Raw genomic sequence first — 71915 nt, 5'->3', positions numbered from 1 at the left:
GTCCCAGCTCACCACACAGAGCACCATTCCCCTCCCCTCCTCTGCCACCCCCAACTGCCAGTTCTCCCTTTTCAATCCGTCCCTACCCTGCATCTTCGGAAAAAGCAAAGTCCATCCTTAAAACCTGCAAAGCTCTGGGCCACATTTTAGCCCATTGCCCAGCCATCCCACTGCAGGCTTTAAGGTGCAGCAAAACCGAAGTCCTCACTTCCCTGCCTTGTCACAGCTGGGCGTTCTACCCGGGGTGCCCCCTGTCCACACCTGCCTCCCCAGGCCGGGCCACATGGCCCAGGTGCTGCCAGATCAGTCACCTATTTGCTCTCTTGGTTCCTCTGCAAGGGCTGTGAGCTCCTTGAGGACATGTCTCATTACACATGGGCTCCCTAGTGTCCAGCACAGCATATGTTGAGTCGAATGAATGAAAGAATAGAAGAATGAAGGGGCTCCAGTGAGTGTCCAAGATATGCCTTCAGCGAATACTCACCATGTAGTTGCGCGCCCGCCGAGCATCAGTGGGGAAGACCAACGGCAGGTGTGGGGGGAAGCTGGGCCGGCAGCATGCCGGTCCAGGAAGCTCTTGGCCTTGCCACAGGGAGCTGCTAAAGCCACACAGGCAGGCCCACCTTCCCCCCTTCCTCATCTCAGGCCTGCTCTTTTGACTGTCCTAGAAGACCATCCTGCACCTCACTGTGGCTTTGCTGTGTAAAGATGCCTGGGGGTTCCTGTCAAACTTCTGCAGAGCACTTGGGGTGGGGGTGGGGGGCGCTGAGGGATTTCATATTAGCTAAGCATTACCACATACCAGGTTTGTGCTAAAGGCTTTTCATGTAGAATCTCATTTAACCCTCACACTCCCATTTTACTCTTTTTTTTTTTTTTTTAAGATTTTATTTATTCATTTGAGAGAGAATGAGATAGAGAGAGAGCATGAGAGGGGGGAGGGTCAGAGGGAGAAGCAGACTCCCCGCCGAGCAGGGAGCCCGATGCGGGACTCGATCCTGGGACTCCAGGATCATGACCTGAGCCGAAGGCAGTCGCTTAACCAACTGAGCCACCCAGGCGCCCCCATTTTACTCTTGAGGGAAACGCAGCACAGAGAAGTTCGGTAACTTAAGGACAGAAAGTGTCAGAGCCAGGATTTGAACACAGGTCATCTTCCTCCACTAGGACTCGAAGTGAGGATGAACACGTGGGCCTTTCCTTCACTCAATGGCTTGCAGGGGCCAGGGGCCACCTGGTGGCAAACTGGCCTTCCTTCCCTCCTAGTGTGGTTCAGAAGCCAAGTCTGAGGGAACCTGCCTAAGCGACCCTGTTACCATGGCAACAGCCAGGTCGCTGCAACTGCGATTTTGCAGGCAGAGCATCAGTCATACGTGCACACGCATGAGCCTGAGAGATTCGGGCACCTCCAAAGTGGCCGCACCTGTTGGGATTCTGGGGCAGGTGTGTGGGACCAGCCAAGGTGGGCTGAGGGGTGAGCCCACCAGTCTTCCCTCCAGACCAGGTTCAAGCCTCTATTACCTTCAGACTGAAGCAACTTCCAAAATGCAAAACGTGCAGAACAATGTGCATCACGGAGCAACTGCTCTTCTACTCAGAAACCTTCAGTGGCTCTAAATAATCTGCCCCACTGATGAGTTACTCCTCTGGGACAAATAGAGTGTGGATTGGCCATTGTGTATTTTTTCCTCATTAAAAACAACCCTCAAAAAACCCCCAAAAAACAACAAAAAAAAAACCCTCAATTCTATCTTTTCAAATCCTCTCTCCCATCTGGGTTCATCTCTCTTCCCCACCCACGCCCACCTCCACTGCCCACCGCTGACCCAGCACAGACCTACCTTAATTTTCACCTTGACCACTGTAATAACTCTCCACTATTTTCTCACTACAAGCATCCATTTGCTCAGCAAGTATTTCTTCAATCTCATGCTCTTAGCTGGAGGCTGTGCTAGGAGCTGGGGACTCTAGGAGCAAAGGGGAACCTGCCCCTGCCTCCTGGAGCTGGTGGTCCAGCAGGAAATGCAGAGGAACCGAGCCATTGTCAATCCAGTACTGCTGAGTGTAAAGATGCGGGAGCTCCAGGGCCCAGAAGGAGGAAGGTGAGCTGTGGGAGCAATCAGGTGGGGGAGGGAGAGAAGAGGCTTGAGGGCTGGGCAGGGCTGGAGCCTGGAGGGCACCTTATACCTGAGCCTGTTGGCATGAATGCAGGGCCCACTGAGGGCAGCAGAGAAAGGCAAAAAAGTCCCCTAAGTTCTAACCTGGCCGCCACAGCACTCCAGGCTGACGGGGAGATCCCTGTGACCGGATCGCACACTCCATCCCTAGTCTTCTGTGGGAAAAGGAGGACTGGGTGAAGTAGTCTTTAAGCCTTTGAACAATTTTAAACCTTAGAGAAAGGCCAGATTTGCAACACAGAAAGTTTTCTCAGGCTGGAGAAAGGCCACCCCAGGCTTCCCTCCCTTGCTGCTTCTCCCTAATCCATCCTAGAGTAACTGGGGTTACTGTAAATGTTCCCCAGCTCCTCCCCATTAACTTAGAAAGTTGGACTTTATATTTTTTTCAATGTCAATTGGAAGATTAATATACAGCGGAATAGAGCTTTACAATGGAAAGTCACTAAAAACACGGGATAATATAATAGGAGGTAAAGAGAAAAATAAAAATCTGGTCCTTCAGAGGAAGAGTACATCCAAGGGAAAATGGGCAAACTCTCTATATATACCAACCAGAAGCGACCTCTAAAACATAATTAAATAAGAGAAGTTTTGGGAATAGCCTGTGGAGTATGATCCCACATATTAAGGGTCTCATGTTTTTTTCATCTGTAAAATGAAGATTAAAAACTAGTGCAACCTCACAAGGTAGCCATAAGCTTTACATGAGTTTACGCTCCTTAAAGTTTTCAGAATCAGGCCCCTCACATAGTAACAGCTCAGTAACTATTAGGCATTATTACTGTTCTCATGTAAAATTATTTTGGAAACAAATGGAAGTATATACTCCACAATTTTAACAGTGGTCGGTGGCCCAGACATTATAAACAAGTAAACACTCACACAAATGTATAAGTATAAATTATGATAAATGCAAAGAAGAAAAACGGACCCGAAGGACAAACGTGGGAGTCAGCAAGTAAAGGGGAGGCTGCAAACTTGGGGGCCTCCTACCCATGCCATGGTTATTCAGTCCTTAGGATTTAGGGGAAACAGTTATTAAGAAAAAGTTGAAAGGTACCTGGGTGGCTCAGTTGGTTATGTGACTGACTTCAGCTCAGGTCATGATCTCAGGGTCCTGGGATCCACCCTGCATTGAACCCCAGGAGGCAGGGAGTCTGCTGGTCCTTCTTCCTCTGCCCCTCCCCCTACTCGTTTTCTCTCTCTCAAATAAATAAAAAAAATATTAAAAAAGAAAAGAAAAGGGTGCCTGGGTGGCTCAGTCCTTAAACGTCTGCCTTCGGCTCAGGTCATGGTCCCGGGTCCTGGGATCGAGCCTCGTATCGGGCGGGAAGCCTGCTTCTCCCTCTCCCACTCCCCCTGCTTGTGTTCCCGCTCTCGCTGTCTTTCTCTCTGTCAAATAAATAAATACAATTTAAAAAGAAAAGAAAAGAAAAGGGGCGCCTGAGTGGCTCAGTCAGTTAAGCGTCTGCCTTCAGCTCAGGTCATGATTTCAGGGTCCTGGGATGGAGCCCCACATCCAGCTCTCCGCTTAGCAGGGAGCCTGCTTCTCCCTCTCCCTCTGCCTGCCACTCCCCCTGCTTGTGCTCTCTCTCTGTCAAATAAATAAACAAAAACCTTAAAAAACAAAAAGAAAAGAATTAAAATTAAAAAAGAAGAGATAAAAGAAGCTGAAAAACGAGGCATTGTTGAGTGGAGTCCCTGCTTCTTCAGAAAAGAGCAGATGGACTCTCCCCTAGAATGCAAGTCACGTGTGGTGTCATTTCTAGGTTTCAAACCCCTCAGTGGCTCTCTGTCCTGGGGATAGAGACCAAATTCCATGCCCTCCAGCAAAAACTGGCTCCACATCCCTCCTCCATGTCTCTGAAGTCTTGTTTTTGATGCCTAGCTTTTCCCACCAAGGGCTGGCACAGGAGTATTCTTCCGCCCGAGAGCTAGTCCTTGGGCCACGCCCCCCTCTTGCTCCGCCCCCCTTAGAGGTGACCTTTCTGGTACCATTCTCTGTTCCTGCCCAGCACTTACTCTCAGTGGAATTAAATATTCACTCACTTACCCTGTTCACTATCTCCCTGGTGACTCCAGGGGCTGTGTGGTTTGGTTTGCCACTCTCCCATTCCCTCTGAGTGTCTCTTGGCTGAGTGGCCGGGCACACACGAGTCCCTGGACGGACCCTGGCTGGAGTGCTGAGGTGACTCCATGTCCCGGCCATTCACAATCCCCCTTGAGTGACCTGCTCTGGCTCCCCTGCTTCCTAAAAGACGTTCTCTCTCCCTGACATGCCTCCATTCATCCACTAACACCTAAATGACCTTTAGCTCTGGATCTAGAGGCTACCTGTTCTGGGGAGCACCCCCCGCCCCCGGCCACCCGTTTGGGTCTTCACATTGGGCCATCATTGTCCCCCTCCCACTGTCACACTCTAGTACCTCTGCATTTCCCAGAGTGTAGATTCCAGTGGAAAGAGACAGAAGATGAAAAAAGAAATAGGAAAAAAATGTATAGTGGTATGAGGGGAAGGAAGGAGCAGTGTGAGGAGACACAGCAGTTTGGGGTAGGGTGGTCATGGATGTTCTTCTGCGAAGGGTGACCTTCAAGACCTGAAGGAGAAGGACTGGGGAGCACTGGCCATCCTAGGGGGGGAGAAGTCCAGGCCAGTGCAAAGACCCTGCCCCAACTGAATGTAGCCGATGTGATTGGAGTCAAGTGACCAAGGGCAGAGAGAAGAAGGCAGGGAGGGTGGAGGGCTGGCTCAGAGTACGGAGACCCTGAAACCACTGCAAGGCCTTCGCCTTTTACTGAATGAGATGGGGAAACTTCGCAGGGCTGTAGGCTTAAGAGGGGCGGGATCTGACTTAAAGAAACCAGCATTCAGTGTGCCTGTCCTGGCCAGGCTGAGTCCTCAGGACAGAGAGATGCCAATCAGACACTGAACCAGCCCCCCAAAGCCTCAGGCAGTGGGGTGTTCCCAGACAGAATCAGGTTTCCATTGTAGAAAAGTCACTGCCACCAGCTCATGGATGGCCTGGAACACTTTGCCTGATCTGTATAGTGTGTTCTGATCAAGATTTGTTAAATGAAACAAGGTCTACTTCCAATTTCTTCTCCTCTTTCCCCTGCTTGCTTTCCTTTCACCCTGAAACATTTATTCAAAGGCTATTATCTTAACAGCAGTACTGGCTTACAACCCACAGAGTAAAATATCCTCAAATGCATACTGCTATAAAGGAATAATTGAATAAATAAATAAATGGGGGAGAGGGGAGAGGAAGGGACAGCTCTTCCTTGCAGTAGGAGTCCAGTTAATAAATGCAGAAAGGAAAAAGGGAAACAGAAACTCACCATTGGAACACCACAATAATAATCTTTGCAGGCAAGATCCACTGATGGATATGAAAATTAGTGGGCAAATTTTGAGGAAAAACAGAATATTCGCATGGTCTGAAATATTTTCCCCAAGATATATTATTTTTATTTTTATTTATTTATTTTAAAAAGATTTTATTTATTTGAGAGAGAGGGAATACACAAGAAGGGCGAGGAGCAGAGGGAGAAGCAGACTCCATGCTCAGCAGGGATCCTGATGTGGGGCTCGATCCCAGCACCCCGAGATCAGGACCCGAGCTGAAGGCAGACACTTAACCGACTGAGCCACCTAGGCGCCCTGAGATTTTTTTTTTTTTAAGATGTATTGATTTATTTCAGAGAGAGAGTGTGCGAGTGGGGAGGGGCAGAGGTAGAAGGAGAGAGAAGCAGACTCCCTGCTGAGTGTGGAGCCCTTGATCCCACAACCCTGAGATCATGACCTGAGCTGAAATCAAGAGTCGGACCCTCAACCAACTGAGTTACCCAGGCACCCCTGCCCCAAGATATTTGTTAACTACAAAGGGAAAATACTAACTGGACAATGGAGAGAGCTGGTGGACTCCATCTTAACCAAGTGATTAACTTAACATCCCAGGAATAAGACGTATCAACACCATATATCCCCTGGAGCCCTGAAAAGAGGGTCGCGCCTGTGTTATTCTTCCCTACAAGGTATAACCTCCATCTAGTCATGAGAAAACACAAGACAAACCCAAAGTGCAGGACATTCTACAAAACACCTGACCAGTACTCTTCAAGCGTCAAGGTCATGAAAGGTGAGGGAAGATGGAGGAACTGTCACAGATTAGAGGAGAGTAAGGAGACATGACAGGTTTGATGTGGACTGGGTTTTAGAACAGAAAAAAAAAAAGGCATTAATGGAAAAATGGACATTAATGAAATCTGAATAAAGTCTGTAGTTTAGTTAGTAGTATAGTGCCAATGTTATTTTTGGGGGTTTGATAATTTTACTATGGTTACGTAAGAAGTTAACCTGAGAGGAAGCTGGGTAAGAGGATATACGGAAACTCTGTGCTATTTTTGCAACTTTTCTGTAAGCTTAAAATTATTTCAAAATAAAAAGTAAAAAAAGAAAAAAATTTTAGAAGAAGGCAGGGAGGGTGGAGGGCTAGGACACCCCTAGAACCCAGCTTGTGATCTCTAAATACCATTTCCCTCAAAAGGAACCAGGGCTCCGTAGAGAATGGCTGATTCCTGGTCAGAAGGCAAGGAGCAGAACACAAGAGGAGTTTGGAACATCTTGAAACATCATCTGGCAAAGAAGCTGTCGAGACTCACCGGATGTCCAAAGGACCCCAGAGCCAAGTTGAAGAGATTTCCACAGACCAAAGATGGGATGATTTGAACATCAATAAGAATAATAACTGTGGGGCGCCTGAGTGGCTCAGTCATTGAGCATCTGCCTTCGGCTCAGGTTGTGATCCCAGGGTCCTGGGATCAAGCCCCCCATCGGGCTCCCTGCTCAGCGGGGAGCCTGCTTCTCCCTCTCCCACTCCCCCTGCTTGTGTTCCCTCTCTTGCTATGTATCTCTCTGTCAAATAAATAAATAAATAAATAAATAAATAAATAAAAATCTAAAAAAAAAAATAATAATAACTGTAACAGACTAAAACACATCAAATATTTAAATCCATGAGTTCATAGTGATACTAAAAATAATAATTAAAAAAAATTAAGTTGTCATCCTTTGTGGGTGCTGAAGATCCAACTCATTATTCTGAAGACCAGTAAATAAAGGGCAAGAATGAAGCATTTATCCTGCCCTTCCTTTATGATTTGTACCTCAGAGGAACCAAATAGGGATGAGCAGAAGTTTCTCTTCATGGAAGTATTCCAGCTAATAGTAGAAGAGAAAATGCCCAAATTGGATGACTTCATCTTGCCACTCCTCATGAATTAAGGGATGTAAGCATTGAACAGCAATGGCCACTTACGTCACACAACGAGAGACAGCCAGACATGATTTACCTCCTAATGAAATCACACAACACCTCCTATGAATTAGTCTTGCCAGAAAACGCTAATCTGAATTTCATCAAGCTCTAGCTTAGACCATCAATTTATCAGAAATACAAAGGACAGAGAAGTTTGTTGGATTATACCACAGGGAGGCAATCGGCAAAATCCAAAGTGTGGGATGGGGTAGGACAAGTGAGGTGTTTGCAAAGCAAATAAAAAGGCATGGAGGGGAAACCATGTATAAAAGAGACCTAAGTGACATCTCAACTAATTGCACAGTGCAGTTTTAATTTTTATCCCAATTAAAAAAAAACCACTGTAATATGGAAACATCTCTGCCATTTATGAGACTACTGGAAACTTGAACACTGCCTGGCCATTTGATAATAGTAAGGAATAATTGTGTATCTTTTTAGTTGCAATGGTATTGTGGTTTTGTATATATATCTATATATATAGTATATATATATATAGTAATACAGTAAAAGGTCTTATTTTGAGAGATACGCATTGAAATGTTTGGAGAAGGAATGGTATGATGTGTGGATTTACTTCCATGGAATATGTCATAGACCTATGGATGGGTGTGGTCAGGGATGATTTGATGGTTATTGGGCTGAAAAAGTTTCATTATCTTATTCTCTTTTTTAGTGTATGTCCAATATCCTACATAATAAAGTCTTTTACAAACATCTGCAATCTACAACTTAGAGATAATAACTATTAATATTTTGTAGTCTACCAGTGTCAGTCTTTTTTTTTTTTTTAAAGATTTTATTTATTTATTCATAAGAGACAGAGACAGAGAGAGAGGCAGAGGGAGAAGCAGGCTTCCTGCTGAGCAGGGAGCCCGATGCGGGACTCGATCCCAGGACCCTGGGATCATGACCTGAGCCAAAGGCAGACGCTGAACCATCTGAGCCACCCAGGCGCCCGTACCAGTGTCAGTCTTAAAAAATCGATGTATATGTGCCTATGTATTTTATAAAATTGGGTCATACAACACATACCTTTTTAGCAACCTGTTTCTGTATTACCATACCGATAAATATCCTACTACCAGATAATTTTAAAAAGTCTTTCATGCCTCAGTGCTGCAGATGCAGTGTTAAGCTCAATATCCTATCTCCAAGGCACCTGTGATCTAGGGGAGTGAGCGCCCACCTCTGTGACTCAGTTGGCTCCTCTCGATAATGGGAGTACTCTTTCTAATTTGCAGTGGTACAATTTCAAGGACAGGATATTCACTTTGCTGCCCATGCCTCCTTTCCAAGGGAGGCCTGGATTTGATTCTAGACAGTACCCTCCACACCTCTGAATGATAGTGTCCCGCACACAGTAGGCACTTAATAATTACAGCAGTGAGCTCCACTTCCGAGCCTGGAGCTTCATTTGATTATCATAACATTACTGTCATTCACATCTTCCTCTGGGCAGAGTCCCTGCCTTCCAGGCTGCATAGGGAATTCTCTGGAGTCCCAGAGCCCCCAGCTTTTCCCGTGGCTACACTGTGGTTTATGGTTGCCTTTTTAGCTTCTCCAGCAGACCCTGGGCTCCTCGGGCCCCCAGCGCCTGGCCGAGGGTCTGGCACAGAGGAAGCTCTCCTAAATGTGTTTCATTTCAGTAAATGAAACATGAGAAAGCTACCCAGAGTGCATGACCAAGAGTGTGTGTGTTTACTCAAACCCCAAGCCAAATTCAAACTCCTTAGTGACGTTTTATAAAATGAAGCGCCAAGGCAGTTGACAATTAGTTGGCCAAATGGTCTCCCCCTTTCCTTTGGCGGTGGTGGAGGAAGGCTAAAGGGAGTGAGACAGTGGGGCAGCCAGTGGGGGGTGGGCACCGAGTGTGGAGTTATGGGCACGAGAGGAAAGGGAGCAGGAAGATGGGCCCCTTGGCCCCCACCGCTCAGCTGTGTTAGGTGAGTCCCGGGGCTTGAGAAAAGGGAGAGGAAGCTCCAGGAAGGCATCTGGGGCTGGTGTCTTTCCCATTTGGCAATCGTGATTGCTCCAGACGGAGCCCTCCCCCTGCCCACTTCCTCTTAAGATTCCCGCCTCGAAGCCTGTGCTCTGGTCTGGTTGGCCCTGGGCCTGTTCCCACACCCACGGCCTCCCTCCTTTGGGCTTGTTTACCTGGTGAGGTGCAGGATGCTTGGGGTGTGCACTTTTGGCCTCACTCGGGCTGGGGGGGGTCAGGGGATATAGCATGGGAAGTGGTTTTGTTACTGCTCTAAATGAGGGACATCAGTTCAAATGGACTCCTGGGGGTGCCTGGGTGGCATCTGCCTTCGGCTCAGGTCATGGTCCCAGGGTCCTGGGATCGAGCCCCGCATCGGGCTCCCTGCTCGGCGGGAAGCCTGCTTCTCCCTCTCCCTCTACCTGCTACTCTGCTTGCTTGTGCACTCTATGTCAAATAAATAAATCAATCTTAACAAAAAAAAAAAAAAGAAGAAGAAGGTGGCGTTTGAGCCTTTGCTGGAGGGGAGGGAGACAGACGTGCCAGCATCTCAAGCCAGAGTCGCCCAGGCCTGTGGAGAGCCAGGGTGGAGGGCTGGGGCCTGCAGAGGCTGTAGAGGAGTGAGCAGGGAAATGAAATCAGGGGTAGGGTGGCCAGACGGCACGGGGCATTGCCGGCCCCGGTGAATTTAGAGTTTACTCGGAGTAAGAGGAGCTCTTGAGTCTTTAGCAGAAGAATGACCGGATCCGACTTGCACAGGAGAAGGATAATGCGCTGCCGGGTTGAGCCTAGACCGAAGGGGCAGGGGAAGGGTGAGAAGAGCAGACAGAAGCCCGGTGCTGGCGTCAGTGGTGAGGGGGAGTCAGATTCTGGGTGTATTTGAAGAGCCAGTTTGGTTTCTCGAGGGGTGGATGTGGAGTGTGAGAGGGAGAGAGGAAGGAGTCCAGGATGCCTGTGGGGTTAGACTCAACAGGCGGGAGGAATCAGTTGTCACCTGATGGTGAAGGCTGCAGGCGAGGCAGGTTTGGGGAGGAGACCAAGGGGTTGGTTTGGGATGTTTTAAGATGTAGAGGTCAGTTAGCTACACAAAGATATTTAATGGGCTGCTGACGTAAATTTGGGAGTTGTTAGTATGACTACAACTATTTTTCCTCTATTCTCACCCTTGATCCTCGCACCAGCCAGTGAAGAAGGCAGAGATTATTCTCCAGCATGACAGAATGGCAATCCTACCAAGAGCATATACACTTTCAAATAACTGAAAACAGGTATTCAAACAAATACTTATCCATGAATGTTCATAGCAGCCCTAGTCACCATAGTCAAAGGTGGAAACAACTCAGACGCCCGCCAACAGATGAGTGGATGTATAAAACGTGGGATGCCCGTACACTGGAATGTTGTTCAGCCATAAAAAGGAAACCTCCAAAACATATTAAGTGAAAGAAGCCAGTCGCAAAAAGGCCACCTAGTGTATGATTCCCTTCATACAAAATATCCAGAATAGGTAAATTTAAATCAATAGAGACAGAAAGCAGATTAGTGGTTGCCAAGGGTTGCGGGGAGAGGGAAGCAGGGAGTGATGAGTTAATGGGCACGGGATCTCCTGGGACAGTGATGAAAGTGTTTTGGAGCGAGATGTTTCAATGCACAACACTGAAAATGCACAAAACGCCACCGAATGACACACTTTATTTATTTATTTACTTACTTATTTACTTATTTATTTAAAGGAGGCTCTGTGCCCGATGCAGGGCTTGAACTCATAACCCTGAGATTGAGAGTAGCATGCTCTAAGGACTGAGCCAGCCAGGCGCCCCCAAAGGATACGCTTTAAAATGGTTAACTGTATGTTATGTGAATCTTACCTCAATAAAACCAACCAACAAACGAAACCCATGAAGCAGCTAATGCCGGGCTCTGTAGCTCCCTGCCCGGTGTGCTGACTCCCACTTCTGTTCTCCACTCGACCCAGCAGTCTCAGTTCCCCCTGGGAGCAGAGGAGCCAAGAGAAGCAAAGGGATGTGTCCCCTGCAAGATCAGTTTAGAGCAACTGGATTGCCCAAAGCCCAAACCAGGAAATCTGGTCTGACAAGCATGGGATTCACATCTGAAATCAGCCCTGCCCTGGAAAACCTGCGGCCGGGGTGGGGGGTGGGGGTGGGCGTGGGGGGGGGGGGGGGGGGGGGGGCGGGGGGGGGGGGGGGGTAGGGGGGTTTGCTGGCGTCAGAGGGAACCTGCACTTCCGGGTAGGTCGGGTTAGTTCTGCTCGGGAAGGAAGGAGCAGGGAGCAGCCCAACTTCCATATTTAACCCTTCAGGATCCAAGGCTCCCAGAGCCAGAAGGGACTTTAGAAATCATCTAAGCCGGAAGGGACTAAGAAATCATCTGAGAGGAAATGGAATCTCCAAGCAGATAAATACCTTCTCCCAAGTCACAGAGCCTATAAATGGCCGGGCTGGGACAGGGAGGAAGGGAACCAACATTTATACAGCGCAGACGCCAGGTCCAGCAGCCTCCCAGGACTTAGCCACCTGCCAAGCAGATGTTAATAGCTCCATTTTGCAGAGGAAGTTCAGAGAGGCTCCGTGACCAGGCAGACAGAGGACAGACAGACGTCACACTATTAAGAGGCAGGGCTGGCAGTTGAATATAGGTCTACCTGACTCTTACAACCTGTTGGTCTTGCTAGGCTTTTGTCTGTCTTGTTCACATGGGTATCCCCAATGCCAGGAGAATGAATGAATGGGTCACGCCAACCTCTTTCCATTCTTCCCTACCTCCTTCCAGACTTACCCTGTTCAAAGTTAACAGCTCTCTCTGGGCCTCGCTCACACCGTTGCCATGGTAACTGAACTCTCAGAACTTAGAAACAACAGCTCCGGGCAATCCAGGACAAAAGCAGTGAACCCTTCTCTTGCTAAACTAGTTAAGGCTTTTCTGTCCAAGGTGACAAGGATTAACACAAACGAGCAAAGAGGGAGAAGAAGGTATTTCCTAACACACCTTTATTGTTACTGACCATGGTCATTGACCAAGGACCCTTTGTGACCCACCACTGTCACTTTCACAGCAGATCCCTGGTTTAAAAAGTAGTATATACTGAGGACATCTGCCTTTAAGTGGTAACTAAATTATAACCCTGATCGGGCACCTGGGTGGCTCAGTTGGTTAAGCGACTGCCTTCGGCTCAGGTCATGATCCTGGAGTCCCTGGATCGAGTCCCTGGATCAAGTCCCGCATTGGGCTCCCTGCTCGGCAGGGAGCCTGCTTCTCCCTCTGACCCTCCCCCCTCTCATGTGCTCTCTCTCATTCTCTCTCTCTCAAATAAATAAATAAAATCTTAAAAAAAAAATTATAACCCTGATCTACCACTGGTGCTCAGGATTATCGGGAGATAACCACCATTACCTCAACGGGTTGATAGCATTTTAGCCCAAAGCAGGAGACTTGCTAGTTTTGCTAAGTAGTACAACCTATAGCATTTGGACTTTTTGAAATATTGAAGATAGTTTCTTGGGGCACCTGGATGGCTCAGTCAGTTAAGCATCCAACTCTTGATCTCAGCAGCTCAGGTCTTAAGCTCAGTTCAAGTCCCGCACTGGGCTCCACGCTGGGTGCGGAGCCTACTTAAAAAAAGAGAGAAAGACAGAAAGGAAGAAAGGAATAAAGGAAAGAAGGAAGGGAGAAAGGAAGGAAGGAAAGAAGGAAGGAAGGAACATCTTAAGACAATTCCAAACAAAATAAGAAATGAAAATGAGGAAATAGTTATAGCCCCCCCCAAAAAAACCAACCAAACAAAAAAACCTTCAAAGAATTGGTTATTATGCAAATAAATGAGAAAGCCTGAATTAAATGGATGGTTTGCTAGGAAACCATAAATTACCAAAATCGATCCTAGAAGACAATTAACATTTGAAACAGACCAAATATCACATACAAAAAATGAAAATGTTATCAGGGAGTGGTTTTCCCACCCACAAAGGAAAAAAGAAAAGCACCAGGATCAAACAAATCCTTGGGTGAATTCAACCAACACTTTTAGGAGCGATGACTAAAAATGCCATTCAAATGCTTCAAGTTCCTAGAAGAAAAAAAAATCCCTACTTTTATTGAGTCCCTAGTGGCAGGGGCAGTTCTATTGTATTCATTCAATTCTCAAGATAATCCTGTGAAGAAGATAAATTATTGTCCCCATTTTAGAGATGAAAAAGCTCAGGCAAAAGGAGTTAAATTGGGGCGCCTGGATGGCTCAGTTGGTTAAGCGTCTGCCTTTGGCTCAGGTCATGATCTCAGGGTCCTGGGATCAAGCCCCACATAGGGCCCCTGCTCAGCAGGGGAACCTGCTTCTCCCTCTCCCTCTCCCTCTGCCTGCCACTCCCCCTGCTTGTGCGTGGGCGAGCTCTCTCTCTCTCTCTGTCAAATAGGTAAATAAAATCCTAAAAAAAAAAGAGTGAAATCACTTGTCCAGACTACATAATTGTAAGTGGCAGATCCAAATTTGAACCTGGTTCCAGAATTTACTCTCTTAACCACTATGTCAGGTCAACTCTTCCAAATGCCTTTTATGAATATTACATATCAATACCCCAATCTGTCAAAGATAGTACAAGGGAGGAACACTATAGACTAGTCTCATTTATGAATATAACAGCAAAAATTGTAAGCCAAATTTTAGCAAATAAAATCTAGCAACACATAAAACATATATATACCACAACTGAGTTTGGGCATACCAAGAATATAGGATGGTTCAAGAATAGGAATATTGTTTTTTGTTTTTGTTTAAGATTTTATTTATTTATTTGACAGAGATAGACACAGCGAGAGAGGGAACACAAGCAGGGGGCGTGGGAGAGAGAGAAGCAGGCTTCCTGCCGAGCAGGGAGCCCGATGCAGGGCTCGATCCCAGGACCCTGGGATCATGACCTGAGCCGGAGGCAGACGCTTAACGACTGAGCCACCCAGGCGCCCCAAGAATATTGTTGATACTATTCACCATATTGATAAATCATTTGAGAAAAATTGCATGATTATTACATAATGTTGCAAAGGTATTTGGTAAAAGTCAAAATCCATGCCTAATTTAAAATGAAAAAAAATTTTTTAAAGCTTTTATTTTATTTATTTGTCAGAGAGGGAGAGAGAGAGAGCGACAATTAGGGGTAGCATTATGCTGAGGGAGAACAGGCTCCCTGCCGAGCAGGGAACCCTAAAATGAAAATTTCTAAACAATGGGAAGGGAAGGATATGTTCTTAAAATACAATTACACACACCCACCCACACACCCTTAAAGCCAAAAAGCCAATTTGTAAGGATAAAATACTAGAATACTAAAAGCATTTTCATTAAAGTCAGGACAAAACAAAGATACTCACTATATCACTTTTATTTAAAATCGTTCCAGAGGCACTTACCAATATAAATAAACAAACGGACAAACAAAACAGAGATATAGTGATTAAAAAAGAGGAGATATTATTTACAGACATTTGATACAATTATATCTTAGAAAATGTAAGAAATTCAACTAAAAATCTGTAGCACAGAAAGAATTCAGTAGGTGTCTAAGTACAAATTTAGTAAGCAAAAATCAATAGGCTTGGGGTGCCTGGCTAGTTGGTGGAGCATACAATTCTTGATCTTGGAGTTCAAGCCCCACACTGGGTATAGAGATTACTTAAAAATTAAAAAAAAAAAAATCAATAGCTTTAGGGAAGCCTGGGTGTCCCAGTCAGTTAAGCATCCAACTCTTGATTTTGGCTCAGGTCATGATCTCATGGTGTGAGATCAAGCCCTGTGTTGGGCTTCTCGCTGGGCATGGAGCCTGCTTAAGATTCTCTCTCCCCCTTTCTCTCTGCTTCTCCTCCCCACTTCTCTCCCTCTCTAAAAACAAACAAACAAACAAATAAATAATAAATAATCAGTAGCCTTATTATATATAAAAAGATTAGTTTGAAAATATAATGGAAGATTTACATTTTGACCCAGAAATTCCAGTTCTGGGAATTTATCTTATCAATATGTTTGTATGTTCATTCATTCCTTTAGCAATTATTACTGAGTGCTTATTCATTCTGCATCAGATACTCTTTTGTATGCCAAGAATACAAAATGAGAAAACAAATTGGACAAAATGAAACCAAAACCAAAACCCTTCCAATCTGGTGGTAGGAAGCAGATAGTAAATGTAATTGTGAAACTAAATGATATAACACGTTAGAAGGTGATGATTGCTAACAGAAAAAAAGTCGAGCAGAATAGGGAGCTTGGGAGTGCCAGGTGGCCGAGCTGAGCTTCCTGGAGAAGAAAGGAGGTGAGGAGGTGAGCCATGTGAATATGGGGTGGGGGGAAAGGAGCACAAAGTCTCTGGGGTGGAGTGGTGTATGTGCGCACAAAATGAATTGTGTCTGTAATAGCAAAAGATGCAAAGGGTAAGTATTCATCTATAGAGGACCAGTCAACACACTAAGGTACATCTACCAGTGGAATGCCATGCAGCTGTACAAAAGAATAAGGAAACTCTATGAAGTGAGATGGAAAGATCTCCAGGATATATTGTTGAGTGAAAAAAAGGAAGGAGCAGAATAGATTATATGGCATGGTAGCTTTGTGTCAGAAAAGGAGGGAAATCAATATTAGAAAGATATCAATTCTCGGGGCGCCTGGGTGGCTCAGTTGTTAAGTCTGCCTTCGGCTCAGGTCATGATCCCGGGGTCCTGGGATGGAGCCCCGCGTCGGGCTCCCTGCTCCGCGGGAAGCCTGCTTCTCCCTCTCCCACTCCCCCTGCTTGTGTTCCCTCTCTTGCTGTCTCTCTCAGTCAAATAAATAAATACAATCTTTAAAAAAAAAAAAAAAGAAAGATACCAATTCTCTCTCAATTAATTTATAAATTTAATGTGGGCTCCCCAAAAGAAACAGAAAAGCTGGTTTTTAAGAGTTAAGAAAATTCTTTTTTTTTTTTTTTTTTAAGTAATCTCTATACCTAATGTTGGGCTTGAACCCACAACCCAGAGGCCAAGAGCCTCACGCTCCACCGACTGAGCCAGCCAGGTGCCCCTAAGAAAATTCTTAAGAAGAGTAAGACAGGGGTAGGGGGCAGCCCAACCAGATGTTACCTGGGTGTCTCAGTTGGTGGAGCGTCCAACTCTTGATTTCTGCTCAGGTCATGATCTAAGGGTCGTGGGATGGAGCCCCTCACTGGACTCCGTGCTCAGTGAGGAGTCTTCCTGAGAGTCTCTCCCTCTGCCCCAACCCCTGATCTCTTTCTCTCAAATAAATAAATAAATCTTAAAAGAAACTACTGTAAAACTACTCTAATTAAAAATCCTTTTTTGGGGGAACATGAATAGACAGGTCAATAGAATAGGATAGAAAGTCCAGAAACAGACCCCAATACAGGAAATAGTAGAGTATAAATAGTTCTGGGAATATTGAGTAGTCATCTGGAAACAAATGCATTTGTATCCTTCCTGCATTACTTACATTAAAATAAACTTCAAACAGTTCAAAGATATAAATCTAAAATATGAAATCATAAAAGTATCAGATTAAAAAAAATTTATAATCCTGCAGTGGGGTGGGTTTACTTAAGCATGACTCAAAACTCAGAAGTCATCAACTTTGACCACAGTAAAAATTTTTAAATTTTCCATGGAGAAAATAACAAAATCAAAAGACAATAAGCAGAACAAGACTATAGGCAGCACATATGCGGACAAATTTCCGCAGCATAAAAAGAAAGCATAAAAGAAAGCCTATAAAAGTGCAAGACCAAAATCCTCTAGAAAAGCAGTCATGGGATGTGAACAAAGAGTTCACAGGAAAGGAAATTAACGTGGCTCTTAAATATATTAAAAGATGTTTAACCTCACTTAAATTGAAACCACAGCAAGATACCATTTAGACTCAATGTTTGGCAAAGATAAAAATAGTTTGATAACATATGTGGCTCATGGGGCGCCTGGGTGGCTCAGTCGTTAAGCGTCTGCCTTCGGCTCAGGTCATGATCCCAGGATCCTGGGATCGAGCCCCGCATTGGGCTCCCTGCTCGGCGGGAAGGCTGCTTCTCCCTCTCCCACTCCCCCTGCTTGGGTTCCCTCTCTCGCTGTGTCTCTCTCTGTCAAATAAATAAATAAAATCTTAAAAAAAAACAAAAAACCATATGTGGCTCATAACTCTCTTTAGTGGACAGTACTGGTCGAGATTGAGACAAATTCTCCCTTGAGTTGCTAAGTCACTGGGCTGCAGGGCCTGGAGGCCTGGTTCTTCCCTATCTGCCAGGACCACCGCAGCAGGGGCCCGGCCTCAGCCCTTACTGCGAGGATGCTCAGCCCGCCATACCTCTTATTCTCCGTCACTGCCCAAAAGATCGGCAACTCTGGTCATCTCTTTTCTCCACACTGCTCTGTCATTCCTACCTTGGTTTACCAAACCCCTGTTCTCCACCCTCCCAAACCTTCTCATTTGGTCCTTTTGAAAGCTGGTTCTTGGTCAACAGAATCCCCCACACTCTTGCTGCTCTTCTAGGGTTTAACTCTGGGGTCTGGCAGGTAAGGAAAATGCATGAAGTGTGAAGGACTCATGGCGGGGTGTAAATGCCCATGTGCCCACTGTGTGTGGTGACAAGAGTGACAAGCTGGAGAGCCCAAGTGTCCTGATCCAGCTTCACGTGCAGAATGTGGACTCGGTCCTGTCAGGTCTTCGGTTGTTTCTCAAGAGAGGCAAGAACCCCTCCCACCCTGCTGGTGGGAATGTGAAATGGTGCAGTGCTGTTGAAACCATTGACCGTTCCTCAGAAGGTTAAACCTAGAGTCACCACGTGACCCAGCAATCCACTCCTAGGTATATAAGGGAGAGAATTGCAGACAGTTGACACAACAACTTGTACGTGAATGTTCACAGCAGCAATGTTCATCATGTCCAACAGTGGACACAACCTGAAAGTCCATCAAGGAATGACTATACGGACACCGTGCGGTATGTCCATCCAATGGAATATGATGCAGCCATAGACCGGAATGAAGTACTGAAACATGCCACAACATGGATGAGCCTTGGGAACATTTTGTTCAGTGAAAGAAGCCAGACACAAAAGGCCATTTATTGTATTCCGTTCATATGAAACATTCAGAACAGGTAAATCCATACAGAGAGATGATTGATTGGTTGCTGGGGCTCAGGCTGGAGCGGGGAATGATTGCTAATGGGAACCAGCGTTCTTTGGGGGATGATAGAAGTGTTCTAGAATTAGGTAACGATGACAGTTGTACAACCTTGCAAATGTACTAGAAGCCAGTGAGTTGTACACATTAAAATGGAGAATTTTATGGTATGGGAATTCTACCTCAGAAAAAAAAAAACAAACAGAAAGACACCCGCCATCTGAAGAAACTTCATGAGAAACCTCCTGATAGTTTTCATATTGACTTCATTTTCTGAGCAAGCAAAGCATGGGGGTGGGGGTTTGGCCTGTAGGCCAGCAGTTTGGAGCCTCTGTCTGAACAGAAGTCAGGCTGTTCTGTGAGGTCACCGCCTCCCCCCCCCCCCCCCCCCCCCCAGTGTTCCTTTGCCCTCGTTCCTTGCCCCTGGTGCACCTGCCTGAGGCTCCCTCCAGGCCATTATCCTTTAGTGTCTGGTCAAAACCCTGCCTCCTCTGAAGTTCTTGCCTCACCCCTTCACGGCAGGTTTGGGCCCAGACTTGCTTTCTCTTTCCTCTCTTCCCCAGGCCCTCCTTTGTTCTGCTGTCTGGGTGCCCACGTGTGGGACCATATAACACAGGGCCTGTGTGCTCAGCTCCCGGCCTTCCCTCTCACCTCATCATTCCACCTCCCTCCTTCCACTGCGCCAAACTGTGGACCTCGTGACCTCACCCCGTGTTGTGACAGCCCAGGAGCCCTTTCTCTCACTGTGGTCCCTCCCCTCCAGCTGTTGGTTCATTGCTGAGCTCACACTTCCTGTTCTTTACCTTAAGATGGTCTTTGGCTCCACTCCTCCTGTCTTCACTTCCTTCCCGCTCCTGCGGGGGTGCCACAATTCCCCACCCTGACCACCCTCTCGACAACCCCCTGACTTCTCTTGAGCTATCTCTCTGTTGCACCTGCTTGGGAGCCCCAACTCGGGGCAGTCTGATCGTTCTTCCTCTCCCTGGGAACACCGGGGCCCTCAGCTCTGCTGGAGAAAACCACGTCACCGCAGAGTCTGGTGCCTGTTAATTCGTGGATGTCAACTGTAACAAGGCTTCCGAGACTACACACCGGTCGGCTCACCCTGCCCGCTCCAGTCTCCCCAAACCTCCGACCTCCCCTTCTATTACACACAGAAGCTGGAAGCCTTCGGACAGGGACTCTCCCATCGTCCTGCCATCCGGGTCCCCCCCGCTGACTGCACCCATTTATTGCCTCCAAGGGGAAGACATGTCCTTTTTCCATCTGCTATGGGCTGAATGTTTGTATCCCACAAATGTCATAATGTTAAACCCTCATGCCCAGTGTGATGGTATTAGGAGGTGAAGTCTTCGGGAGGTGATTAGGTCATGGGGCCAAGCCCTCATGAATGGGATTAGTGTCCTTATATAAGAGGCCCCAGAGGGATCTCTCGTCCTTCCACCGTGCGAGGCAGTGTGCAACCTGGACTCCCAGCCTCCAGGACCGTGAGAAATACGTGTTTGTTGGTTGCCAATCACCCAGTCTCTGGTATGCTGTCATAGCAGCCTGAGCTGCCTAAGGCACCGCCTAAGGCCATCCTCCCCACTGTGCGCGGATCCCAAACCAGATTCCACCTTCGGCTCCTTGATGTTCTCTCCGGCTTCTCTGATGTCTCCCTACTGATTCCTTGCCAAGAACAAACAAGAGTCCTCACGTGTCTACCTCCCTCCCTGCCTCCACCTTGGGTCCTTTTCCAGCAACTAGCCTCTTCCCCTCCTAAGCCAAAGTAGATAACTTGTTGGAAGAGTTATCTACACCGGCTACCTCAGTTTCCTGATACCCCACTTCCTCCCCAAAGCAACCTGGCTTCTGCTCCCAGTTCTACTGAAATTTTTCTTGCAGGTCATCACCAATCTCCTAGCTGCCCAATCTAACTGACCCTTCTAAGTCATGAGCTTATTTGGCTTCTCTGCAGCCGCTAACCTCCCGTAGACCTGCCCTGTGGCAGGTAGTGTGATAGAGGGGTTTTCGGGAACTCACCGGAGAGACATTTAATCAGCCCTGGGGAGAGTCAGAGTGGGCTCCCTGGGGGAGGTGACACCAGGGCAGAGCCTGAAAGTACACATATAAGTTGGCCGAGCAGAGAAGGGGAGCAAGGGCATTTTAAAAAGTGGGAAGAATCCCAGAATCTAGAATCCGCTAGAAGTTTTAACATTCCTGAAGTTGAACTGCGAGACGGGTTATGAAGGACTCTGAAGGTCATGTTAAAGAGTTTGCGGTTTGGGTTTTAATCTGGAGGCAATGGGAATAAGTATGTGACCTAAGGGAGAGGTTGGCAAGCTTTTTATGTAATGGGCAACATAGTAGATGTTTTAGACTGTTGCAGCTTTTCACCTCTGCTGGTGTAGCCGGACAGAAGCCATAGATCATACGGAAAAAAATGAGTGTAACTGTGTTCCAATAAAGTTTTATTTATACACACTGACATTCAAATTTCATATAATTTTTAAAGCAATATATTTTTATTTTATTTAACTAATTTTTTTTTTTTTAGAGAGAGAACACGTGTGCACATGCGTGAGCAGGGGTGGGAGAAGCGGAGGGAAGGGGCAGAGGGAGAGGGAGAGAGAGAATCTTTTTTTTTTTTAAGATTTTATTTATTTATTTGACAGAGATAGACACAGCGAGAGAGGGAACAGAAGCAGGGGGAGTGGGAGAGGGAGAAGCAGGCTTCCCGCCGAGCAGGGAGCCCGATGCGGGGCTCGATCCCAGAACCCTGGGATCACGACCTGAGCCGAAGGCAGACGCTTAACGACTGAGCCGCCCAGCCGCCCCGAGAGAGAGAATCTTAAGCAGGCTCCACACCCAGTGCAGAGCCTGACCTGGGGCTCAATCTCAGGACCCTGAGATCATGACCTGAGCTGAAATCAAGAGTCAGACACTTAACCGACTGAGCCACCCAGGCCCCCCCTGAATTTCGTATAACTTTTATATGTCATGGAATACCATTCTGCTTTGGAATTTTCCCCAACCACTTAAAAATGTAAAAACCAGTCTTAGCTCAGGGGTTATGGAAAAACAGGCAGGCTGGCTTCAGCCCACAGGCTGAAGTTTGCCAACCCTGATGGGAAACCAGGAAGTGATGTAATCAGAACTGGGCTTCAGATGATGGATCGGGTGAGGGTGATTCCGCCAGCCAGAGGGACTGGTGAGCAAGCCAGGGCAGCAATCTGGGAGAGAGGACACACACTAGGGAAGTGGCGGTGAGGATGGAGCTAAATGGGTGGATTCGGGAAACCCTGTGCACAGAGAGGGCTTAGAAGCCTCTCCTACTACACCCCACTTGGGGAAAGAATTAAATAGCATTGGTGTCTTTCCCAAAAAGAGCAAGGCCCTGAAATGCTAGGATATTGGAAGTAGGTATCACCACTGTCTCCACAAAAGGGAATCATCCCAGGCTAGTTCTGGATAGGTGCCCCCCAGAACAAGTGGTAGGGGCTTTCCAATACCATGAGCCCCACCCCCTCTCCAGATGTCCAGAGACCCTCCCTGTCCGGGGAGTGCTTACATATGTCATGGGCTATTGACAAGGTCATTGTTCACATGGAATACACTCGATGCCCTGAGTGAGGCCTCCAGACAGAAAAACATCGTTAGCTGGGCAGCCAGTGGGTAATGTGCAGGCAGCTGGTCTTGAGAGACCCTCCTCTGAGGGCGAGATGGTACACAGTATTTCCTTGATGCAGGTGAAAAGTGGTGGTGTCTCATGGTCCCAGGAGTTGCTTTAGCTCTCTTGCGGAGGCCAGGCACCCAGGGAGGATTCCAACTCCTTTGGACCACCAAACTCATCCCAACTCTCTTTTTCCATCTGTACTCCCAGATATAATCTCCTCTTCCCAACTCAGGTGAAGCCTAACACTTTGTCTCTTCTCTTTCCAAGCTACTGTTGATGAATAGATACCATGTCCTTCCCCCTTCAGGGGCCCCTCTAGTGTCATCATCGCCCAGCTTGTGCAAATCAAAAGCTCTAGCTCTCTGCCTCAGCACTTCCCACCGCAGGTTGGGTAGACAGCCCTCAGATCTCTTTGCCCCCTGACAACCTTCATCCAGACAAAATGTCTATGTAACCAGTGTCAAGAAGGAGCCGGTGTTTATGACTGATTACTTCTCTATCTCTGAGAGAGGTGGGAGAAAAAAACATGGATCAGCATTTTGGGTGGGTGTTGGATTTCTGAGCAGCACTGTTCTCATTTTGACTTCATCACACATAGGACCTACTTGAGATTCGTGTGATGAAGTCAAAATGAGAACATTCAGCATTGGTTGAGCCACATTCAGCTGCTCAGCAAGGAATGGATTAAAATGATGGACCACAAATCTAATCTAGGAAAGAGATGATGACCAGTTAAAAGATGGAGGTCCAGTGGCTCAGGGATCCCAAACGTGAGGAAGAATTGTCATATCAGGAGACTAAAAGGAAGGAGCTAGAAATACAGGTGGAGGTGGAGGTCCAAGACTGGGATGTTAGACATGGAAGTTCTGTAAGATGTGCTATACTTCCTAATGACAGGGTCCAGTGTATGACAAGGATAATAGACGTGAGACTGGGGCAAATTAGGGGATGTTCAGAACCAGATGGAGTTGGGGTTCTTGATGATGAGAGGTGACCTGGGAGATGTGGGTTTTGGGCAGCATGGAGCATGATGGGCTCCCGTCCTTTACGTGTTCTTTGGATTCCTTCTCTTCTCTATTGAAACTCATCCCATAGATGATCTAACCCAATCCCACACCTTAGAATACTCTCTGCCAGTGAGTCCCCATTCACTCAAGTCTGTCCCCAGCTTGCACCTTTGCCTGCAGTGCTCATTCTTCACTATCCTCAGGGCTCTGCTCCAATGCCACTTTATTAGAGAGGCCCTCCCTGACCCTCCTGCCAAAATAGCTCCTCCCTCCTCTCTGTCCCTTATTCTGCTTTGTGTTTCTTAATACACATCAATATACTTCATATAAATCAGTAGTATACTTACTTGTTTATTCATTTTTTATTTTTTGAGAGAGAGAGAGAGCATGCGAGGTCGGGGAGGGGGGGCAGAAGGAGAGGGAGAGAGAATCCCAAGCAGACTCCATGCCCAGCACAGAGCCTGACGTGGGGCTCGATCTCACAACCCTGAGGTCAAGTGTCAGACGCTCAACTGACTGAGCCACTAGGCGGCTGAATTGGTGGAGCTTGGTGATAAGTCAGATATAGAGGATGAGGGAGAAGGAAGATCAAAGAAGGTGCCATGCTTCTGGCTGGAGCAGAAATGGACATGGTGCCATTTATGAGGTGGGGAAAGTGTCAAGGGAAGGGAGGGAGGAGGAAGGACAGATGCAGAGCCAGGGAAGCAGGAGGGGAGGAGGGAAACGTGGGGAGTTTTGTGTCACAGACGTCAAGGCAGACACCAAAACCAAAGTGGAAGCACATGTGACGAGCTGAGAGCAAACCTTTGCCACACATATAACAGGTTCATCGTGAAAAAGATCAATGATACTGAAAGAAATAGGGAAATGACACACAGCCCAATAGAAGACTGGGCGGCCAATATGGAAAGGATCCAAATTTCTAGTAAACGTAGGGAGAGAAGTTCAATGTCCCTAGGAATTAGAGGAAGGTAAATGTCATGGGCTGAATTGTGTCCCCCTTCCCCAAAATATCTGGAAATCCTAACCCCCTGTACCTCAGAATGTGACTTATCTGGAAACAGCGTTGTCACAGAGATGATGAGTTAAGATGAGGTCATACTGGAGTAGGGTGGGCCCATAATCCCATATGACTATCGTCCTCCTTAGAGGAAGAGGGCCATGTAGCACCAGAGACACAGGGAGAACGCCATGTGAGGACAAACAATCAGTGATACACCAAAGGTGGACAACCACCACCAGAAGCTAGGAAGAAGCAAGGAAGGATGGTCCCCTACAGGTTTCAGAGGGAAATGGCCCTGTTGGCATCTCCATTTCAGACTTCTAGTCTCCAGAACTGTGAGACAGTAAGTTTCTGGGCTTTTTATTTTTGTTTTGAGAGACAGAGAGAGAGCACACATGTGCAAGTGGGGGGGGGGGAGGGCAGAAGGAGAGGGAGAATCTTCAGCAGGCTCTATGCTCAGTGTGGACCCCGACCCTGAGACCACGACCTGAGCTGAAATCAAGAGTTGGATGCTTAACCAACTGAGTTATCCGTTTCTGGGTTTTGTAAAGCCAGCCAGTATGTGGTATTTGGTTACAACGGCCTTAGAAATTAATACAGTAAATTAAAATAACATTGAAATGCCTTTTTATTTTTCCCATTAGCTTGGCCAAAAAACCCCAAAAAGATGATAATACCCAGTGCTGGCAAGGATGTATGAGAATTCCCACCACAATGGCTGGTTGGAGTGGGATTTGGTGACACCTATTTGGAGGGCAATGTAGCCCTCCTTGAAATAAAACCTGAAAATAAAAATGAAACGGTCCGTGACCCAGCAGTTGGCAATTCCTATCATGGAGAAATGCACGTGTTCACAAAAGAGTTGCATGTACGAATGTTCTTTGTAGTGTTTTGGTAATGGCAAAAAAACTGACAAATGCATCATGTCCCTTGATAGAGAATGGTTCCATAAACTAGCTTGTCTCTTCTCGGGGATGATTCATGGAGTTAATGAAGCTTAAGCTTCACGGCCCCTCACTTGCATCAGCTCCTTTGAACGCCCAGAAGGGTTTCTAGCAATTGCTCTATGTAACTCTGTCTTATTTTTCTTAAAGACGTTCCCTCCAAATGCATCAGCTTCAGGCCCCATCAAACTCGAATCTGCCCCTGTCATAATATATAACATTCGGCCTCAGTTAAAAGAGAAACGAAGCAGGTAACTAGAGAGTGGAGGGTTTCACCAAGTGCAGAGAAGGACTGAAAGCGACAAGTGGGGTTGTCACCTGAAAGTTCCTGGTAACCTCGGTGGGCAGTTCCAGTGGAGTGGTGGGAAGAAATGGCAGGCTGCTGGGAGGGTCGGTGACAAAGTGGGGACCATGAGTATGGACAGTCATTTTAAGACACCTGGCTACAGAGGGAGATGAGTTGCAGGAGGAAGTCTCAGGAGAGAGAAAGTTTTAAGAAGGAAGAGGCTTGAGCCACGGTGTCAAGGAAGAAGAACCAGGTAGTGTCCAGCTTTGAGGTAGAATAACAATAGTTCTGAGAATACTCATCCCTTTGGCTGCCCAGCTTCCAAACACTTCTGATTTGGGGCATTATCTCAAGCCCCCAACTCCCATCCCAGAAGCAGAAATGGATCAGACATCACCACCCCCTTCCACCCTCCTGGGCGGCCAGCATGGCCATGTGACCCAGGCTCCGGAGCCGCAGGGGGAGCGGGGGGCCAGCAGTGGGCGGGAGGCACCCCAGAGCTGCTAGGCCAGTAAGGTGTCCAGGGCCATTCCTGTGGTTTGCTCCTGGCTGACAAAGGTCCCTCTTGGTTCCAGCTTAAGCTGCTTCCCTAGCCTTCCCACCATTTTGTGCGCCATCCCACGTTCTCCCCATAAACCCTTTCTGGCATGAGCTAGCCAGCTGGCTTCTGCTGTTTGCCACCAGGACCATGACTGCTTAAGCAGCTTTCCCCGGTTCTCAGGGATATTGAAGGGAACGAACAGAATCCTTCTCAATCCCATGCTTTTCTCCCACAATTTTTTTTCTGAAATCTTTGGTGTCTGCTACCACTTGCTCCAACTAGAATTTCATAAAAAGTGATAGTTGGGGGGCGCCTGGGTGGCTCAGTCGTTAAGCGTCTGCCTTCGGCTCAGGTCATGATCTCAGGGTCCTGGGATCGAGCCCCGCATCGGGCTCCCTGCTCGGCGGAGAGCCTGCTTCTCCCTCTCCCTCTGCCTGCCTCTCTGCCTACTTGTGTTCTCTATCTCTCTGTCAAATAAATAAATAAAATCTTAAAAAAAAAAAAAAAAAGTGATAGTTGACCCGGCACGAAAGGCAGGTTTGTTTATTGTGGATTTTGTCTGACTTCAGTCTCGGGCTCTGTCCCCCAGGACCTGGAAGCCTACAGATCCCTGGGCAGATCCTCTCGATAGTGAAGTAACCTGCCAGATAGGTTCTCATAACAAGATTCTCAGAACACTCAACACTTGGAGGTTTTGTTCCCTGTGTAACAGGTAAAATGATTGAGTGGAAAGAGTATGAGATTTGGAATCAGGAGACTCTGTTCGAGTCCACGTTTGCACTTAACTAGCTGTGTGCCCTGAGGCAAGTCTCTTAATCATTCTGAACCCCAATATCCAATATCCCCAAAGGCGGATATCTGTACGCCTCCTGACGAGCAATTCGAGTGACCCTGGGCGCTATCACACCGCAGCCCCTGCTGAAGAAACAGTCAGTTCTTGTGAACATATTTTTTTTTTTTTAAGATTTTTTAAATTTATTTTTCAACAGAGAGAGATAGCGAGAGAGGGAGCACAGGAAGGGGGAGCGGGAGAGGGCGAAGCAGGCTTCCCGGTGAGCAGGGAGCCCGATGCGGGGCTCGATCCCAGGACCCCGGGGTCATGACCTGAGCCGAAGGCAGACGCTCAACGACTGAGCCACCCAGGCGCCCGTGAACATATTTTTATGCTTTATTCCTGGAACCTCGGAAACGTGGACTGCGGGAGGATCAGGGCCCGGAGCGAGGGCAGCCAGCGCTGGAGGCCAGTGCTAAAGAGCTGGGCTGGTGGGAAGTCAAGGCCACCCAAGCTTCTCTCGAGGACAGGTTAAACGCAAGACTTACATAGAGACATGGGCAGCAGAGTGACACAGAAACCCAGAGATCTGCAGAAACTACAGCCAAGAGTCGAGGTTGACGCAGTAGAAGCTTTGAGCATGCAGGAGTCACAAAGGGTAGAGGTGGTTGGTGGTGGTGGTTGCAGAGCCCACAATGTCTCACCTCATATCCCCTCCGTCCTTCTTAGTCCCCTTGCAGGTGCAGGAGATGGTTCTCACCTCCAGTCCCTTCCTCACTCTGCTTCTCAGCCTCAGGGTTCTTTCTGGAAGTGTGGGAACCCGCTTAGCCCTTTGTGCAGGGTAGCCCAGAAGGGCCGGTTTAAAACCTCTAGGACTATGGGAGTCAGTGCATAAACCCCCAGGAGCACAGTGCTGCAGGGTGACCTGCAAGGTCGCTCAGCTGGCCTCCAGTGGGACTGAGCCCCAGCTGCCCACAGAGGCATCCTGCTGTTGGCTTTCCTCCCTTCATGCCTTCATTTTCTTTCTTCCTCCCTGCACTTCCAGGAATATCCTTCACAACTAACTAACAAGCTCTTGTCCCAGGGTCTTCTGTGGGGAATCCAAATGTAGACAGCAGCACTAGAAGAGAGAAGCAGACATGGAGAATCTACTTCAGGTGCTGAGAAGCAGTGGACACGCTCGGGGACAACCAGATGAGGGCCTGTGGCCTCCTGAGCAACATTCCTGTCTCCCCAGGCCAGCTGTGTGGGTGGGGATGACTTCCAGTCAGCCAAATTCCCAGTGTGTCTGGGGGGAACCTGAGTGAACCTCAGCCTTTCAACCTGAAGACACCTAAGCAGACTTCTCTTCAGGATAGCTGCTGTCTTCTCTTCAGGATAGGTGTTAAGCACCTACTGTGTGCCAAGCTGTGGGCCAGGCACTTCATTTGCATTATTTCTCATTCTCATTCTCATGACAACTTGTAAGGGAGGTAATATCCTCTTCCAACAAACAAAACAGTGTAGTACTGGCATAAAGACAGATATATAGACAAATAGATTAGAATAGAGAGCCCAGAAAGAAGCCTTCACATATGTGGTCAATTGATTTTTGACAAAAGTACCATGAACCTTCAACGGGGTAAGGACAATCACTTGAACAAAGTATACTGAGAAAGCTGGAAAAAAAAAAAAAAAAAGAAGAAGAAGAAGAAGAAAACTGGATATCCACATGCAAAAGAATGAAGTCTTACCTTTACCTCACACCATATACAAAAATTAACTCAAAATAGATCAAAGAGCTAAATCTAAAAGCTAAAACTATAAAACTCTTAGAAGAAAACACAGGGGCAAATATTCATGACCTTAGATTTGACAGTGATTTCTTAAATAGGACACCAAAAGCACAGGCAACAAAAGACAAAGTAGATAAATCAGATTTCATCAAAATTAAAAACTTTTGTGCATCAAGGGACATAACTAAGAGAGTGAAAAGACAGCCCATAGAATGGGAGCAAATTTTTGCAAATCATAGTAAGCAGGATAAGCATTTAATATCCAGATTATATAAAGAACTCCCCCAACACATTGTAGAACAACCAACCAACCCAATTAAAAAATGGGCAAGGAACCTGAATGGACAGTTCACCAAAGATATACAAATAGCCAAGATGCACATGAAAATATGCTCTATGTCATTGGTCATTAGGAAAATGTAAATCAAAACTATAATGAGATACCACTTCACTGCCTAAGACTTTTTTTTTTATTAAAGGAGAATAATAAGTGTTGACAAGGATGTTGCTATGAATTGAATTGTGTCCCACCTCCCCAATTCATATGTTGAAGTCCTAGCCCCCAGTGTGACTATTTGGATATAGGCTTTTTAGGAGATAATTAAGGTTAAATGAGGTCACAAGCGTGGGGCCCTAATCCGATAGGATTGGTATCCTTATACAGAGAAGAAGAGAGATCAGCTCTCTCTCTCTCTCTCTCTCTCTCTCACTTTTTCTCCCCAAGTGCACATACTGAGGAAAGGCCATGTAAGGACATAGCCAGAAATGACTGTCTACAAGCCAGGGAGAGAGCTTTCACCAGAAATTGAATTTGCTATTTGGCTGGCTCAGTTGGAGGAGCATGTGATTCTTGATCTTGGGGTCATGAGTTTGAGCCTCACACTGGGTGTAGAGATTACTTAAAATAAATAAATAAACTTAAAAAAATTTGAATTTGCTAGGACTTTGATCTTGGACTTCCCACTCTCCAGAACCATGAGAAATAAATTTCTGTTATATAAGTTACCCAGTTTGTGGTATTTTGTTATAGCAGCATGAATTTACCATATGATCCCACAATTCCATTTCTAGGTATATACCCAAAGGAATTGAAAGCAAGGTCTCAGGGAGATATTTGTACACATCATGTTCATTGCGGCAGTATTCATGATAGCCAAAATGTGGGGGAAAAAACCAAGTATCCATTGACAGATGAATGCACAAACAAAATGTGGTCTATACATACAATGAAATATTATTCAGCCTAAAAAGGAAGGAAATTCTGACACATGCTACAATATGGATAAACCTATAAGACATTGTGCTAAGTAAAGTAGGTCAGACACAAAAGGACAAACCTTATATGGTTCCACTTATATGGGGTCCCTGAACAGGCAAACTCATGGAGACCGAAAGTAGAACAGAGGTTACCAGGGGCTAGGGAGAGAGAGGAATGGGGAATTATTGTTTAATGGGTACAGAGTTTCTGTTTGGGATGATGAGAAAGTTCTGGAAATAGTTGGTGATAGTTGTACAACATTTTGAATGTACTAAATGCCACTACATTGTACACTTAAAATGGTAAGTCTCATGCTATGTATATATTTTACACAATTTTTAAAAATTTGTAAAAAAATAAATACAAAAAACAACAACAACAACAAAAATGAGAGACTTAAAACTTGGGAAACAGCCCAAATGTCCTTCAACAGGTGAATGAGTAAGCAAATCGTGGTGCATCCATACCATGGAAGGGATAAAATGGAACACACTATTCATACACAGGAAAACTCGGATTAATCACAAAGAAGTGATGTGGAGGGAAAGAAGCTAGTCTCAAAAGGTGACATACACTCCATTGTATGACATTCTCAAAAAGACGACACTATAAGGATGGAGAACGAATCAGTAGTCCCTGGGGGATAGAGGTAGGGATGATGGCCCTGCAGGGTGGCCAGGCCTCTGTAAGGGATGGGGTAAAGTAGAATCATCATCACCAAAGACTAAGACAGGGTGGGCTGAATACTCTGGGTGGGGAAGGGGAAAGGCTGGGTGTCAGCCGTGAGACTAGGGAGGAGCACACTAGCTTTGGAGTCAGATGAACCCCAATTCAAATTTTGCCTCTGCCGTCCCTGGTGATGAGAACTTACACAGTCACTTAGACTTTCTGAGTCTCAGTTTCCTGATCTGCAACATGGGGCAGTAACAGCACCAACCTCCTAGATTCTATTTTTGTGATGATTGTTTGGTAAAGTTCCCATCCGTGCCTGGCACATCATTGAATAGTAAGTAATAACAGTAATAAACATTAGCAATAATTACCAAGCTCTTAGACTCATATACAAAAAGATTACACAAAAAATAATTCCACAGTGAACCACAACTATTCCAGGGATGAGAAAAAATATTCACGTCGATACCATCAGTTTAATACTCTTTCACAGTGGGCCCCCCAATCCTGATCCGACAGTTGGCTTGGTAGGCGTAAACAAAATAAAAGCGAGGGCAGTTGATTTGTTCATTCCTTTGTTTATTTGTTCAACCAATGAAAGCACCATGGTAGGTCATGGAGATTCAGGGGCGAACAGGACAGACTAAGGAGCTCTCCTGGAGCTTCCGAACCAGGAGGGAAGACAGACTGTAAACAAGTAATCATGTAAGTGGCCGAGACAATTTAGATAGCTCTAAGTGCTATGTAGCCAACAAAGTGGGTTGATGTAATAAGAGTGAACTGGGTGGCCATTTCCACAGGGTGGCAGGGAAGTCCTCCTTGGGAAGGTGATAGTTCAAGTGAGTTCTAAGACTTGAAGAAGCCAGCCAGGCAGAGATGTGGCAGGGGAGTTCCAGGCCAAGGCCGCGGGGCAGGGGTTGACTACCTCCTAGGTGGCTGGAACTCTGTGAACACCAGAGGGGATGACATTTTTTTTTTTTTTTAATCTCTTTTTAATGTTTGACTTAATAGAAGACAGCTGGAATCTCATACTTTCATCTACATTTAATCTGTAACAATATGCTGGTTTTTAAAATTTTTATTTATTTATTTGAGAGAGAAAGAGATAGAATGTGCATGAGCAGGAGGCAGGGGCAGAGGGAGAGGGAGAAGTTGACTTCCTGCTGAGCAGGGAGTCCAACACGGGGCTCAATCCCAGGACCCCGGGATCACGACCCGAGCTGAAGGCAGATGCTTAACTGAGCCACCCAGGCATCCCAGGAACGATATTCTTAAATGAGATCAGGAAGGAGGGCAGGGGCCAGGTCACCTGGAGATGAGTAGGCCTGGGTAAGAAGTTTCAATTTTTCCTTAAGTACAATGGAAAGCCAGGGGCAGGTTCTTGAAAGTTAGATGATGCAAATACTTAAAGTTATCAGGTGAAGATCTCCAAAACTGAGGTTAGCTTTGCCAATGGGCTGTGAATAGTTAAAAATCTATTGGCCAAGGCTGCTCCCTCTGCAGAGAAGCACTGCCTACTTTTGCCTCAGTGAAGCCCCACTTTGGGGTTTCTATGATTAATCCCCTTTAGAAATCAACATACTATTTATTTGGATATATTAATGCCCTCGATCCCTTTACGGTCCATTCTTGAGCCCATTCAGTGGGCCATCTAATTTTCTTTATTTCTCATTTTTTCACAGTATCCTTAGTTATATACCTTTTTCTCCTTATCCCTATTTTATTTTTTTTTATAATTTTTAAAAAGATTTTATTTATTTATTTGAGAGAGAGAAAAAGAGCATGAGCAGGGAGAGGAGCAGAGGGAGAGGGAGAATCTCAAGCAGACTCTGTGCTAAGAGTGGAGCCTGATGCAGGGCTTGATCCCATGACTCTGAGATGATGACCTGAGCTGAAATCAAGAGTTGGATGCTTAACCAGCTGAGCCACCCTGGTGCCTCTATTATCCCTATTTTAAAGGTAAGGAACCCAGGCTCAGAGGCTTGTTCAGAGTCACTTCATGTGCTGGTAGCAGAGCCAGGATTTTAACCTAAGTTCATGTGACCTCTCCCTATAGGAGGACACTGGGAATCAAGAAGGCCTCAGGTCAAAATCTGAATAGGAGTGTAAAAATATACAGATAATGCTGGATCCTCAGGAGGACAGGGATATAAGGAAGCAAGAGGTGCTTGGGAACTCGGATAAAACAAGGAGAGAGAGAAAGTCTCCAGAGCCTTCCAGCTTCTGCCATCTTTATTGCAATACACAGTGGGTGGGTAATGAACAGGGTGAGATTGACCAGGTGGTGCAAGCAGCTAAGTATAGTCTCAGGTGTCTCTGAGATGAGCTGGGGTGGGAGTGGAGACAAGGAGTCCCACAGCTGACTTTGTTCAAAAGCAAAGATCTGATGGAGGAGCAATTAGGCTCCTTGTGTACATAAGAGCATTTATGGAAGTGGTAACTTGTGAGGATAAGGCTTCAACAGGTTGAGTCACTCATGTTGGTGAATGGAGCCTTTTGAAAACTAGACAGTTTAGCTGCTTAGGGGGATTTTTTTTCCCGATTTTAAATGCAAGAGAAAACATAGCAGAAATAAATGAAAACAGTTAAAAAATGCCCCATCATTTAATCTGCCTAACTGCAATCTCATTTTTGCATGTTGTCTATTTTTATAGATTGCTGCCGTCACGATGCCCGTGATGATTCTATTTCTTCTGGGCACCGTATAGTTAAATACTTTTCAGTGTTTTTAGTTTTTACAGTTTTGAAAAATAGCATTCCGCCCTATTGAAGTCCCATCGTCTGATTATTATAACATTTTATTAGTGTTAGTTTGTTTCTATGTCTTTATACCTTTGAGTCATTGTATTTTCAGGAAGTTCCGAAACTCGGGTCGCCTGGGTGGCTCAGTCGTTAAGCTTCTGCGTTCGGCTCAGGTCATGATCCCAGGGTCCTGGGATCGAGCCCCGCATCGGGCTCCCTGCTCATTGGGAAGCCTGCTTCTCCCTCTCCCACTCCCCCTGCTTGTGTTCCCTCTCTCGCTGTGTCTCTCTCTGTCAAATAAATAAATAAAATCTTTAAAAAAAAAAAAAAAGGAAGTTCCGAAACTCAGTGAGATCTAACCATTAGTGGGATAAAAAGAGAAATAGTTGGCAGGTATAACTTTCTTCTTCCACTGTCTTTGCCATGTTCTCCAACAGCTGTGGAAGAATGGAGATCCTTTCTGAAGACTGGAGAATATAGTTTAGAAGACCCACGGAACATGAGCTTGTTGAAAAGGCAGAATCTTCAGAGTCTACAGAACTGGGCCCCGGGATTATTCTTTATGATACTTTCTATTATCGGGGCTCCTGATTCTTATAGGTGAGGGGATAAATGAACCCATTTCAATGACCCACGTGATGCTAAAGGCCTACACAGTGGGGGAAGAGGGAAGAGAGTGGATTTAAGTGATGTAAAATTGATCTTGGATAGATAGGACATGGCGGCTGCCCAGATATTGGGGATGAGGGTGAAGCTGTCATTAAAGATGACTCTAAGGTTTCTCACCTGTTTGACCGGATGGCAGATAGAGGCAACCGTCATGAGAAGAGGAGTTTGGCAGAAAATAGAATATTTAATTATCAAGGCATCTGAAAAAAGTTTAGTTCTCCTGTAAGTATAGGATGATAGGTTCTACTTTGGTGTAATGGATACTTTCATGTCTCAGAATCCAAAATGTAGACACAATTAGTTTGAAAAATTGCTACTTAAGGCTACTCTGACTAAAGGGGAAGGAAGGGGACACTTTGGCAAAAGTCACCGTGCTGTTTCAGAATTCATCATAGCTAGAAATATGCCCTCACTGTCGGGGGAGATCTCAAAAAGTTCAGAGAAAAGAGGAAGCCTCCATGCTGGGGGCCTTACGGGCAGGCAGGGGCCCAGTGTGTATTTAGAGGCGCCTGGAGGAGGACCTGCCTTGCAGGGCCAGCTCTGAGGCGAGGGACTAGGGAGCTTGACTGGATGGGGTGTGAGATATTCTTGGAAGGAGCACAGAGGGTCAAGCCAGACCGGCTGAAGCTACTTGTGCAAGGCCGGAAGGAGACGCGCAGAGCCAGGACACGTGCAGAACTGTACACACACAGGCTGTGTGAGGTGCTGTGTACCATGGGGTGAAGGCCCAGTTTAGGGGGCTGGACAGCGGGCTCAGTGGAGGCAAGAGGCCCCCAAAAGGTGTTCTACAGGAGGTCAAAAATTGATTCAAATAGAAAGGAAAGAAGGGGCATCTAAAGAAAATAATGTCCTTACACAGGGAATCGAGTCTTTAGTGAATTCTGATTTGAAAAGAGCCTGATTGGGGTGCTTGGGTGGCTCAGTCCGTTAAGCATCTGACTCTTGATTTTGGCTCAGGTCATGATCTCAGGGTCATGAGATCAAGCCCGGGCTCACAGTGGGCGTGGAGCCTGCTGATGATTCTCCCTCCCTGCCCCTCTCCCACCTCTTCCTCTCCGTCTCTCCCTCTCTAAAAAAAAAAAAAAAGAAAGAAAGAAAGAAAGAAAAAAGAAAAGAGCCTAATCAAAACATGGGACAAACAAGGAATGGAAAAGATAGACAATTAGAAAAGTGATCTGTTGGCTGAGGAGATGAGTGAAAAATATCAGAGGACACTATAATGAAATGATAGGCTTTTTTAGGAATGCTTTAAGAGTGAATAAGGAAGGGGCGCCTGGGTGGCTCAGTCGTTAAGCATCTGCCTTTGGCTCAGGTCATGATCCCAGAATCCTGGGATCGAGCCCCTCATTGAGCCCCTCATCGGGCTCCCTGCTCCGCGGGAAGCCTGCTCCTCCCTCTCCCACTCCCCCTCCTTGTGTTCCCTCTCTCACTGTGTCTCTGTCAAATAAATAAATAAAATCTTTTAAAAAAAAAGGAGTGAATAAGGAAAAGGTGTGGGCCCACTGGTAGGGACAGGAGGGGATAATAACGAGAGCTGATAAGAAAATTGTTGGCTGATTTTTCTAGCAGAGGGGACACTGAAAGGATGTTGGAGGGGAGCCTAGCTGGTTCAGTTGGCTAAGTGTCAGACTCTTGGTTTGGGCTCAGGTCATGATCTCGGGGTCGTGGGATAGAGCCCCACTTTGGGCTCCGCGCTCAGTGCAGAGTCAGCTTGTCTGCTTGAGATTCCCTCTGCCCCTCCCCCCTTTCAAATAAATAAATAAATAAAATCTTAAGGGAAAAAAAAAAAGGAAAGCGTGTTGGAGAGTTCACAGCGGCACCAGGAATGATGGGGAGTCGGGCTCAGCAAACAGGCAGCCGCTGGGACCCCAGCCAACACTCTGCCGCAAAACCAGTTTGGGGAGGTGCTGGCTGTTGAGACTGTTGAACGCTGGATGTCATAACCCATTCTGCCACCTGCACTGGGCCCTGGGTGCTGCCGGGCCTGCTGCCCACGGCCGCAGTGGGTGGCAGGGTGAGTGTGTCCGGGGGAGGTTAGGTAACCTCCCTGGTTCCAGCTGCGAGGAGCCAGGATTAGGCATGTTCAAAGTCTGATGGGAAACGAACTCGGCTTCCTTCAAAGTGGGGAATTTGTCAATCAGTGGAAGGGGCATCAGACAAAATTAAAGACTCACCTCAGGTTGCAGCCAAGAGACTAATGACAGTGTGACCAGTCAGAGGGAACGGCAGTTATTTTCGAGAAAAATGCAGAGGCCTGGGCTCCATCCGTGGCAGCGGGAATGGAGGAGAGGGTACAGATTTTAGTGAGAGCACAATGGTAGAGTGAAGAGCATTTCATGATTACATGCAGGGGCGAAGGAGCGGAGAGTATCTAAAATGCCTTTTGAATGCCTGTGGCTTCAGGAATTGGATGAGTGGCCATGCTATTAACCAGGCTAGGTCATCCAGGAGGAGGGGGACGTTTGGGAAAACGATAGGTCAGTCATGGTTGACATCCTGAGCTTGCAGCGTCTACAAGACACACAGCCGGGGATAGACAACGGACACATTTGGATACCATTATCTTAAAGACGGCTAACTATGCAGTAGTGTGCTGGTAACAACAGGCTCTCCAGGGAAAGGGAGCTCTGATTTGCAGCATTTCCCAATTTCTGTGGTGTGAAATACACCCACTTTGGCCAATTTCAAACTACCAAAGTGAGGTTACTGAAAGTGGATTTGGGGTCGCTTGGGTGGCTCAGTCGATTAAGCACCTGCCTTCGGCTCAGGTCATGATCCCAGAGTCCTGGGATCCCTGCTCGGCGGGGAGTCTGCTTCTCCCTCTCCCTCTGCCGTTCCCCTCTGCTTGTGCTCTCTCTCTCTCTGACAAGTAAATAAATAACATCTTAAAAAATAAATAAATAAATAAACAGAAGGGGATTTGGGAAGAGATGTGCACAATCAGCTCCCAGACGCAACTGGGACTAGGGGTGAGGATGCCGTCTCCCAGACAGAGCGGAACCCTGGGGATAGAATCTTCAGGGTGGACTGAAGAAGAGGAGCCCCTACAAGGCACCAGAGTTGACAGAAGGAAAACCAAGAGAGAATGGGCACTTCAAGATCAAGCCCAGAACCGAGCCCTGTCAAGCTCTCCAGAATGAACTTCCATATTCATTCCTTTTCTCAGCAGTCTCCTACTAGTCCTGTGAGCTCTTTGAGGGAAGAGATTTTGTCTGACTCAGCTGTGTCCTCTAGGTTAGCATACAGCAGGCACTCAGCAAATAATTTCACTAATATCTCAGGGAAGATTCATGTCCACCAGTTTCATGAAGCACCACAAGAATAACTGGATATATATGTTACAAGATGTTTTTGCTCAATGTTGGAAAAAACTCCCTAGCATGTCTCCAAGTAGACCCATCTTGTGTTGTCTGTCCCACATCCCTCCCGTTCTTCTGGGAACTGTTACCCTCCGTGCCAACGGAGTTCTCAGGCAGTCACTATGTTCCACAGGAATCTACCGACTAGTCCCGCTATGGGCACCTGACGCAGCTGGGATTTGGGGAATCAGAACTTGGTCCCTCTTGCGTAGCACCTGTGGGAGAAGAGGTGGTAGCATCGTTTTTCTGCCTTATGAGGCTAGTGAGAGTAGCGGGGAATCCCAGCAGCGTTTCCCTGGTTCCATTCATTCTTCCGTCCAAATGTAACCCTATAGGGCCCTTTCTCCGACTACATTACATGGCCCCATACCCGCCAATAAAAGTCCCTTACCTCAGCAGAAGCTGGATTTCTGTACTCTGCAAGCGATAGTACTAGTACTCAAGCAGAACTCACCAAATACTTAGTCATCTATGTGAAAAGTTGTGTGTTCGCTACCCTAAGTATTCACGCAGTCTGAATGACCACTTGAAACGGGTTTAAAAGAGGCTATTGTCAAGGGCGGTAGCCCTAAATTAACAGCAACAGCAGCAGCTACCTCCCTCGATATGAGTGCTTGCTGTATGCCTGGCTGTTAGCGGAGGAAAAAAATCTTTTTAAAAAGGTTTATTATTTATTTATTTAATTTTTTTTTTTTTTTAAGATTTTATTTATTTATTTGACAGAGAGAGACACAGCGAGAGAGGGAACACAGCAGGGGGAGTGGGAGAGGGAGAAGCAGGCTCCCCGCAGAGCCGGGAGCCCGATGTGGGACTCGATCCCAGGACCCTGGGATCATGACCTGAGCCGAAGGCAGTCGCTTAACCAACTGAGCCACCCAGGCTCCCGATTTATTTATTTATTTATTTTAGAGAGCATGAGCGTCAGGAGGGGCAGAGGGAGAGGATCTCAAGCAGACTCTGCGCTGAGTGTAGAGCCCGGGGTTCGATCTCATGACTCTGAGATCATTACCTGAGTGAAATCAAGAGTTGGACACTTAACAGACTGAGTCACCCAGGTGCCCCAGGAAGGTGGGTTTGATCCAGGTTTATTAAGACTTCAGTTCTTTTTTTTTTTTAAGATTTTATTTGAGAGAGAGAGACAGCGAGAGAGGGAACACAAGCAGGGGTAGTGGGAGAGGGAGAAGCAGGCTTCCCGCGGAGCAGAGAGCCCGATGCAGGGCTCGATCCCAGGACCCTGGGATCATGACCTGAGCCGAAGGCAGATGCTTAATGACTGAGCCACGCAGGCGTCCCAAGACTTCGAAGTTCTTAATCACTAAGGTAGAGATTCTTAAATTTTCTACTCTCAGGATCCCTTTATGATCTTAAAAACTAAAGACCTCGAAGAATTTTTGTCTTTGTGGGTGAACATCTACAGATACATCTATATATATATATACACACACACATCTATATATATATAATGGAAATCAAAACCAAGAAATTTAAAAGACTTAAAAAGAAAAAAACCCATCATGTTAACACAAATATTTTTATTAAAAGCCACTATTTTTCAAAACAAAAAAATCAGAGAGTGGCACTGTTTTACATTTTTGCAAATCTCTTTTGTATCTAATAGAAGACAGCTGGATCCTCCCGCCTGCTTCTTCATTCAGTGCGTTGTTTTGACTGGAGGATATAAGGAAAAGCTGGCCTCATGCCGCCATGTAGTGGAACAGGAACTTCACGAACCTCCTGAAAGGGTTCCAGGAGCCCCCAGGAGTCCTCAGACCATACTTTGAGAACCAATACAGTAAACTAGACTGTTTCTCAGTTAAAGACTACATCACCACTGAGTTAGTTTTAGAACTGGCAATTCCTTCCATGACCAAGACTTTTTTTTTTTTAAAGTAATCTCTATACCCAACATGAGGCTTGAACTCGTGACCCCAAGATCAAGAGTCGCATGCTCTACCGACCGAGCCAGCCAGGCACCCCCATGGCCAAGACATTTTAAACAAACTGCAAAAGATGGTGGTGGTAGAGGCAACTTGAATTCTTTTTAATTCCATTTTAAGTGACATCAATTTTCAACTTGAGTTCATAAATTCTTCTTTTGCCAGACAAAATTACATATTAGATTTTTTCACGTTTATTTTTCTAAACTAAGAAGAGAAAGCAACAGGTCATACATGGTCAAGGTTAACATTCGTACAGTGGTTTTACAGTTTACAAAGCTTCTTTCTGTGCACATATGATGCCATTTAGTTCTTAGGAGCCATTCTATAGGGGAAAGGGCGGAGCAGAGAGTCGACTTGCCCAAGACTGCCATCGATGATCAGGCTGTGGACCAGGATTCCTTGTGACCAAGCGATGTGCTCACAGGACAATTCTGCTCTAATGAAGAAACATCTCACTTTTGAAAGGAAGCCTTCTAACCTAGGAAGAGGGGACCCTTTATTTATGTTCACTTTTTCACATACACAAGAGACAGCATCTGTTCTAGAATCCAACTGGATTTTATTTGACACAGAATACAATATGGCTGCAGGAATAGCAAACTGAAAAGACAAAGCAGAAAAGACACAGTTCTATCTAATTTATAATTAAGTAACAGGGGGCAAGTCATTAAATGAATAACAGAACAGTTGAGCTCGATGGAAGAATTCTCTTTCTAGTGCCCATACCTGAAAGACAAAGTAAATTATTTTATTAATTCCTTAGTAATTTCCTCCTGAGACTACAAAACCTGCTAAAACATAGGAGCAGATGTAATGAAAACTTTTAAAAGATGTGAGTACAAGTGTACTCCAAGATTGGGCTGACACTAGTCTCTGCCCCTTTTATTTTATCCTGCATAACATTTTACCTACTACCCTCTTCTTAGTGACAGTCTCTCCATGGGCCTCAACTATACCTACCTGATCCTCCTTCCAGTTACCAGACAGATGTGGGCAGTATTAAGGAGGCGAAGGGGAAAAGTCAGAACGAGTGGCTGTGACAGGGAGCTGCTCTGGTGGCGCCAGTCAGTGGCTCAGACACCCTTTGAGCACTCGGCCTCCCCTTCCCACTGCGGCTTATTTTCACTTCAAATCTGCTACTAAGGTAAATATGGGGAATAGTCACTGAACAGCCTTCAATTTCAAAATCTATCACCAGGTCCAATTTCCGCCCTGATTACATTCAGCACTACAGAAAGAGAACTGTAGAGAAATGAGGTATGGATTTCAGGTGATTTCTGATTTCCCCAAAAGCCAAAATTTGGCTCTAACAAGATTATATAAAAACAAACAAGGCTGGGAAATTTCTTCCACATATAAATGGACTGCTTGAACAAAAATCCTTCATTATTATCTTACTCAATCTTTTGTCCGGTTCTTTATGGACAGTTAGCCTCTGATTAAAATACTTATAACAGGGCGCCTGGGTGGCTCAGTCGTTAAGCGTCTGCCTTCGGCTCAGGTCATGGTCCCGGGGTCCTGGGATCGAGCCCCACATCGGGCTCCCTGCTCAGCAGGAAGCCTGCTTCTCCCTCTCCCGCTCCCCCTGCTTGTGTTCCCTCTCTCCTGTCTCTCTCTCTCTCTGTCAAATAAATAAATAAAATCTTAAAAAAAATAAAAATAAATAAAATACTTATAACAGTCTAACATATAATAACCAGGGCACTCGAACTCTGGGTCATGGCTTCGATCAGCCTGAAGGACTACTAGATGTTTTAAGCACTTCTCGTATGAAATCTATGTGAATGTTGTCTAGAAAAAAGTGGTTGTGCCAAATTCCACACAGGGTAGAGCTCCAGTGTTTGTTAGTGGACTGGAGGGAAACCCAGAAGTTGTCCATCACATTAAAGGATGCCATCATTTGCTCCTTAGGAATCTGTGTTCACAAAGCACTGCTGAGCACGGCCTTGTGACAAGGCTGCTGGCTGGACACAGTGGTGGTGTCAAAGCCCGACACAAGAAGTCTTCAAACCCCCCACTGCCGAGGCTCAGTCCAGGGAATATTTAATGGGCAAAAGGGGAAAGTCTGGGTCCAAAACAGAACTTGGAGCCTGCTCCATGGCAGAGCCAATTACTTGAGAGCCAATTACCAATCTCTTGAGAATGTAGAAAAGTGCTTTTGCCCTGATATGTGTGACTTCATGGTTCTACTCAGAACTCGAGCTCCCGAGGATGGGGAAGGACTGTCTCACACGTTTTTGTATCTTACACATTAGGTAGCATACACGTTGCTGAACGAAGGATAATGGTATGAGCTGAACACCGAGTATTTGGCAGGTTTCTTAAAAAATGAACGTGCAGGGGCGCCTGGGTGGCTCAGTCGTTAAGCGTCTGCCTTCGGCTCAGGTCATGGTCCCAGGGTCCTGGGATCGAGCCCCACATTGGGCTCCCTGCTCCGCGGGAAGCCTGCTTCTCCCTCTCCCACTACCCCTGCTTGTGTTCCCTCTTTCGCTGTGTCTCTCTGTCAAATAAATAAATAAAATCTTAAAAAAAAAAAAAAAAAGAAGGTACATTCGATAAGACTTCCAAAAATTCGTTACCAAAATAAATAACGAAGTGTAAAAGCAAAATAACTGTACCAATAAGGGATTTCTAAACATTTAACAAGCTCAAGAACCCCATTTTTTGTTTTTTAAACTTAATTATATCCTATTAATCAAAACTCATATTTATTTCTTTAATTTATTTATTTTTAAGATTTTGTTTATTTGACAGAGACACAGCGAGAGAGGGAACACAAGCAGGGGGAGGGGGAGAGGGAGAAGCAGGCTTCCCGATGGGCAGGGAGCCCGATGCGGGGGCTTGATGCCAGGACCCTGGGATCATGACCTGAGCCGAAGGCAGATGCTTAACAACTGAGGCGCCCCAAAACTCATATTTAAATAAAAATCCCCCTTCTCATAAAAAATTTGATAAAGCGAATGATCAATAATTCAACAGCAACAAAAAAGGGCATTTCACATAAAGAGAGGCATAAAAACATATGAAAAGTAGCCAATCTCACTCAAAATTCAAAAAATGCAACTGAACACTAGTTTTCAACTATCAGAGTAGCTAAGATGGAAAAGTTTGATAATAGAGCCTCAGCAGGAAATGGAGAAAGGGGCATTCTGCTGCATTGTTTAGAGGGAGTGTAAATTACAACATATTCTTGGGAAAGGAAAATCTGACTTTATCAAAAATAAAAATGTACACATTCTTTACTCAGAAATTCCTCTTTTAGGAATTACTGCTACAAATATACCTGCACATATTCACAAAGATTCATGTGTAAGGATGGTCAACCCTACACACTATTTTCAAGTGAAAAATTTGAAATCTAAATGTCTATCAATAGGGACTGATTAAATAAATTATGGTACATCAACATAAAAAATACTTTGCACCCATCAGAAAGAAGGTAGTCTGATATATACGGATATGGAAAAACTCCAAAATGTATGAAATGAAAAAGCAAAGTGAATTACTATGTAGGATGCTCATATTTATGTTAAAATTATATACGTATATCCACCCACATACATGAAAGCACATGTACGGAGATAGGAGGTACTAGGAAGCTGATGGTCACCTTCGGGAGTAAGATTAGGAGATTAAGGTGGGAAATTAATTTTTTTGGTATGCCCTCTTGACTATCTGAATTTTAAAAAATTTACCATGTCATGTTTTATTTGTGTAATACTAATAATTTAATTGAGATAGCCATAAATACCATATCAGAGTTAATCAGCATGAGATAAACCAATGAAGCAGGATAGGTGGATATGATTCTAGCCCAAAGCAAAGATACCTGACATTGGTTAGCCCAGGGAGCCTTATTATGGAGGTGATTCTGGAAATATTTAATAGTTTGCAGATTCTCGTATTTTCTACTTTCACAGACCCTGGGAATTGGGAAACTCCAGGCTGCAAACTTAATGTCGGCCACACCTTTGTGCCTTTTCCTCATAGACGAGTCCTTGTTGAACCAAAAGTTCGTTTGTAAAACAAGGTATGTTCCCTGTCTCCATCTTCTCAGACTATGCACCCTCCAGCTTGAGGTGACTCAAGGATGGCACAGACCACAGAACCCAGTCTTACAACATCAAAACAGCCAGAGACACCTACTTTTGGAATTCCCACTCTCTGTTGTCCAACGGACACACCTGCCGTGTTTTGAGCCAGCGAGAGATGCAGTGGAAGTGAAAAGCATGCTGGAAGAGAAGACACATTTTATTAAAAATCATTCTGTGCAGGCTCAGCCATCTACTGATAGTATGTCTCAAGGGCAGCGGCCTGGTGACACACGGGGGGCCAGCAAACAACGGGAGACAACAAACAATGAGAGGCAAAAGGTCAACAACTGCTTACACCTTGGTCAGGTATAGGACATTCCCACTGGAACATCTGTTAGAAATGTCGTAACCACTACAAAAAGAAATTATTTGGCAAGGGCGCTCTCTCCCCTTCTCTAAAGGGAAGATGGAATGTGGCTTCCTGGTCCTCTTCAGCCTGTAAGGGGAGGCTTCTACTTTCCTTGGACACATGCCAGGAGGCCCTTGATCACAGGCAGATTTCAAACTTCCCCATTCTTTGTCCCCAACTGCCCCTCCCCCACCTTGGAGAATGGGAACCCCAGAAGCAGCGACGTCTCCTGCCGCTGCCGCCCACCCAGAGCCAAGATGGGCACATCCCCAATCTCTCCACACCCAGCTCAGCTCTGTTCAAAAGACCTTCTTTCCAGATTTGTTCAAAGATGTACTGATATTAAAACAGCTCAGTACTTGGTAAGCCTTTAAGGGGTGAGGCACTTTCTCTTAAAAAAAGAATGAGATAAAAAAAATTAGGGTAAAAGGAAGCCTTATGATGGACAAACTGCACACAAGCAGCTGAAAGATCATCAAACGACTTATTTCATGATCAAGGCCAGAAATAAAATGGCCAGAGTACCAAGAAAGCTGGTTACTGACAGGGAACTAGGAGGTGACTTTCAGATTTGGGCAAAAGGAAAATCTGTGTGAGTTTTTTGGTGTGAGTGACAGGCAGATGTTGCTCATAATACCTCACTGGAGCAGAGTATTAAGACAGCAGCACAAGTGCTCCCCCTCATCTCATCTGTGATGAGCTGGCTCAGGTGGGGACAGGGGAGAAATGCTGACACCCCAACAGAATGAAAGCTTCTGCAAGCTTGATTTAGTAACAGCCTCGAAATCTGGTCAGCAGGCCCCACCACAACATGCGTGGACCTTCGAGAAGAGTCACTCAGTGGACTGCCATCATGGCCATTGTCTTTTAATAAAGACAAAAGCAGAATTTGGTAATTAAGAGTGGAATCCACAGCTAGTACACTATGGGCACTCAACAGGACAAATACTCTCCCAGGGCGAGAGCTTTAGGAGATCCCTTTCGTGCAACTCGTTGACTCTCATACAACTCACTGTGAAAAAGAGAAAAAAACAAAACTTCTAGAAAGCAGAAAGCTGAGGCATTTTTTTCCTCAATCACCAGGTAGTAGGGACAGGTTCACCTAGGGGTATTCAAGAGGCCTTTCTCCACCGGCCCCCCACTCCCTGCCCCCATGAGGCACCTTGCAGCAGTCCAGGGTCCTTATATACCTCAACTACCTCGGAAGATGGAGGGAATGAGGGGCTGCAAATAAGGCTACAGAGCAGGTGACAGCATCGCTGAACCACTCTGGTCCCAACTTTCTTCCTGTTAATAACCTACGGTCTGTTGATGGGTACATTTAGCAGTCTCAAAGTACACTGCCTAGTGCTTTCCAGTTCACAGAAGATGCTAACATGTATTACCTAACTGGAGCCTCAGCAACCCTGGCAAGCAATCATGACAGGTAATATTACTTTCATTCTGCAGACAGGAAACTGAAACTCAGACAAATCAAGTGACTCGCCTAATTCATGGAGCCAGTGAGAAGACCCAGAACTAGAAGCCAGCACTGGTCCAAAGGTCTCTGACACACCATGCCAGTTCTTCTCTGTGGCCGGCTCCCCGAGCTAGTCTCGCCTTAGCCAAATTTAAGGGAAGTTCACTTCCTTTTCCTTCCACCAAAAAATAACATGGCCCTTAGTGTATGCCTGAAATGTCAGGCAGAGCAAAGAGCCCAATATATTTTATTTCTTTATCCCCATAAACAACAAATCCAATTGGGCCAATACTGGCTACTGTGGAACTGCTCAAAGGGCCTTGGCAGAATGAAGAAGGTGCAGCACAGGCTCGGGTAGGGCAGAGCCCCAGCCTGCTCGGCTGAAGTACTGATAGTCACTATCTGCTCAGTAACCAGCCCCCTCCCCCAAAGGTGACGCTTATGTCTCCTATGTGGCAGGATAAAATCATTTCATCCTGATTATAGGATGAGGGAACCCAGGCTTGGGGATGTCAAATACCTTATTTGAAGTCACTTAGCAAGTAAGTCAAAGACAGGGAATGGTGGTCTGACTCCAGAGCCCCTTAGGCCTGTGCCATGCTGGGAGCTGGGGATCCTTTTTCCCCCTTGGCAAAGAAGGACAGGACAATTTTAGCTCATGTGAGTGGGACTATATGGCTATTCAGATGACTTTTTAACACATGCTAGAAATAACATATTTGATGTTGTTATCCTTCACAGCTGTCACACCGTGGAAGGCTGTACATTCAGTCCAATGATGCTGGACAAAACATTTCTGGCATGAGCCACGTTAAAAAAAAAAAATCCTAACCTAGTACATTTGCCACACTTTAAAACACACACACACGGGCCCTTGAACACACGATTTATTCGCCAAACTTAGTTCCACAAGGCATATAGCCCTAAAAAAAGATGTTAAGAAGGTAAAGATATCCACCAACGGGAGAATATTCCAAAGACTGCCACAGGCTTTGCAGGCAATTCCCAAAGAGGAATCCCCAAAGTGTTGCTAACAAAAGTGGGTCCACTTTATGATTAAGACAAAATGGTGCCCCTGCAATAACTAATAATTTTTAACCTATAACAGGTGAATACTACAAAGATTTAAAATCTTTTTTACTATTTGTATACCTTTTGGGAGAAAGGTGGGCTAGGCATTTTTTTTCCTAGTTATTTTCAAGACTGGCAAAGCAGGAAAAGTGGTAATATGTTTACAAGCCATGCTGATAGGGAAAGATGTTTCCTTACGTTACAGACTCCCCATGCAACAGTGCACTCTTCAGAAGTAGCAGACGCCTGGTTAGCTTGACATTCTATGCCTGTGGGAACAAGAGCAACAAGATCACTGGACCTCCTGAGCAACCACCTTTCAATCTATAGCAGCCCTACCTGCACAGTAACACAAGGACAGGATTTGGGCAGAGGCAGGGGTGAGGGTGGTGCAAACCTGAACAAAATCAAGCGGTTCATTAGTCATAATTGTTTTTTAATGAGTGTAAGAAGGGGTGAAGCATAGAAGGCAGACATGTGACTTAACAGTTTGCTTTGCAACGATTTCCTATCCTTGTTCACAGAGTGATGAAGGAAAAGACACTTTTTAGTTCTGAACATAACCTGACCTGTCCAAATGAAAGTGATTTCTCCTAGTTTGGTCAATTTAGTAAATTCCTAAAGCTACCTTGTAACTCTTACTGTGCTGAGAACTGGCATCTTCTCCCCCTGTTCTTGGCAAATGCTGCCTCTTAGGCCCTTACAACAGGATGGCCTAGTTGGGTAACAAGCTCCAGTCTCTAAAGGGGTCAGGCAGACACATAGGAACCGGGACAGAAGCAAAATAAAAGAGGGGGAAGAGGCCTGCGGCAAACCGTAGCATATGCTGTGTGAAAGCACCCAAACTCCAATGTCTTTAAAACACTGTCAAACAAAGCAAATCTGTTAGGCCAATGGGTTAGAGATTTGGGGCCCAGCACTTGTTGATGGTTACTACCCCTGAGGTGATTCTGTCTGGTGAACAGAGCACATTATGGCAAATATATCCAAATATCAATTTCACAGAGGGGAGGAGAGAGGAATTTAAATAGAATACAAATCTGACTGAGATCAAGAACTGACGAGTAAAGCTCTACTGGGGATAAATATTCAAGGAACAAGAATTAATAATGTCTAATTTGCTTTCTCTGAAGGTGGTAACTAAATGGAGTCTCCCATTTGAAGAATAAAAAGTTTCAGGAAAGACTAATAGGAGACAATTACCTCAAACTTCCATAGGTGAGAAACAGTAAAACTGTAAGCAAATAGTGCTGAGACGTGAATGGGTCTATTTGGTCTTGGGGGAAATTATATGCCATAAGGGATTTTTTCCATTCTTCAAAAATATGAAAGGCAAGGGGTCTGAAATCACAGAACTTCCTTTTGCTACCAGATTCACACTACAAAGAGAAGGGTTTTCCTTCTGATAGGAGTGGACAGTCTAGGGTCTATGCAGTATATTCAAGGATTTACTGGGGCTGTGACTGCACTACCATATTCAAAAGTAGAGAAAATAAAATCTGATGTCCTTCAAGTTGGATCCTCTCAGGTGAGTGCAGTGTATTATGAAATTAGCTAAATAAGAGGCATAATTATTACTAAAATAAATAACAACTATTTCAAGGTACATTATCATGTTTAAATTTTTCTAGGTCAAAGTATTTTTAAGGGACTCTGTCTTTCTATGCCAAGTGCAAAGTAGGCTCTCGGTACCTGAATAAGCAAACAAAACCACTTCTACAAACAGAGACAACAGGGGCCAAATATATATGCATTCTTTACCTGGTAATTCCTAACAAAGAACAGAAATATATGAGGGATAGGATTGCAATCTAGAATGCTACATAAGAAAGGATGTGGCAAGGAAAATTACTAAATACGAGTGTAAAATGTTTTCAAACAGAAAATGTTCTTGAGCTGTTGGTGCAGAGTGAGTACAGGAGTTGAGTGGTTCATTTAAACAGGGAAAGTAACTGTCCACTGTCAACCTACAGCAGCCAAAACAAGCAGCACATAACGGGTTCCTGTCATACCCCTGCAAAGGCAGAAGCTTAGTGCATGTGATACATAAAGCTTGGAGACTTTTAAACTTCAATACAAGAGCATTACCACCAAAGGACTGCTAAGGAAGCAATGGTTTCATCTTGGAAGGAGACAGATTTCACACTTTCAAAACAGGGATAGCCCTGTGGTTTAGGAGGAGGCTAACTTCTCACCGGCAAAGGCTGGGTCTACACCCTTCTGGATGCCCTCTTCCATCTGGAACAAGATTACCTGAGGTAATGGAGAAAACCTAGGAGATTGTGTTTTTCAGCAACTCTTTAGAACAAAGAAATGGGGCAATATACAATAAATACAAAGCTAGAATAGGGCATGTAGTGTCAATTTTGACTCAAAAGAGGAAGTCTTCAGACCAAGAAAGCTTTATAGAAGAGTCCAACTTGGGCACAGCCATAATCACTCTTAGTTATTTAAGGCTATGTATATAATTATTCATTTAATGCCAGGCCAGAATTTATTAGAAAATGGCCATTGCTAAATCAAGATTCTAATTTTCAGCTTTAAAAAAGGTCTTTTTACAAGAATCATAATCCATTTATTTATTTATTTTCAAAAAGATTTTATTTATTTATTTGACAGAGAGAGAGCACAAGTAGGCAGAGCGGCAGGCAGAGGGAGTGGGAGAGGGAGAAGCAGACTCCCTCTGAGCAGGGAGCCCGATGTGGGGCTCGATCCCAGGACCCTGGGATCACGACCTGAGTCGAAGGCAGACGCTTAACCGACTGAGCCACCCAGGTGCCTGAATCCATTTATTTTTTTAAAGGAAGGCAAGCCCAGTTGTGGCAACCAGGCTTCTCTTTAGTGTCTGTGATAAACAAAAGGGTATGTTTCTAAGGGTTTAAACTTGATCTCAGTCACTGTTTTATCCTGGTGCCTAGCAAAATGTCCAGGATGTGCGTATTCATTGAATGAATAAAAGACAAGACTTGAGAACAGACTCTTAATTATAGAGAACAATCTGATGGTTACCAGAGGGGAGGACGGTGAGGGGACGGGTTAAGTAGGTGATGGGGATTAAGGAATGCACTTGTCACGATGAGCACCGGGTGATGTATGGAAGTGTTAGTCACCATACTGTACACCTGAAACTAATATAACGCTGTCGGTTAACTAACTGGAATTAAAATAAAACCTTAAGAAATAAAAAAAAAAAAAACTTCTCAATTAAAATTTTAAAAAGACATGACTTGAAAATACTTCATAATTTTTTGTTATAAGAGTTCAATATTCTGGGGTGCCTGGCTGGGTCAGTCAGTAGAGCATAGGGCTCTTGATCTCAGGGTTTTGAGTTCAAGTCCCATGTTGGGGCCTACTTAAAAAAAGAAAAAAAAGGGGTGCCTGCTTCTCCCTCTCCCGCTCCCCCTGCTTGTGTTCCCTCTCTCACTATATCTCTCTGTCAAATAAATAAATAAAATCTTAAAAAAAAAAAAAAGAGTTCAATATTCTACTACTTCATCTAACATTTAAAATATATCATAGAGTAGGTAGGTGTCTCACTGAAGACCTACATTGATCCCTTAAGTGTTCAACTCTAAGACAGAGTATTAATGGCCTTTGTCTGTTGTGGTCCTCCCAAGAAGTACATTCTCTTGCATCCAGAGAGACACAAAATGACTTAAACATAGAAGTGAGGAAGTGGGGGACAGGGTTATTTGGAATCATTAACTATTTACAGAAGAGAGACCCAAGAAAATAAAATTTGTTTTGGGCACGACTCCTTATGAAAATGCACAGCAACAAAATTGGCAAGCATGTAATCAAAGACCCCACCCGAACACATTTAAAACTGTGCATATGTTTTTCTGTGATGGGTTCCTTCTATCTGTATTAAACATCATGGTAGCTGCTGTCTGCTTTGACTGTTGTGTGAAAGGTAAACAGGGTCAAAACTCAAAGAAACCAAGGGCAACAAACTACCAACACATGGTATTTGATTGGTGCTTTCCAAGTTGCAATGATCACAGACTATTCCTCTATTTTGTATTTTTATTATTCATTGAGCAAGTACTTAGTGAGAACCTATTATGTACTGGACACTATGCTAGATGCTGGGAATAGAGCAGTAAATAACATAGACATGACAGAGAACCAACTAAATTAAATACTACAAAGGAAACTATAGGAGGTCTTGGGAATATTTAACAGAACTGTCACAGCCTGTGTGTATCTAAGTATGGTCAGGGAACACATCTCTGAGCTAGATCAAGGTAAGATCTAAAGACCAACTATGGCTTAACTCTGCATTGCCTAAAAAAGTCACCACTAGCCTCATATGGCTATTGGGCACTTGAAATGTGCCCAGTCTGAATTGAGATGTGCTGTAAGTGTAAAATACACTCCAAAGACTTAGTACCAAAAATAGAATGTAGAATATTTCACTTTAAAATATTATTTACATGTTGAAATGAAATTTTTTTGGATATAGTAGGATAAATAAAATGCAAATCATCTGTATCTTTTTATTTTAATGTGGGTACCAGAAAATTTTAAATTACGTATGTACTTGCATTTGTGGCTCATATTTAGATCGGACAGTACTGGGTTAGGTAAAGGTAGTGGAGAGAAGAGGGAGAATATTCCACACCGAGGGAAGAGGATATGTAATGGCTCTAAAAAAGAGCACGGACACTTCAAGAATGGAAAGAAAGCCAAAGAAACTACCAGAGTGAGTGGGAGAGTGGTGCAAGATGAAGCTGGAGAGGCAGGTGAGTGATTTTCAAACTAAGTGCCTGTAAATTCAACTCGAAAGCTGAAATTTCTTTACCTCATACCTGATCTCCGTAACAAACCATTTTAGTACCTGGATGAAAAAGTAACCTCAACTGTTCCTGGTGTGATTAATATACTTGCCCTGATTACTATAAGGATCCTGAGTCCATCAACAGCTATGATCAAATTCACCATGTGCTGGCTACTATACATGATGGAAGATGTAGGAGATTTAAATGAATTTTCTTTACGGCAATTAGTTGTCTATTTAGATGTTGGCAGTGATGTCCTCTTAACTTTGGGGCTAACATTGCAATTCCTTACTTATTTGGCTTCTTTCTTTATAAATCTTGCCAAGCAAAAACTAGCTTTGGTAGAATATTTTAGCTCAAAGTTTATTTTTTTCCTTTCACTATTTTTGCCTTTGAGTCTGGGTATGAGATGGGAAATACAGAGGAATAATCAACAGTGCCTCTGTGTCCACAACTCATTCTAAATGTGTGCTTGCCATCTTTAGATTGAGTATATTTATTCTGAGAGATGAGTGTGCCTCCAGGATATCATTAAATCTACTCTATTTCAAATATACCAACGGACTAGAGGCAGAAGACACCAAGTGTTCTGACTATGCTTTATATCTCCTTGGGAAGAAGAAATTTGGTCACATCAGGATAGCCACAATCTCTGTAACTTCTCAACTTCCTCCCATTCTCCTCCAGTTACTTACAAAGATCCATAATGTGGTTCCTGCAGATGGCACAGTTATCAACCACAATATCCCAGGCCCAGAGGGCTACTGCATTCCACTGCAAAGAGAAAAAGGGGGAACAATGCACTCTCCTTGTAACACAGGCACACACACACTCTAGGATTTCATGCTGCACCTGCAGTTATCACCTCTTTGGCCACAAGAGTTTGGGGATATTACATTACTCTTATTTATTTTATCAGAGGGCAACAGCAGGCTACATGTGTGCTCACCCGTTCTTCAAACAGTTGAGTATACGAACACAGATTAATCTTTATTTTTTCCTACAGCTTACAATAATTTAGTCAACCATATCAATGTAAGAAAATCAGGAATAATTTTTAAGTGCCTGTTTTAGGTTTAATAAGCACAAACTTGAATTTCTGTACAGATTCCCCTGAAGAACTCAATTTCTGCACAGATAAATATCTGCTCTTCAAGGCAGCTTTGAAAGAATGAGTGGGGAGGTGAAAGCTAGGAACAGAATGAACTAAGATGATGATTGGATCATAAAATGGGTAATCGTGGGATAAGCTGGATAACTAATTACCCAGTGTCAGTACACAGAGCAAGGTCACCACTTAAATCTTACAAGATTATTTCACAACAAACTCTAGAATTCACTAGAATTTTGGTTAGTTATTATTATCAAATAAACTGATGTTCTCAACTTTTACATGCCCAGACTCATATTTAGTTAAGATAATTCCAATTAAGAGTTCATCTGAAAGCGGCATTTAAGTAATTCAATCTTCTGGCCTCTGCAATTACAAATATTCCCAAACTCCCTTTTCATCCACTAATTTGGTGCCACTTCCAAAACCTTCATCTCTTTCAAACCCAATTCTCAGTGTCTAGTTCAACTTCTTCAGCACTTTTCACCCGACAGCTTCAACTTGAAGGAAAAAAACCCCTATTTCTATTCTTCAATATGGCTGCTGGCTGTTACTGAGCATGCAGTGCCCACAATGAAACACCAAAAAAGCACTAGGAGGGGGAATATTGTCAGTGTTTAGCCAGATGTTCCAAGAGTAACATTTTCCCTATCCCAGAGTCTTCATTTTGAACAGATTTATTTGATATTATGTGGGAATCGGCACTTTTCTCCCAAACTGTTGGCAAACCACTGTACGGCATTTCATGCAAAAAGACACGTTCCACATTTTTGCTTTCCCACTTTCACCAGGTCGTTCGCCACTAGTAGTCAACCCTTCCTAAATGACACAAGGTTTGGGCTCGCGTTTTCTTTTTAACAAATTCCACCATGGTGTTTTTTTTTTTTTTTTTTTGGACAGAGGGAATCGATTCTGGATATGACCACAGGACTGTGGCGTCTGTGTGACAAACCAACAGACCTCTCAGAAGAGTCAAGAGTTGTTACACTGGAGACACTTCAACTCGGCGGGGACGAGGACTAAGAGAGAGGGCTAAGGGAGGCCTTGATTAGGCGAGGACCGGGCTGGGGTCCCTCAATCAGAAGGACCCCGGGCTTCGGGAAGAGGCGGGGCAAGGAGATCACCAGCGGGGCTCCTCAGAGGCCTCCAATGCGGTAGGAACTCAGGTCCCGGCTTTCGCCGCACTGCCCCCATCCTCCACCCACCGCATCGCTCCGACTCCCCCTTCCATCCACCCCACCCACTCCTCCCCACCCCTCCACCACTCCAGTGACAGCTCAGGCGCTTGGCTCTCTCAGCCAAGTCGCAACCCCGCGTATCGCAATAAGCGCCTCCGTGATTGGCCCCTCAGACTCCTAGCGAAACCAATACTGCCATTGGCAGTGGGCCCCAGTCACGCCGATCAACTCTAAGACCCGCCCCCCAGCTTCCTTTCCTGGTACCCGGTCCCAGGAACGCCCTGAAATGAAGCCCTTTCCTCCGCGCCTCGGTCATCCTCGGGCCTGCCAGCCAGATCCGCGCCTCTCTACCTTCCCTGAGGAAGGCGCTGGCGAGACCCAACCTTTTTCACTTCAAAGCGCTTCTTGCCCGCGCCGCTGTTGGTGCCGCTCGGGGTATCCACATCCATCGCTGCCGCCATTTTGGAAACACAAGGTCTGTCGTCCGGCCACTGCGCCTGCGCACCAGCGCACGCCTCGCTCCCCTCCCGCCCCGGCACCTCCTCCCGTACCCCGCCCCTTGCTGGCGCGGGAAGGGCAGGTGGGGGCGGAGCGCGTGGCTACGCCTCTTAAAGGCGCTGGTACAGGTCCCTCCCCCCCCCTTCCGGCCCTCGCGTCGGCTGGGGAAGAGGCGGTGGCCGGGGCGGGGCCGGGCGGGGCCGAGCCGACGTGATCGAGCCGGGTGGAAATGCTCGAAAGACTCCCCCTCGCCTGCTCCCGCGGGAAGCCCCCGTCCACACTCCTTCAGCTGGGGCGGCGGCTGCTTCCTCCGCCTCGGCCGCGACCTGCCGCCCCGGCCCCGCCCCGCCTCCCCCCGCCGCCGCCGCCGCACAGCTCCAGTGCCGGCGGGTCTAACGCTGCGTTCCGCCAGGGAAGCGGCGAGGGCGGGCGCCCCGCCTCCTGCTGCCGAAACCGGAGACCCCACAGTTTCGCAGGTCCCGACCCACTTCTGAGCCAGGCCCGACGTGCAGCCTCCCTGGGAGAGCCGGGTCCGGGCACCGTTTGGTTCCTGATTCCGATTCGGGAAATGCTCAGGATTCGACGGGGAGACCGGAGCTCCCCGAATGTCCTCTCCGGGGCCCAACTGTGTAGGCATTTTCCAGTCCTGCCTTAACCTGCCCCCCTGAAATAAGCGGAGGAGAATTGGGAGCCGGGGAGATGCCATCTCCAGCCCGCCCGAAATACCAATCCGTGCTAGAATGCCCTTTGGTTAAGGTACACGGCTTCAACTTCACATACTTGAGCACACATTTCCTGTTCCTCAGTTGGTCATCAGACAATGGGGTCCTTTCTCCCTAATTTCCGTCCTCTTTTCGCTCCTTGCTTTGTAGTCACATCTGCAGTCGCTGTACGTCTTAAATTTGTGTGAGGCATTTGGCCATTGATTCTTACTGGTCGTTCCTTCCTAGCCAAAGCACCTGTACTTTGTCACCCTCCCATTTCTAGATCCGGCCCCCCTTGTGAATCTCTAACCTTGCAGAGATATGACTCGACTAGATCACTCTTGAATCTTGTATTGGCTTATTTGAAATCTCGTATTTTCTCTTAAAAGAAAATTGGAGCGTATTGACTCCATTGCCAAACCGGAAGAACTGCGATTTGTTTCCTTATCTTGGTCATAAACAAGAACAACAAATCCATGAAAACACCACCATAGCTTTAACCAGACTTGGAAAGAGAAAAATTGTGTGAGACCTTAAAACATTATAGGAACCCTACACAGTTTTTCTTAGCCCAAATTTTGTTAGAGTAATAATTCCATGTTGAGATTTCTATCATCTAATTTATTGTGTTCCCAAATGCCCTTACAGGATATTAAAAACCCATAGTAAATTAAGGTATTAAGGGCATATTTATCCTTCATTAAAGAAATTCATTATGTACAAGGTCCTGTTATAAATAGGAGAGACGTGGTGATGAAGGAGTCAAATTCCTTGTAGGGAAATAATACACAAGCAAATACACTGGGGTAAAAAACACCCTCAGGTATCAATAAATGCTATTAAGAAGACAAAACGAGGGGCACCTGGGTGGCCCAGTTGATTAAGTGTCTGCCTTGGGCTCAGGTCATGATCCTGGGGTCCTGGGATCGAGTCCTGTGTTGGGCCACCTGCTGGGCGGAGAGCCTGCTTCTCCCTCTCCTTCCTGCTCGTGCTATCTCTCATTATCTCTGTCTCTCTCTCTCAAATAAAACCAAAAAGAAAAAAAAAGACAAAACGAGGTCATGAAATTGAGGGGAGAATTAGGGGATTAGGCAAGGCCTCTTTGAGTAGTGACATTGCAGCTGAAGTCCTTTACAAGAGCCTAAAAGATCCTGCATGATCTGTTACGCAGGCATTTAATGTATTTTCTTCCTTTTTAAAAAATGGTATGCATATTTTCTAACAGGTTTTTCATTTACTTATTTATTAGATTTATTTGTGTGTGTGTGTGTGTGTGTGTCCTCACCAAGAGGGGAGTTTTTGTTGTTTTGTTTATTGGTAACAATGCAGTGCCTGGTACATTGCAGGGCTCAGTATGTGTTGAATAAATTTGAAAATTTTTGAGCAAGGAGAGTGTGGTAAGAGATATCAGACAGACAGGCAGAGGCCAGATCAGAGCAGGTAGGGATTTGCAGATGTTATGGGAAAGTACTAGAGGGTTTAAATTAGGGGAAGGGACTAACTGACAAAATCTTAAAAGTTTTTAAGCTTTGTGAAGAAGGGATTGTAGGGCTATAAGAGAGGAAGCGGCAACAATTTGCAAGTTGTTTGCTTTATATAGAGCTACAGTAAGGAGATGTATGATCTTAGGGGCAGTTGCATTAAGCTATGAAAACCTCATGTACTGATCTCTCCTTTGGAGATTTGCCTTGCTGTGGTGATTGGCCATGACATTCTGTACCCTAGACTCTACTGCATAAACCTAAGAAAACTTTTCATAGATTTCATACAGATTCCTGTCTTTCTTTCACAATTTCACTATTTACAATGCAACAGGTTATAATTTTAATTTAGTTCCATTCCTTTCATCCATCTATTCATTCAACAATTTCTAAAATATCTACAGAACCTGCTGTCTGTCAACTACACCATGCTAATCTAGATAAAAAGGCATCTGATATTTCAAGTATTTACAAAAGGCCCCTTTCATCGTTGCTCTTATGGTATACTAGCAGAGAGGCAAGTCAGTTATTGATAATTCCAATGAATTTTAGGAAAGGGGAAGTTTGGGGTACTTTCAAACAGAAAGCAGGTCTGTTCGGGGGGGGGGTTCTGGTAGTGGGGAAGTCTTCTTAGAAGAAATGGTTTGCGATTGAAGGATGAGCCAGACAAAAAGCAGCAGATGCAGAGGGATGCTGGTAAATGTTTAAAAACCAGTTCTAAAAAAACAAGACAAGAAAGCCCTGATCTGTAGTGTGAACAGCCAGATTGCAAAATTCCTGAAAATTGCTCTTGTAAGCTCTTGTAAGCTGATGTAAGCTGGCTCTATCACACACACACACTGAGTGATATGGAAGAAGGTGGCATTCCAGGTAGAGGGAACAGTGTGCAGAAGGGACTCAAAGCTGGAAAATGCACAATGCATCCATAAAGACGTCTGGAATGACTGGAGTATAAAGAAAGAATGATATAAATGAGTGCAATGATTGTGCAAGAGTCAATTGTTTGCATCTCTTCTCATTTCTGTATTTAGCAGTCATGTTGGTAACTTGAAATTGGCCATAATAGTAGTATTTACACCATGGGAATTGGCAAACACTGCATATCAGGGTTTTCCACTCCCCAACTTGTTTATTAAATATTTACCACTGGTAGGGGGCCAGGTCATGCAGAATTGTTCAATGGACACATGCAAAGGGTTTTGGTCCTTATCCTTAGTGATGGGAAGCCATTGAAGGATTTTAACCAGTGACATACATGGTCAGATGTGCACTTTTAAAAGTGCTAGAACGTGGCCCTAAAGTAAAGAAATTGGATCCCAAAGATTACAGGTGGGGAATTTTTGAAGTATGTCCATATCCAAGTGGAGATCAAAGGAGCCCAACTAAAAGAACCCTGAACTGACAGTGACAACTGTGGATTGAACAGTTCTTTTTAAAAGGGCTATTTTGAAGATTATGATTCTGACTTTAGAGGAACTGGTGATTAGCAGTGGAAGGAATCATGTAAAATTCCTTAAATAAAAATTTACTGACTTTAAATTAAAAAAAGAAAAGTGTTAGGCAGAGCTTCCACTTCTGGGAAGGTGGAGTAGACATACTTTTCCCTATTCTTCTCTCTTACCACTGAAATCCCTGAACAGGATATATATTTAAAAAATAATAAGACTCTGAGAGACAGAAGAGGCAGACCAGTTGGGACATCGGGACCTGAGGAATGACATGGTAGTGAGTTCCGTGGGTTTTCTTTTTAATTCCTATGTCCCAGACTTGGAGCTGAGGAAGCTGGAAGCCAGAAATGCCATTGAGTACAGACAGAAAAGGAAGAAATAAATAGAAAAGAAAGAACAACAACAACAAAAAAGGCTGCTTACTTTAGCAAACAGAAAACTTTAGACAATATCTGCTTTACTCCAAACAACAGACAAAAAATGTGGCCCCACTTGCATCCATGCCAGCAAAGCTGAATGAGGAGCCTAGTCTGTGCAGCTTGCAAGTCTTTAACCAGGTGTCCGAACACCCATGCTAGCGTGGGGCAGGCCAATTAAGGAATTGGAACTCTCATCCCTTCTGGTTGATGAGTTCCCCTAACCCTGCTGTGTAAGAGGGGACCATGACAAGGTCTGGACATCCACTCCAACCCAGCAGTAATGAGGCAACCCTTCCTCTCCCTGCTGGGGTGGTGTTGGAGGAGGCTAGTGGAGAGTGAGGACTTTCACCATCACTCAGCAATAATGAGGATGCCCCCACTACAGTGTCGGTGGAGACCATGTAGGGAGTTGGAACACCTACCCTCCACCCGTCGGTGTTAATGGAAACTAAGTGAGGAACCTGGACTTCTACCTCCACACTCCCCTGCTGCAATGATGTAAAAAAAAAAAAAAAGAAAGAAGTCAATTAAATTAAATAGAAGGTTTAAATAAAATCCAGAGTCTCATAACATAATATAAAGATGTCCAGTTTCAGTTGAAAAATCACTCAACTTACCAAGAACTGTGAGATCTCGAAAGTGAATGAAAAGACTATCAAATAGATGCCAACACCAAGATGACAGGGTTGTTAGAATTATCTGACAAAGACTTAAAGCCAGCAATGATAAACATTTTTCAGCAAGCAGCTGCACACAAGCTTGAAACAGGTGAGAAAATAGACTTAACAACAACAACAAAATAATAAAAATAAAAGAAGACCCAAATAGAAATTTTAGAATAGAAAAATGTAATAACTGAAATAAATATCTCAGTGGATGTGCTCAACAACACAATGGAAGTGACGGGGGGAAAACAATGACTGAACTGGAAGATAGAACAATAGAAATTACCTAATCTAAACAAGAGAGAGAAAATAGTCTGAAAATCCAAACAAAATAAAACAAAAACAAAGAACCACCACCAACAAAAAAACCCCCAAAAAACAAACCAAAACAAAAAACTCCAGAGCCTCAGAGACCTGTGGGACTATCAGAAAAGATTTAACATTTGTGTCCTCAGAGTTCAAGAAAAAAAAGACAAGGAGGTCCAGGCTTAAAAGGTAATTAGTGAAATAATGGATGAATACTTCTCCTATTTGGCAAGAAACAGCCTATAGATTCAAGAAACTGAGTAAACCCACACGGGATAAACACAAAGAAATCCATGTGAAGAAATATCACAATTTGACTTCTGAAAACTAAAGACAGAAAATCTTGAAACCAGCCAGAGAAAATCACAACTTATCTATTGAAGAAAAATAATTTGAATAACAGCAGATTCCTCATCAGAAATCATGGAAGTCAGAAAGAAGTAGCAATATAGTTTTAATTATAGAAAAAACAAAGAAACTGTCAACCCAGAATCCTATACCCAATGAAAATATCCTTTAGCAGTGAAGGGACAATCAAGACATTCTAAGATGAAGGAAAACTAAGAAAATTTGTCACTTCAGACCTACTTAAAAACATGGATAAAGGAATTTCTCTAAACAGAAAGGAAACAATAAAACAAGGAACCTTGGAACATCAGGAAGAAGGAGGAACACAGTAAGCAAAACAGGGGTAAATACAATAGTCTTCTCTTGGGTTTTCTAAATCATGCTTGACGGTTTGAGTAAAAAATGTAATCTTGTGGGGTGCCTGGCTGGCTCGGTTGGTAGAGCATGTGATTCTTGATCTCAGGGTTGTGAGTTTAAGCCCCATGTTATGTATGGAGCTCACTTTTTAAAAAATCAACTGGATTTAAAAAACTTAAAAAAATGTTTTAAAAAATAGAGTCTTGTGTGGTTCTAAATATATGTGGAGGAAATATTTAAGAAAATTATAAAATGGGAAGGGTAAAGGGACATAGAGGGAGGTAAGGTATTTATACTTCATTTTAAATTGGTAAAATGATGACATCAGTGGGTTGTCCTAAGTTATGTATATGTGATGTAATACCTAGAATGACCACTTAAAAATACACAAAGAGATACACTCAACATTATAAATACATAAAAATGGAATCCTAAAAAAATGTTTAAGTAACCCACAGGAAGGCAGGAAAACAAAAAAGAGCAATGAAAAACAAAGAGAACAAACAGAAAACAAAACATAAAACAGACTTAATCCTAAACATAGCAATAACTACATTAAAAGTAAATGGTCTAAGAATATCAATTAAGAGTCAGAGGTTGGCAGAGTGGATTTAAAAACACGGCCTAGTATATGCTGTCTATGAGAAGCTCACTTCTCTTCAAATATGATATAGGCAATGTGCAAGTAAAAGGATGGAAAAAGATATGCAAACATTAATCAAAGGAAAGCAGGTTATATTAATGTCAGATAAAATAGACTTTGGAGTAAAGAAAATTACCAGAGGAGAATATTATATAATGCTAAAAATGTCAATCCTCCAAGAAGACATAGCAATCCCAAATGTGTATACACCAAAAATGATCTTCAAAACAAGTGAAGCAAAAGCCGATAGACCTGAAAATAGAAATAGACAAATCTACCATCAGAGTTTGAGATTTCAACACTTCTCTTGCAACAATGGATAGAACTACTAGACAGAAAATCAGCAAGAATATAGAAGAATTTAACATTGTCAACCAACAGGATCTAATCAACATTTTATTTTTTATTTTTATTTTTTTAAAGATTTTATTTATTTATTTGACACAGAGAGAGAGATAGTGAGAGAGCATAAGCTGGGGAGCAGCAGGCAGGCAGAGGGAGAGGGAGAAGCAGGCTCTCTGCTGAGCAAGGAGCCTGATGCAGGACTCGATCCCAGGACCCTGGGATCATGACCTGAGCCAAAGGCAGCCACTTAACCGACTGAGCCACCCACGTGCCCCTCTAATCCACATTTTAAAAACATTCCATCCAGGGGCACCTGGCTGGCTCACTCGGTGGAACATGTGACTCTTGATCTCAGGGTCATGAGTTCAAGCCTCACATTGGGTGTGGACCTACTTAAAAAAATTTTTTTAAATAAATAAATAACATTCCATCTCATAACAGCAGCATATATATTCTTTTAAAAGTGACATGGAACAGGGCATCTCCCCTCTATGTTCTAGATGGGATGATGCCCATTTGTTTAATAAAGCCAGTTAGAACTTCAAATTAAAAAAAAAAAAAAAGTGCCATGGAACATAAACCAAGGTATACCTTACCCTGGGCCATAAAATGGATCTTTAAAATTTTTTAAAAATTTGAAATCCTACAATGTTTTCTCCAACCACAATGAAATCAAACTAGAAGTCAATAACAGAAAGATGATAGGAAAAACAACTAGAAACTAAACACATTTTTTCTTTTTTCTTTCTTTTTTTTTTAAAGATTTTTTCTTTATTTATTTGATAGAGAGAATGAGAGAGCGAGAGAGTATGAGAAGGGGGAGGGTCAGAGGGAGAAGCAGGCTCTCCGCTGAGCAGGGAGCCCGATGTGGGACTCGATCCCGGGACTCCAGGATCATGACCTGAGCCGAAGGCTGTCGCTTAACCGACTGAGCCACCCAGGTGCCCTAAACAACACATTTTTTTAAAGATTTTATTTATTTATTTATTTATTATTTTAGAGAGAAAGAGCGTGAATGGAAGGAGAAGCAGAGGGGGAGGGACAAGGCAGGGGGAAAAGAATTTCAAGCAGACCCCCCCCACCCCAGCACAAGAGCCTGATGCAGGGCTAGATCTCACAACCCTGAGATCATGACCTGAGCCAAAACCAAGAGTCGGTCACTTAACTGACTGAGCCACCCATGTACCCCTAATCAACACATTTCTCAATAATCTATAGGTGAAAGATGAAGTCTTAAGGGAAATAAAAAATAAGGTTGAAATGAATGAAATAAAAACAACATATCAAAGTCTGTGGGACACTACTAAAACAGTGCTAGAAGAGAAATTTTTAGCACTAAATGTACACATTGGATAAGAGGAAAAGAATGATCTAAGTTCCCACTTCAAGAATGTGGAAGAAAAAGAGCAAAATAAACCCAAAGCAAGCAGAATGAAAGAAATAATAAAGATAAGAGTAGAAATTGAAAACAGAAAAACAAAGAAAATCAATGAAACAAAAATGGATTTTTAAAAAAGATTTTATTTATTTATTTGGGAGAGAGAGAGAGCATCAGTCGGTGGGGGGGGCAGAAGGAGAGGGAGAGGCAGACTCCCTGCTGAGCAAGGAGCCAGATATGGGGCTCGATTCCAGGACCCTGGGATCATGACCTGAGCCGAAGGCAGATGCTTAACTGACTGAGCCACCCAGGTGCCCCCAAAAATGGATTCTTAAAAAGATCATTAAAATTGACATGCTTCCAGCAAGACTGACAAAGATAAAAGGGAGAAGATACAAATTACCAATATCAGTAATGAAACAGGTGATATCACTACCAACCTTGCATATAAAAGGATCATAGGACAATACCACAGACTCTATACACATAAATTCAACAACTTAGACCACTTCCTCAAAAAACACAAATTAACCTCAACTCATTCAATGTGAAATAGATAATTTGAATATCCCTATAACTATTAAGGCAAGTGAATTTATAATTTTAAAGCTTCCAAAAGAGAAATCCAGGCTCAGATAGTTTCACTGGAGAATTCTACCAAATGGGTAAAGAATTAAAGCCAATTCTACAGTCTTCTCCAGAAAATAGAAGAACACTTTTCAATTCATTTTATGAAGCCAGTTTTATATTGATAACAAAACCAGACAAAGACAATATAGAAAAAAGAAAACTGGACCAGTATCTCTCATTAATACAGACATAAACGTCCTTAACAAAGTATTAGCAAATAGAATCTAGCAATATATAAAAAGAATTATTCACCATGACCAAGTGGGGTTTATTCCAGGGATACAACGCTGGTTCAATATTTAAAAACCAATCAATGGATTCTGCCATATTAACAGTTTTAAGAAGAAAAATCACACAATCATATCAATAGATACAGGAAAAACATTTGACAAAATTCAACATCTATTCATGTTAAAGACTCTCAGAAAAGTAGGAACAGAGGAGAACTTCCTGAACTTGATAAAAAGCATCTACAAAAAGCCTACAGTCAACATTATACTTAATGGTGAAATACTGAATGCTTTCCCCTTAAAATTGGGAACAAGGCAAGAATGACCTCTCAGCACTCTTACTCAGTATAATACTGGAACTTGTAGCCAGTGCAATAAGGTGGAAAAAAAAAAAAAGGAAGTAAAAGGCATACAGATCAGAAACAAAGAAATAAGACCATCCCATTTTTAGATGAGATATAGTTTATTTAGAAAATCTCAAATAATCTTAAAAAAAAAAAAAAAAACCACAACCAAACTCTTAGAACTACTCTGTAAGATCAGCAAGGTCACAGGATACAAGATAAACATACAAAAAGTAATTATTTTGTATCTACTAGCTATAAACATGTGGCCATAGAAATTTAGAATTTTATGCTATTTATAATCATCAAAAAAATTAAATAATTAGGTATAAATCTAACAAAACCTGTATAGGACTTGTATGCTTAAAATGACACAACACTGATGAGAGAAGTTTTAAAAAGGTTTTTTTTTTTTTTAAGTTTTTTAAATAAATGGAGAGACATACCATGTTCATGTATTAGAAAATTCAACATAGTCAAGATGTCAATTTTCATCAAATTGATACACAGTTTAACACAATTCCTGTAAAAATCCTAGCAAGTTTTTTGCAGTTACAGACAAAATTATTCTAAAATTTATATGGAGAGGCAACAGAACTAGAATAGCTAAAACAATTCTGAAAAGGAAAAGTGAAGGGGCGCCTGGGTGGCTCAGTCGTTAAGCGTCTGCCTTCAGCTCAGGTCATGATCCCAGGGTCCTGAGATCGAGCCCCGCATTGGGCTCCCTGCTCAACTCCCTCTCCCACTCGCCCTGCTTGTGTTCCCTCTCTCGCTGTGTCTCTCTATATAAAATAAATAAATAAAATCTTAAAAAAAAAAAAAGGAAAAGTGAAGTGAGAGCAATCACTTTTCCTGCTTTCGAGACTTATACAGCTATAGTAATCAAGGCTGTGTGGTAGTGGTGGAGGAATAGACATATAGATTAATGGACTGAACAGAGAACCTGGGAAAAGATCCACCCAAATATGCCCAACTAAATTTTGACAAAAGTGCAAAAGCAATTCAATGGAGGAAAGAGCATTTTCAATAAATAGTGCTGGAGCAAATGGATGTTCATAAACAAACAAAACCTTTGACCTATTCTCACACTTTATACAAAAATTAACTCAACACGTATCATGAACTTAAATGTAAAACATAAAACCATACAACTTTGAGGGCCACCAGGGCTCAGTCAGTTGAGTGTCTGACACTGGGTTTTGGCTCAGGTCATGATCTCATGGGTCCAGCTCTGAGCTCAGTGGGGGGTCTGCTTGAAGATTCTCTCCCTCTGTATATGCTCTCTTGCTCTTAAGTGAATGAATGAATGAATGAATCAATCTAAAAAAAAAAAACCACACATACAACTTCTAGAATAAAACATAGGAGAAAATGCGCATGATTTTAGGGCCAGAGTTCTTAGATTTGACACCAAAACATGATCCATAAAAGAAAGAATTGATAAATTGGACTTCATCAGAATTAAAAACTTTTGCTTTGTAAAAGACTCTGTTAAGAGGATGAAAAGAGGGGCGCCTGGGTGGCTCAGATGGTTAAGCGTCTGCCTTCGGCTCAGGTCATGATCCCAGGGTCCTGGGATCGAGCCCCGCATCGGACTCCCTGCTTGGCGGGGAACCTGCTTCTCCCTCTCCCTCTACTGTTCCCCCTGCTTGTGCTCTCTCGCTCTCTCTATCAAATAAATAAATAAAATCTTTAAAAAAAAATGTTCTTAAAAAAAGAGGATGAAAAGACAAGCTACAGAGTGGGAAAAAGTATCTGCAAACTATTAAAACTCAACAATTAAGAACCAAACAATCCAATTAGAAAATAGTCAAAAGACACAAAGAGATATTTCATCAAAAAGGATGTACAGACAGCAAATAAGCACATGAAGAGATATTCAACATCTAGATAATGCATTAGATGAATGCAGATTAAATTCACAATGAGGGGACCTGGGTGGCTCAGTTGGTTAAGCGACTGCCTTCGGCTCAGGTCATGATCCCGGAATCCCTGGATGGAGTCCCACATCTGGCTCCCTGCTCAGCGGGGGGTCTGCTTCTCCCTCTGACCCTCTCTCCTCTCATCCTCTCTCTCAATCTCTCTCTCTCTCAAATAAATAAATAAAATCTTAAAAAAAAATAAATTCACAATGAGTCAAGGTGCCTGGCTGGCTCAGTCAGTGGAGCATGTGACTCTTGATCTTGGGGTTGTGAGTTCAAGCCCCACGTTGGGTATAGAGGTTACTTTAAAAAACAAACAAACAAACAAAAAAACCACAATGAGTTATTACATTACACCTATCAGAACGGCTAAAATTAAAAACTGTGACAACACCAAATGCTGGCAAGAATGCAGAGAAACTGGATCACCCATACATAGCAGGTGGGAATGCAAAATGGTATAGCCACCCTGGAAAACAGTTTGGCAGTTTAAAATGTACACATGAAACTACCATACAACCCAGTGGTTGCATTCCTGGGCACTTATCCAAGAGAAATGAAGACTGCTGTTCACATAAAATCCATGAACAGGTCTTAGCAGCTTTATTTATATTAGGTCCAAACTGAAAACATGCAGATGTCCTCCAATGGGTGAATGGTTAAATTGTGGTATATCTATACCATTCAGTAATAAAAAGGAACAGACTATCAATATACCCAAGTGGCTGAATTTCCAGATAATTATGCTGAGTGAAAAAAAAAACAATCCCACAAAAGTTACATACTGTATGATTCTATTTATTTAATATTCTTAAAATGACAAAATTATAGAAATGGACAACAGATTAGTGCTTGCCAGGAGTTGAGGAAATGGAGGTGGCAGGGAAGTGGGTGTAGCTATAAAAGGGCAACACAAGGGATCCTTGTGGTGATGCAAATGTTGGGTATCTGGACCATATCAATGTCAATATCCTGGTTGTGATATTGTACTATAGTTTTGCAAGCTGTTAGCATTGGAGAAAACTGAGTTAAGGGTACACAGGATCTCTTTGTGTTATTTCTTACAACTGCAAGTGGAATTTACAATCATTTCAAAATAATAAGATTGATTAAAAGAAAATGCCAGCACCATTTTAAACTGCAGACAGCACTGAACAAGGCAGGTATTATCTCTGCCTTCAAGGAGCTCACGGTCTATCTAATGATGAACTGGGCACATAGCTGCATTTCTCAAGACATACATGGTGTTCACTGTTTTGGACTTTCCAGCATCCCCTGACCTTGTTTTGATAGAAATGTTGCCTCGTGTTCCCCTTTCTCCTCCCTTATCACCCATTCTGTGTGACTAGGACCAGTTGTATAATTTGTAGTACCCTGTGCAAAATAAAAATGAAGGGGTCTTTGTTAAAAGAAATTATTAAGAATTTCAAGACAGTTGGGGCGCCTGGGTGGCTCAGTCGTTAAGCGTCTGCCTTCGGCTCAGGTCATGATCCCGGGGTCCTGGGATCGAGCCCCGCATCGGGCTCCCTGCTCGGTGGGGGGCCTGCTTCTCCCTCTCCCACTCCCCCTGCTTGTGTTCCCTCTCTCGCTATCTCTCTCTCTGTCAAATAGATAAATAAAATCTTTAAAAAAAAAAAAAAAGAATTTCAAGACAGTAACAGCAGAGCTTTAACCCACGTGCAGGGAGGGCCCTTCTGAGCTCAGAGCCCTGTGCTACTGCACAGGTCACACTATGATGATGCTGGCCCTCCTTGTGATTCTGGTAGTTGCCAGTCAGCATCTCACCTCTCTTGGCAGGAGATGGTCCTGAATTACCCAAGAGTGGTCATTCATAATATCTCATTGCCCTGTTACTTCTATGAGAACTCTTCCAGGGAAGTCCTATTTAATGAAGGTGGGGGGAAAGCTCTCTTTCTCCCCTGGGATGAATTATTTATTGAACAAATATTTATTTATTTATTTATATTTTTAAAAGATTTTATTTATTAATTTGACAGAGAGAGACACAGCGAGAGAGGGAACACAAGCAGGGGGAGTGGGAGAGGGAGAAACAGGCCTTCCACTGAGCAGGGAGCCCGATGTGGGGCTCGATCCCAGGACTCTGGGATCATGACCTGAGCCGAAGGCAGACACTCAACGACTGAGCCACCCAGGCGCCCCACTGAACAAGTATTTATTGAGTACCCACCACGTGCCAGGCTCTGTGCTACATGTTGGAGTTACAACGGTAAGCAAACATGTATAAGCTGTCGTAGCCCTCATGTAGCTTACATTCTACAGGTAGAGGCAGATGTCAGCAATTAATTACGAACTGGGTTAAATGCAAAATAAAAGAATAAGTAAAGATGCTGTGAGCAAAAATAATTGGGGTGGCCAGATATATACAATTCCTATTCTATAGATGAAGAAAGTGAAGGTAAGAAAAGGTTAAGTAAATTGATTTAAGATCAGAGAGCTGGTAAATGACCGATGACAGATTCTAGCCCAGGTGTGTCTGACGCCCACTACACCGAGCCAGTCTGGATAATTGAAAATTGAAGTACTTACTTGCACAAGGATGGGAAGTCGCATCACGTAGTAGAGTTGTTAAGGGCTCAGGTTCTGAGTCCTAACTAAATTCAAATCCTGACTTGGACAAGTTACTTTAACTTCTGTACATCTTGGTTTTCTCATTTGTAAAATGAAGAGTGTTAAGAATTATTGCTGCAGAGATTAAATGAAATAATGCCCACAGACTGCTCAGGTCAGCACATCACACCCAGTAAATGCTCAGTGAGTGTTACGTTTACGAATCATAGTCTCATATCCTCTGGGAGCCTATTTTCCACATCTGTAAAATGAAGAGAATGATGTACCTCATGGGGTCATCCTAAGCATAAATGAGCTATTAATGTGAGTGAAAGTTCTATCCAAATATGGCAGTTTTATTATGAAACTCATGGAGTCTCTTCTCTGACCAGTGGTCCTGACTCCCTTCTCAAATGCAGTTCATCCGTTCCTCCCTTGTGCTGCCTCTGTAACTCTATTATGATGTTATACTGCATTATAATGTTTTCCATGCAGTGTCTTGTAGACTAAGGACTCTTTGAGGGCAGGGACTGTGTGTTCCCTTTTCGGTCAAAGCTCAGTGAAGTTGAATGAGTGACGACGAGTATGGGCCCAGCCCCTGGGTGTTTGCCGCGTAGGGCACTGGGCTGGAGTACACCTCACCTGGCAGTTCATGCGTCTGCCCAGTCAGCCCTGAGCTGCCCGCACGGATTTCACCCCCAGCAAAATTTCAATCGCAGGCAGGCTTCCTTCTGTTGACTAGCAGTATACATCTGCACTCCCTCTCTCTTTGGCCAGTTGTTTGTAGAGAATACAAAACCACCTGTGTTATTAAAAAAAAAAAATCTGTAGAGTTCTATGTTGACTCTTCCTATGCTGTTCCCTTTTGCACTGAGATGTTTATTTATTTAGCATAATTTTGGTATAAATTATTGCATCTGGTAGTTATGTTGTGCTTATGTGTGTTGCTGTGAGATTCTCGGAGCTAAGATATATCGCAAAGAGAAATGGACACTTCTTCACTGTCTGGAAAAAAGAGGGAGGACTTCAGACCCTCAGTCGACTGCATGTTCTCACTCTCCCTGAGGAGCTGTCTCTTGCACACGGATCTGGGGTTGCCCACGTTGGCTCTTGATTTCTGCTCCGTCCTCGCCTTTTGCCTAATTCACGCTGGTCAAGGGCTACACGTGGGTAGCCATCTTTGGGGAAATACCAAGAACATCTGCACAGTCTCCTCTCAAGTCCAGAATCAACATTTTAGGGCGCCTGGGTGGCTCAGTTGGTTGAGCGACTGCCTTCGGCTCAGGTCATGATCCTGGAGTCCCTGGATCGAGTCCCGCATCGGGCTCCCTGCTCGGCAGGGAGCCTGCTTCTCCCTCTGACCCTCCCCCATCTCATGTGCTCTCTCTCTCTCTCTCTCATTCTCTCTGTCTCAAATAAATAAATAAAATCTTTAAAACAGAATCAACATTTTAAAATTAAGAATGAATGTGTCATTCAAAGAGTTTGGGGACAGTTTTTATAAGTAATGTATTGGAAAGTCTGGGAGTAGCTGTCTGGGAATGCAGCTAGACTTTTTATATTAATTCCTATAAAAATAATTCCCCTCTTTGATATAATGTGGAGTTTTCCTGGAGTATAATCTTGACATAAAATGATATCATCCCATAGAAAATTCCAGAGTAAAAAATAAGTGAATTGGGGGTGCCTGGGTGGCTCAGTCGTTAAGCGTCTGCCTTCAGCTCAGGTCATGGTCCTAAGGTCCTGGGATCAAGCCCCATATCAGCTCCCTGCTCAGCGGGAAGCCTGCTTCTCCCTCTCTCACTCCCCCTGCTTGTGTTCCCTCTCCCGCTGTGTCTCTCTCTGTCAGATAAATAAATAAAATCTTAAAAAAAAAAAAAAAAAGTGAATTGGGAATTGCTTTCTCTTTAGGATTACATATGTCACTAATCCTCTTCATGTATATTTTTATACATAAATAATTGAAATGACTGAGAAGATGCCTTTTTGGCTGTGTATTATCAGAGAGTGTTTGGTTGTCCACAAATGATTTAGGTGAATATGGTCAAATTGGTTGCCGAGGACCTGAATTAGATCTAAGATGGATTCTAAATGGTCTCAGAACAAAAAGGGGGGAAGAGACAGAAGGAACTCAATCAAGAGCTTATTTGTAAGTCACCAAGATGGTGACTTAGGAAGACCCTGAACTCACCTCCTCCAGGAACACACCAAATCTATACCTATTTATAGAGAAATTCCTCCTGAAGAAGAACTGAGGGCTGACTGAACAGCTTCTGCCCAGCAAAATAAAGAGACATCACACTGAGAAGGGCAAGAGAGATAGACACATAGTAACAAAGGGAACCCCCACCCCCAGCACTGAGAACTGCCGTGGGGAGGGCTAGTACAGAGGGACTAGGAGCAGATTCATCTGCCCTGGGTGGGGTTGGGGGGGGGGCACAGGAAAAAAACCATGGTTTATTTATTTTTTTAAAAGATTTTATTTATTGATTTGACAGAGAGAGACACAGGGAGAGAGGGAACATAAGCAGGGGGAGTGGGAGAGGGAGAAGCAGGCTTCCCTCCGCGGAGCAGGGAACCCAATGTGGGGCTCCATGCGGGGCTCCATCCCAGGACTCTGGGATCATGACCTGAGCCGAAGGCAGATGCTTAACGACTGAACCACCCAGGTGCCCCTCTAGTTTCTCTTTTAAACCATGGCTTTTGGGGTGCCTGGGTGGCTCAGTCGTTAAGCATCTGCCTTTGGCTCAGGTCATGATCCCAGGGTCCTGGGATCAGCCCCGCATGGGGCTCCCTGCTCAGCGGGGAGCCTGTTTCTCCCTCTCCCACTCCCCCTGCTTGTGTTCCCTCTCTCGCTGTGTCTCTCTCTGTCACTTAAATAAAAAAAATCTTAAAAGAAAAAAAGAGAAACTAGAATATAAAGGATTCAGCCCTAGAACTGTGCCAAACCCTGGGGAGCTGCTGAAACTCTCCAGGCCGGAGGTGGGGGGTGAGGGGAGCTGGGAGTGCCATGGTTTACACTCTCCCTGCATCTTGAGACAGGAGCTGGGCTCTGGCTACCACAGCTGGCCTGTGGCCTTAGTGAGCCCAGGACACCCAGAGGCACAGAAAAAAAAAGTCATGGTTTAAAACAGCAACTAGAGGGCTGTCTGGCTGGCTTAGTCGGTAGAGCACGGGGCTCTTGATCTCAGAGTCCTGAGTTCAAGCTCCACCATATTGGGCATGGAGCCTACTTTAAATCAATCAATCAATCAATCAGCAACTAGGATATAAAAGATCCAGCCCAAGAACCCTACCAACTAGCGGGGGAGCTGCTGGAAGTCTTTCTGGGCCAGAGGGGCTGGCAAGTGCTATGGTTTACATTCTCCTCCACCTTGACATTGTGGATGAGAGCAGGGTCCTGGCCCCCTAGCCAGCCTACTGCCTCAGGGAGCCCTGGGCCCCTAGCCCACACCAGCGCCAGACATTCAACCAAGGTGGCCCAGTGCAGTGCACACCAGGACACCCCTGGTCAGTGCTCACTATATAGCTCCAGTCATCTTGCCAAGGTGACAAAGGTGCAAAGCACCCTGGAACACTCCAAGCCTGCACCATTTCAGCTCCAGATGACTCGCCTGGGCACTGCTGGAGCAGAGTACCCTGGGACACCCTGGCCCATGCCTGCCTCCACCCCAGCCTCCCTGCTAGGGTGCTCGTGCATGGAGTGTCCTGGGACACTCCAGCTTGCACCCACTTCAGCTGCAGCTGTCCTGCCAGTGTGTCCACAGTGCAGAGAGCCCCAGAACAGCCCCAGCCTGTGCCCACTTTAGCTGTAGCTGTCCTGCCAGTGTGCCCTCTGTGCCCAGAGCCCCGGGACTACCAGGGCCCACACCTATGTCAGCTCTGGCCACCCCACCAAGGCAGCCTCAGCACAGAGTGCCCTGAGACCCCCAGCCCACACCAGCCACAGCTCTAGCCAGCCCTTTAAAGTCACCAGGCACTTAAAGTCTAAACAGAGGATGACCCGGCGCCTGGGTGGCTCAGTCAGTTAAGCGTCTGCCTTTGGCTCAGGTCATGATTCCAGGGTCCTGGGATCGAGCCCCACATCGGGCTCCCTGCTTGGCAGGAAGCCTGCTTCTCCCTCTCCCACTCCCCCTGCTTGTGTTCCCTTTCTTGCTGTGTCTCTCTCTGTCTAATAAATAAATAAAATCTTAAAAAAAAAAGTAAACAGAGGATGACCCTACACAAGATAATTCCGTTAAGTTTAGGAGAAGTAGGTGTTCCACGTGCTTCATAAAAACAAACACAGAAAGTCAAGCAAAATGAGGAGACAGAGGAATATG

General features: G+C 44.6%; 1 protein-coding gene and 1 long non-coding RNA gene across 2 annotated transcripts in view; one reads left to right on the top strand and one right to left on the bottom strand.

The window, feature by feature from the left end:
• The window catches only part of LOC116639660, an 8886-nt gene extending 1993 nt beyond the window's left edge, over positions 1–6893 (top strand). Inside the window, exons 2-3 of the long non-coding RNA XR_004300897.1 lie at positions 1940–2102; positions 6725–6893. This is a non-coding gene — a long non-coding RNA (uncharacterized LOC116639660). The remainder of the gene's footprint in view (positions 1–1939; positions 2103–6724) is intronic.
• A 32451-nt stretch (positions 6894–39344) lies between these two features.
• On the bottom strand, positions 39345–53826 carry RBX1 (ring-box 1). Its single transcript, XM_032416595.1, has 5 exons — positions 53691–53826; positions 51714–51792; positions 46436–46506; positions 43411–43496; positions 39345–39990 (listed from the first exon to the last, which is right to left on the bottom strand). The coding sequence occupies exons 1-5, from the start codon at positions 53766–53768 to the stop codon at positions 39978–39980; spliced, it is 327 nt and encodes a 108-aa protein (XP_032272486.1). The 5' UTR covers positions 53769–53826; the 3' UTR covers positions 39345–39977.
• Positions 53827–71915: the final 18089 nt, after the last annotated feature.

The sequence above is a fragment of the Phoca vitulina genome, unplaced genomic scaffold, assembly GCF_004348235.1.
Source record: "Phoca vitulina isolate PV1807 unplaced genomic scaffold, GSC_HSeal_1.0 scaffold19, whole genome shotgun sequence".
Lineage (NCBI taxonomy): Eukaryota > Metazoa > Chordata > Mammalia > Carnivora > Phocidae > Phoca > Phoca vitulina.
Note: the sequence above shows the minus strand (reverse complement) of the source record. Positions and strands in the feature narration are given on the sequence as shown.

Bases quoted from the DNA above. Each gene is read 5' to 3' on its own strand.
- RBX1 (XM_032416595.1), bottom strand. From the start codon at position 53,768: ATGGCGGCAGCGATGGATGTGGATACCCCGAGCGGCACCAACAGCGGC. The intron at 51,793-53,690 runs GTTGGGTCTCGC...TTCTCTTTGCAG, and splicing joins AGCGCTTTGAAGTGAAAAAG to TGGAATGCAGTAGCCCTCTG. The intron at 43,497-46,435 runs GTAAGGAAACAT...CTTCTCTTCCAG, and splicing joins TTGCATGGGGAGTCTGTAAC to CATGCTTTTCACTTCCACTG.